The sequence below is a fragment of the Phyllopteryx taeniolatus genome, chromosome 18 (genome assembly GCF_024500385.1).
Source record: "Phyllopteryx taeniolatus isolate TA_2022b chromosome 18, UOR_Ptae_1.2, whole genome shotgun sequence".
Lineage (NCBI taxonomy): Eukaryota > Metazoa > Chordata > Actinopteri > Syngnathiformes > Syngnathidae > Phyllopteryx > Phyllopteryx taeniolatus.
This window is the reverse complement of record NC_084519.1, coordinates 1,800,736-1,860,642: the sequence shown is the minus strand read 5'-3', so window position 1 is coordinate 1,860,642 and position 59,907 is coordinate 1,800,736. Positions and strand designations below refer to the sequence as shown.

Sequence of the window (59,907 nt, the reverse complement as noted above, 5' to 3'; positions counted from 1 at the left end):
GGCCAGACAAATTGCCAGATCTAAACCCCATTGAGAATCTATGGGGTATTATCAAGAGGGAAATGAGGGGCACCAGACCCATAAACAAAGAAGAACTGACAGCAAGCGTCAAGGAAATCTGGGCTTCCATCATATATATATATATATATATATAGTAACCGCATTTCTGATGTTTCAACGATTATGTTTAATTTACTGGAGCCAAACAACCTTACCTCTATACAAGTGAATGGAAGAAATGACTGGGGAGTCCCGTTTCAAGATGGCGGCTTTCAAGTATCCATGTGCTCATCCAGCCGCGGCTTGCTCTAGTGGTTGTATATCTGTATAATTTGGTTCGCCCACTCAAAGAAAAAGTTCTTTTGTTTTGAAAAGGAAATCCGGAACTACTTATACGCCACACTCTTCCTCTCCCGATTGGCTGGCTTCACGTTGCTGCTGATGTGGTGTTCTGAAGTCAGCGTAGCTGTTCCTCCGTTTCACCCAGGTTCTTTGACATAAAAAAAAAAAAGCATTTGCACCTCCTCCAAAAATAATGCCTTACTTTCAGACTTGGGACGAGTTTTCTCGCGCAGCAGAAAAATTGTATCTGACGGACCCCATGAAGGTAAAATGCTTCTTCACGTATTTGGTACCAGGCTAGCCCCGTAGCATTTTAGCCTGGAATCTCGTTAGCACTTGGGGAAACAGCTGCTGGATTAATTTTTGAGTTTGCTTGTTGTTTCTTCTTCGTCTTCTTCTTCTTCTTCTTCTTTCTTCTTCTTCTCTTTTTTTAGGCCAGAGTGGTAATCAAGTACAGGCACTGCGACGGCAAAATTTGCATTAAAGTGACCGACAATTCCGTGGTAAGTTTGATGTCACTCACGACCAGTCATTACAAAATCGGATTTCTAGGTTTCCAATAATGTTTCTGGTAACATCCGCTAGATAAGAAGAAACAAGTTGGAGAGGGTGACACAAATAAACATTGGAATAACCATTACTAACCAGTCTTTGGCACTGACACGTGCTATTGTTTAAACGATCCCTACATATTGTCGAAATTAGGGCCCGGCCGATATGGATTGATTTTAGATCAATACAGAAAACGAGATTTGGCCGAATCAAATTCTGACCACTGATTTAATTAATTTGAAAAAACATATAATGAAGAGCAGAACTTCTTTTTGGGTCCCTTAGTGCTTGCATGACAACAATAAATACATAATTTAGGCAGAACATTTGACTGTTTTACAATACGTTGTCCATGAGTATTTGTTTAACTTTTGAACACCGAGGAATTTTTAAGTAGAAAATCACAGAATCATAGGCCGAAGGCGGGGACCTTGGCGATCCGATCCCCGGCTACAGAAGATGGCTCTTGGGATGTGGAATGTCACCTCTCTGGCAGGGAAGGAGCCCGAGCTGGTGTGTGAGGTCCGACTCGGGTGCTGGAGAGGAGGTTCTGTCGGGAAGTCAAATCTCAGATTCCGGAGGAGCAGTGTGGTTTTTGTCCTGCCCGTGGAAAAGTGGACCAGCTCTACACCCTCAGCAGGGTGCTCGAGGGTGCATGGGAGTTCACCCAACCAGTCTACATGTCTTTTGCGAACTGGAGCAGTTTGCAGCCGAATGTGAAGCGGTTGGGAAGAAAATCAGCACCTCCAAATCTGAGCCCACGGTCAGAAAAGAGTAGAGTGCCCTCTCCAGGTCGGGGATGAGATCCTCCCCCAAGTGGAGGAGTTCAAGTATCTTGGGGTCTTGTTCACGAGTGAGGGAAGAATGGAACGGGAGATCGACAGGCGGATCGGTGCGGCGTCTGCAGTGATGCGGACTTTGTATCGGTCCGTTGTGGTAAAGAAGGAGCTAAGCTGAAAGGCGACACTCTCAATTGAACGGTCTTTCTACGTTCCTACCCTCACTTCTGGTCACGAGCTGCGGGTCGTGACCAGAAGAACAAGATCCCGGATACAAGCGGCCGAAATGAGTTTCCTCCACAGGGTGTCCCGGCTCTCCCCTCGAGATAGGGCGAGAAGCTCGGTCATCCTGGAGGAGCTCAGAGTAGAGCCGCTGCTCCTCCGTATTTAGAGAAGCCAGATGAGGTGGCTGGGGCATCTGATTCGAATGCCTCACGGACGCCTCCCCGGTGAGGTGTTCTTGGCACGTCCCACCGAGAGGAGATTCACTTTGCTAGTTTCCCTCCCTCAAAAGATATCAATGTAAAAATTAAATAAGAGCATGATCTCTCATATAATACAACCCCAATCCCGTATTTTGCCGTATGTTTATATTCAATGAGCAAATTATATGTCCCAATAAAGCTTGGCAGTATCAAAAAGTGAAAACCAATGGCTGGATCTTCTCCACTATGTTGTTGGTTTCTTCCTTGCCACAAGTTTTGTGTATTTTGAATTGGTACTTTATGCGTCATTTGAGCAAACAGCCATCGAAACAAACCCTCCTTGTTAGAGCTAATTGCATGCAATTTGAAGATAAAGGCCAACAGTGGTGTGTTGTCCCAATTAAAAAACAAACAAACAAACAGAACAGAGACTTGTAGATGATCTCTCTGTGTATCCCCTCCTCAGTGTTTACAGTACAAGACGGACCAGGCTCAGGATGTGAAGAAAATCGAGAAGCTGCATGGCAAACTGATGAGACTGATGGTGTCCAAAGAGACGCACAGCGGCACTATGGACACGGACTAACGTAGTTGAGACGGAGCACCGCTACCTGGACTAAGTTCATTGTGGTCGTTTGGGAGCACAGAACCACCTGAGTGGGATTCATGGAGAGTCTGACGGAGCGGAGCAATGGGGGAGTCAGAGATGTGATTTCTATATGCTGTCTGTAACATTGAGCTCAGGATTTTGGAACAGTACTTTGGAGTTATTCTCCTGGTTTTCTGCATAAGGCATTCGATCACACATCTCTGATTGTATGTTTGCGAATCTAAAGTGGGTCAAAATGAGAAGTATTGGCTAAATGTGCGAAATGGGCAAATGTGCTGCTCCTTAGCAGCTTTGGCGCCTTCATTTCTGTTAGTAGAGCTGTCAGCTATTTTAATTTTCAAGTGAGATGATCAATGAAGATGTTGCAACCCTAATTGCGAGTACATCAAGTAGTAATTTGATTTGGACCCGGCTCTGAATTTTTCCCCCCCCCCCCCTCTTATGGACATGAACACAAACTTGAAGCGGAACCTGATTTTCTTACAAACCTCAGCATCTTTCTATTACATTTGCTTACAACAGTTACATCTTCAATAAATGTTTATTTACTCCAGTACAGAAATTCTTTTGTTTTATTTTGGGTACTGAGAAATATGTTTTCCTACATGATGTTTTTTATGGTGCGTGACAAAATTGAAAAGGCATGGATATACGAGGGGCAGTCAAAATGTTATGAGCCAAATTTAAATTAACCTACTAATAATTGGGTTTTGAAATTTTCGTGGTTTGTACAACCCCAATTCCAGTGAAGTTGTGACGTTGTGTTAAACAAAAATAAATAAATATAAATAAAAACTGAATATAATGATTTGCAAATCATGTTCAACCTATATTTAATTGAAGACACTACAAAGACAAGATATTTAATGTTCAAACTGATAAACTTTATTGTTTCTAGCAAATAATCCTTAACTTAGAATTTGATGGCTGCAACATTTACATCTCGATGTGTTAATTCAGGACAGAGCACCTTTTGTTTGAACACGCACACTTTTCAAGCGCGCGAAAGTATTGGAACAGACAGGATTCATTTTAAAGTGAATCACATTTAATATTTGGTGGCATAACCCTGACTTGCAAGAACTGGATCAAGCCTGCAACCCATTGGCTTCACCAGACTGTTGCATTCTTCATTTGAAATGCTTTTCCAGGCCTTTACTGCAGCCTCTTTCAGTTCTTGTTTGTTTCTGGGGGTCAGTCTCCTCTTCAGGAGGTAAAATGCATGCTCTTTTGGGTTAAGATCCGGTGATTGACTTTTGCCAGTCTAAGACCTTACACTCCCCCCCCCCGATGAAGTCATTTGTTGTGTTAGCAGTGTGTTTTGGGTCATTGTCGTGTCATTGCCGTACCAATGCCTTTGGAGGTAACTGTATGATGATGATGTAATTAATGGTGACTCTACGATCTTCTCTGATCAATGCCTCGACCCGAGCACTATTCCCAGGATTAAACAGGCCCAAAAATGGCCTGCATCCTCCTCTCGAACACCAACTGGCCTCATGTCTTCCCTCACGACATCCATCAACCTTCTCTTTGGCCTTCCTCTAGCTCTCGTTCCTGGCAGCTCCATCCTCATCATCCTTCTACCAATATACTCACTATTTCTCATCCGGACGTGTCCAAACCGTCAAAGTCTGCTCTCTCTTACTTTGTCTCCAAAACATCGAACCTTGGCTGTCCCTCTGATGATCTCATTTCTAATTTTGTCCAACCCGGTCACTCAGAGAGCAAACCTCAACATCTTCATTTCTGCCACCTCCAGCTCTGCTTCCTGTTGTCTGTTCAGTGCCACTGTCTCTAATCCATCCATCATGGCTGGCCTCACCACTGTCTTATAAACTTTGCCCTTCATCCTAGCAGAGACTCTTCTGTCACATAACACCCCTGACACCTTCCTCCACCCGTTCCAACCTGCTTCGACCCGTTTCTTCACTTCCTGACCACACTCACCATTGCTCTGGACGATTGACCCCAAGTATTTAAAGTCCTCCACCCTTGCTATCTCTTCTCCATGTAGCCTCACTCTTCCCCCACCACCCCTCTCATTCATGCACATATATTCTGTTTTACTTTGGCTAATTTTCAATCCTCTTCTTTCCAGTGCATGCCTCCATCTTTCTAACTGTTCCTCCAGTTGATCCCTGCTTTCACTGCAGATCACAATGGCATCTGCAAACATCATGGTCCACGGGGATTCCAGTCTAACCTCATCTGTCAGCCTATCCATCACCACTGCAAAAAGGAAGGGGCTCAGGGCTGATCCCTGATGCAGTCCCACGTCCACCTTAAATTCTTCTGTCACACCTACAGCACACCTCACCGCTGTTCTGCTGCCCTCGTACATGTCCTGTATTATTCTAACATACTTCTCTGCCACTCCAGACTTTCGCATGCAGTACCACAGTTCCTCTCTGGGTACCCTTTCATAGGCTTTCTCTAGATCTACACAGACACAATGTAGCTCCTTCTGACCTTCTTTGTACTTTTCCATCAACAACCTCAAGGCAAATAATGCATCTGTGGTACTCTTTCTTGGCATGAAACCATACTGTTGCTCGCAAATACTCACTTCTGTCCTGAGTCTAGCCTCCACTACTCTTTCCCATAACTTCATTGTGTGGCTCATCCACTTTATTCCTCTATAGTTCCCACAGCTCTGCACATCACCCTTGTTCTTAAAAATGGGCACCAGCACACTTTTCCTCCATTCCTCAGGCATCTTCTCACGCGCTAGAATTCTATTGAACAAGCTGGTCAAAAACTCCACAGCCACCTCTCCTAGATGCTTCCATACCTCCACAGGAATGTCATTAGGAACAACTGCCTTTCCATTTTTCATCTTCTTTAATGCCTTTCTAACTTCCCCCTTACTAATCATTGCCACTTCCTGGTCCACCACACTTGCCTCTTCTTCATCAACTCCTCGAAGTATTCTTTCCATCTAGCTAGCACCAGTCAACATATTTCCATCTCTATCCTTAATCACCCTAACCTGCTGCAGATCCTTCCGATTTCTATCCCTCTGTCTGGCCAGCCTGTATAGATCCTTTTCTCCTTCTTTAGTGTCCAACCTGGCATACATGTCATCATATGCCTCTTGTTTGGCCTTTGCCACCTCTACCTTTGCCCTGTGTCGCATCTCAATGTATTCCTTTCGCCTCTCCTCAGTCCTGTCAGTGTCCCACTTCTTCTTAGCTTTCCTTGTTTGATTTCCTGTACTGTATGGTTCCACCACCAAGTCTCTTTCTCTCCTTTCCTGCCAGAAGATACACTAATCACATTACACACAACACCCTCAGTTTCAAGTTTCAGCCTCATCACTCGATCTGATACTCTTTTCACCTCCAAGACATTGTTTGCGAACTCTTCTTTTAAAATAACCCCGACCCCATTTCTCTTCCCATCTACACCATGGTAAAATAATTTAAACCCTGCCCCTAAACTTCTACTCTTGCTGCCTTTCCACCTGCTCTCCTGGACACACAATATGTCAACCTTTCTCCTAATCATCATCATGTCAACCAACTTCCGAGATTTTCCTGTCATAGTCCCAACATTCAAAGTCCCCACACTATAATCATAAGAATAAGCACAGAAGTCTACTTACCCACATTGTTGGTGACATAATGTCACAGCCGAGCATAGCACCTGACAACAGCGGTATGGTAAGAGGAAGCCCAGGTAGTTAGACACTGCCCCAAACACTAGTATCAAGTTACCCATGAAGCCATGTTGTCGCCGGTGAAAGTTTACAAAACGGTCAGTTGTAAAATGCGCGCTGCAGAGTTGGGTGGTAGTGTTGATGTTCAGCTCACCAGCTGCGTGTCTCTAAAGTCAATCCATCGCTTTCTTTATTTCATTTTTTGGGAGCTTGAAAGACTTCACCGAGCTGTTCTGTAAATTGAGGCATCCAGCGAAGATGCATTTTTGGGGTGTAGCCATCGTGAGCTTGCTAACTGCACGCTGGAGTGGTAAATGGGCCTTGGTATATAAGCTAAGCACAGCTAACTCACAACTGAGCAGCATAGCCAAAGGAAATGAAGTCACTTTGTACTTATATAGTGGGGAGGGCACTTCCGCTAGAAAGTATAGGCCCCAGGCCTGTGACGGCACGAAGCGGGTTTAGCCCCGCCCACAAAATCAGGAAAATGCAAAGACCTACCAAAGATGGTCTGCCACGCCTTTGCTTGTCACAGAGGTCCCTCAAAGCTGTCAAAAAAGCCTATCGCAGTCACAAAGACTATCGCAGCTTCACCATACACATTTTGCAACCTTTTGAAAATGTTTCATGGTTCCCCTTCCATTGCAAGAAATTCAATCACAGCTCTCTGCTTCTGACGGGCCTCCAACAATTAACAATTTCCAAAACAGGACAGGCTTGAACCAAACCTTCAAACAAATATTTCAACTACCAACTGATAATTTCATAAAAAAAAAACAATATTTCAATTATTAGCAGGTTCAATGAAGTGGGCTCATTACTTTTCGAGTGCCCCTCGTCTTTCAGCATTAGAAATATAATTTCAGTTCGATATAATCCCTCATAGTGTGACGCGGGGCTCCATTTGATAGCCACATCCAACTATGGTCTGCAGTATCCAAATGTCTGGTTCAGAGGGTTAAATTCGGACAGAGAGGGGGGAGGGGCTAAAGTTTCAGTGGGCTGGGGCCAGTGCCGGAAGAACTGCGGTCGCTACAACGCACGCACCGCGCAGCAGCTCGACAACAGGTACAAAAAAAAATAAAAAATACACTTTTTTTTTTTTTTTTTTTAAAAACAACTTTGTTTCACGCTCACTTACATTATAACGTGATCGTTCTGCTTTTTAAAAAAACAAACAAACAAAAAAAAACGTTAAAAGTATCAGGCGGGATTACGTTGCAAAGTCTACTTGAGAATTATGCAACTACTCGACTTAATAGTCATGAACAACATTCGTATTCAACTGCGTCTTGTGAATTCAGATCATGACTGTTTACAATGTCCCGTTGGCCGAGCATATTTCCTAAACGAGGGGCCTGCTCACGTCTGTTCTTTCCATAATCCTCCACGTTCATTTTTTTTTTTTTTTTTTTGTTCGACGAACTGCTGCCACTTTTTTTTTTTTTTTTTTTTTTTTTTTGCAGCAAATTCTTGGCTCGTGAGCTGCGTGGTAAGCCCCAGATTCAAACTGTCTATTGTGAGCCCAGCATACAAATAGCCTGCGTTGCTCACATGCAATTGTAGCACCGCACAACACACATTATTTGTCCTCAAAAAAAAAAAAATGTTGTATTGCTGTTATACAGTTCCACAACAAACTGGAATAATAAGCACGTTGTTAATTTCCTATAAAATATAGGATGAATACCTCTCGTCAATCAAAATGGACCTATCATCTTTGTATTTAAAAAAAATAAAATAAAAATAAAATAAAAATTGTTTAATGCAAACTTCTCGTTGTTTGTCATCTTTGACGATTTTTAACATTAGCTGAAACAGTTGATCATTTATAGGATATTTTTATGTTCATTTCCGTCTACTCAATTCGTGTAATTTTAATGAAATGTGTTTCAGAATATACAGTGTCCACAACAACAACAACAAAAAAAATGTTTTTTCTCTTTGATTTTTTTTATTTTTTATTTTTTTTCATTATTTTTTTCAACGTGTCCTTTTCAGCGGCTTGGTCAAGCAAAATGGTGGACCTGTATAGGCCTTTTTAGGCTGGAGCAGTTTTCTGTGTAACAGGGGAGTTGAAAATCCTCATCCTGTGGTTGTTGTTTGTATTGGGGGGGTGGGTGGGGGGGGGGGGGGCAGAGAAAAGAAAGCAAAAGTGGGGAAAAATACCAACAAAATAGCAATAGTTCAAATTAAGAATGCTGATATCGACATTGAAGATATTTAAAAAGTGGACTGTATATTTTTTTTTTTAAATGTTTCCCCCTGAACAATTTTTTTACAAAGGTTGAATCAAGATTCCGTTTTTCATGGGTAACTTGTGGTCATTTTACTTAAGCGTATGTCATCCTCAAAGATGCATAGTTTTCATATTGGTCTTCATGCAATATACAGGTATGCGATTGAGTTTGTAAATCAGAAGTATTGGAACTTAAATGGTGTAAGGAACTGAAGGCAGGGCTGGACATAGTCATGCGAAACATTTAGTTCAACAAACAAATCGTGCAAAAAAAAAAAAAAAAAAAAAGAGTGTGCATTTTCAAAATGATTTTTGTATATTATCACATTATGGGTTCACCTCATCCCCCTTCTCCCTGCTCAGGAAGCAATGTTCATAGAGGTTCTGATTGCTCTGGTGGTTGGAGGAATCCTCTTCCGGCTGGTGCTAAGAAGAGGCAGCCATGTTTTGAAGACAGAGGATGGTTGGTGGGGGGTTGGTCCAGTCCCTGATGGCGAGCAGGACATCACCACCTACCCTTTTAAAGTGACCACTAGCGATCCAGAGCTGGAGGTAATGTTGCCCCTATGATCAAACCTTGTTGTCATCATCATCATCATCATTATACCTTTGCGCTTTTCTCTGTGGGGAAAGTAACAAAGTAATCATGTTTTTGACAATTTGTACTGATATCATTTTTCATTCAGGACCTACACAGAAGAATAGACCAAACGCGCCCAGTTCCCTCACTGGAAGACAGCCAGTTCAATTATGGTTTTAACTCGGAGTATCTGGAGAAGGTCGTCTCTTACTGGAGGAAGGACTTTGACTGGAGGAGACAAGTGGATAAACTTAACCAATATCCTCACTTTAAAACCAACATTGAAGGTTTGTTTCTGCTGCTGACACGCACTGACTTACTCTATTGGCTTTTTGTCCTGATTTCTTCCCCCCCCCGCCCCCCCCAATTCCTATCCAGGCATTGATGTTCACTATGTGCATGTGAAACCCAAACGAGTGCCAGAGGGGACCAGTTCTATTCCTCTCATCATGGTTCATGGCTGGCCAGGCTCCTTCTATGAATTTTATGGGACAATTCCACTGCTAACAGAACCATCAGACCCCCAGCCCCTTGTGTTTGAGGTGGTGTGCCCATCCATACCCGGATATGGCTACTCAGAAGCACCACATAAGAAAGGTGCGTCTGCCGTCTGGGACACTATTCCCAAAAATGCAAGCTTGAATACTCAGCCAATGTTAAATTCTCTCTGAGAAAGATATAGTTGAGGTATTGCATTGCAATGTACAATCATTTATCCGCCCCCGCCCCCTCCCCCTCCGACGCAGTGCCAATTCCACAATTTACATTTGAACAGGTTTTGATTCAGTGTGTGCTGCTCGCATCTTCCACAAACTGATGAGACGGCTGGGCTTTCAACAGTTCTATGCTCACGGGGGAGACTGGGGCTGGCTTGTCACCACCAACATGGCTCAACTGGAACCCAAGTAAGACACCCCCGCTCCCCAACAGACGGTCGTTGTACGCACTGAGCGACGGAACTGGACCGTTGCAAAATAATTACAGTAGGCAAGTCTTTGCCACACACGAAGTGTGTTTGAAGGCCTCACATCGACTGATGCGTTGCAACTGGAAAAACTGCTATCCTGTATTATGGCGTTAGATATGTGCCACAATTACGTACTCGGAACTGGAAAAATTGAGCAAAAAAGCACTTACGATGCCTGACAGTTACAAATGTGCTGCAATTGTCAACCAATCAGGAGTCAGACAGCAGGGAAAATTCTGATTGGCTGAAACCTCTATCAACTGCTCAAGGCTTCCGGCATGCCGTATATATTGTGATAAAATTCAATTGGATAGTAAACAGCCTCTGAGAATGTTCCCCCGTTACCAGTAAGTAATTGTTTTTTTGAGGCGCCACATCCAACATACTGTTCTGTATTATTTTTTTTATTGAACCACAAAAACGTAGTGCAATTGTTAAGGAAGAAGCGGATGGCCACAAAGAAGAGGAAATGAGTGAGAATGAAGGAGAGTGGATTTTGTGAGAGGTTGTTGCCAATGATCAAGCTCCCCATTCAGTGAATGGATCCGTGCATTTCGGCAGCAGAGACTACACATTTTGCTTTCTAGCCACAGGTACATAGGAAATTATGAATAAAGTTAAGTAGTCTTGTAAAACACAATGCATATATAGTATACTGTTTATACTCCATTGGTACGGCTTTTTTTGGAGGCTCTTTGTTTCTTTGTGCAGGGCTTGAAACACATTTCAATAAGGTGGGCCTCTGGCATTTTTACCACAGTTATATCACGTTTCCTTTTAATAACCCTCAATAACCATTTGTGAACTGAAAACAATAATTATTGAAGCTTTGTGGATGGAATTATTTCCCATTCTTGCTTGATGTACATCATCAGTTGCTCAACAGTCTGAGGTCTCCATTGTTGCATTTTGCGCTTCATAATGCGCCACACATTGTCAATGGGACATCTCGAATGCTGGCAGGCCCGTCGAGTACTTGCGTTCTTCTACGGAGTCACGCTGTTGTAAACATGCAGAATGTGGCTTGGTATTGTCAAATTAGCAGGGACGTCCCTGAAAAAGACGGTGCTTGGATGGCAGCATATGTTGCTCAAAAACTTAAATGCACTTTTCAGCATTAATGGTGCTTTCATAGCTGTGCAAGTTACCCATGCCAAGGGTACTAACACACCTCCAAAGCCTCACAGATGCTGGCTTTTTAACTTTGCACTGATAAGAATCCAGGTGGTCCTTTTCCTCTTTGGCCCAGAGGACACAACGTCCATGATTCTCAACAACAGTTTGAAATGTGGATTCGTCAGAATGTAGTGCTGCCTGAGAGATCGAAGGTCACAGGCATTCAGTGTTCATTGTCAGACTTGCCATGGAGCTTCCTCCAGATATTTTCTTCATCTTTTGAAGATATTATGGACCGTAGATGATAAAATCCCTACATTCCTTGCAATTGTACGTTGGCAAACGCTGTTCTTAAATTGTTGGACTATTTGCTCACGAGGGTGGTGAACCTCGCCCCATCCTTGCTTGTGAAGAACTCGGCCTTTCAGGGATGCTCCTTTTATACCCAATAATGAAACTCACTTGTTTCCAATTAACCTGTTCACCTGTGGAATGTTCCAAACAGGTGTTTTTTGGAGCGTTCCTTAACCTTCCCAGTCTTTTGTTGCCCCTGTCCCAGCTTTTTGGGAATGTGTTGCAGGCATCAAATTGAAAATGAGAGAATATTTGCAAAAAGCAAAACACTAACATTCATCAGTTTGAACTTTAAATATCTTGTCTTTGTAGTGCATTCAACTGAACATACTGTAGGTTGAAAAGCATTTGCAAATCATTGTAGTCTGTTTTTATTTGTTTTACACAATGTCCAAAATTCATTGGAATTGGGGTTTGTATTTCGATCAGGTAATAGTTGTTATCAGCCCACTCTGTCACGTTTGGGGTTTGGTCGAAGGCGAGGAAGGCAAGGCAAAAACATGGAGCACCCAAGTGCAGGGAAGCAGGGAGGCAACGCAGTAGTGCAGGACTATATAAACAATTATATTTAATTCCAAAAAAACAAAGGAAAGTCTAAATGCTAAATTAATAGAATCCAAAATCTAAACACAAAGTAACAAAGAAAGAAACAAGACATGACTGATGAAATAACTGAGCGACAACCGGCGACTATGACCTGGCACAGACCGAGACAATGACACCTGACAATGATATACTGCAAAAACGTGTGAACCAACAAGAACTGAAAGAAACCAGGGAACTAAATACAAACAGATTGACGAGACGACGAGGAACACCTGGACGAGACACAAATGGCTGGAGAGAGCTGATTGGTCGACACAAGGTAAACGAGAACAGGTGGACACGACAACCAAATGAGCACACGACAAACATGGAACACAGGAAAACATGGAACAAAACTAAACAACCCAAACCACAACAGACCATGACACACTCACCCCATGCCCCTGTTGAAGAAAGTACTTTGATTGGGAAAATGTTAGATCAGGTCCAGGTCTAGAAAAGTATGGAAAATGGAAACTTTTTCCAAGACAACAGCTCTAAAAAAAAGAAAGAATATATAAAAAATATCATCGATCAAAATTTTTTGGGAGGCGCTTGGAAGCGCATCTACGTTGCTGTGAGAGCACACAGTTGTAGCGTTTATGGAATGAAATAATAATTGTGCTTAATTTAGAAGGAAACGATGAGTTGGAAGCGGCGCCTGCGTCACTTCCGGGTTATCATAATTTTAAATTACAGCGTTATAAATCAAGATATTTGATATATATGAGGGGCACCACGTCATATTTTTACAAGTTTAACTTGAGGCGAAATGACGACAAACCTTTTTAATCAGTCTCTTATTGGAAGGTGGCTACATTTTAGAAACTTTGAGTTCGAGACTTTCTAGAGTTTCGTTCCGAACCCAAACACACACATAATCAATGCAAGTGGTGAATTTAATAGAAAATGTAATATGAAAAAGGGGTTTCTACCGGATTAAACACAGACAAGCACAAAACAAACAAGGGACAGACGAACATTGGGGAAGGAAGGGATTTGTGACGTGAGATGAGCAGAATGAGCGTGTAGTGAATGTGTATAGCTGAGGACTCCTGGTCTCATTAAAATATACCCAAATATGCACTAATCCGTAGTTTTAGTAGACCGCAATGTTGGACTTACGTGTCTGGAACACGTTTGAGGCAGGCGAGTCAGGCTCCCGAGTGTTCGGACGGACCGGTCCGCACCGGGAACAGGTGGATTCGACGGAAGGGAGGAAGGAAAAAAGGAGGAAAAGCAGGAAGCCAACGAGTTCCCGGGCAGGACGTCTCTCGGGTGTCTCTGTTTGCCAGACGTTCGGAGTGGACGTGTTGCGTCCGCCTCCATCCCCTCGGACTGAGTTCGGGCTCCCAAGCAGGGTGGCTCGGAGCGCTTGCAGGAAGCTGCAGCCGGGGATCATCGGATGTGTCCTTGCCACCTCGGGTGAGGTGGGCGTCCTGCGTGACCCGGTCGTCGGCGAGTTGGTCGGGGTGAGACCAAAACTCCAGAAAAGCTTTTCTGATCCCAGCTCCGGCCAAAAAGGCCCCCCCCCTTTTCTACCACCTTCGCGAACACCGAGGGGCTGGGCTGCCTTTTGGCGTTATTTTCCAGTTTAGGATTATTTTGTGGTTTAAAACCAGTGGAATAAAATATTAATTATTGAATTTAAGATAGCGAGACCATCTTCTCACCCTGCATTGTTCCACGCTCATCCTCTTTCATACCTGTAATGAATGTTGTGTGGTGTGGAGAACATTACATCTGGATCAGTTAACAACATATTCGACATTAGACATTCAAGTTTGCAGCAATACAGTCACTAGTGGCGTTCATGTAAAGTTCTTAAAATATTAACTCCCAGTCGAGTCACAGACTGTCTTATGAAACCATGTCTGTAGTGTTGTTCCGTCGCCCGTGGGTGTCGCTGTTCCCTGTTGCAACTCCCAAGTGGCATTATTCAACAGAATTATCCAACCTTTGTTGGTGCAATCCTTCGACTGGCGTGGAGTTAATTAATTTAGCGTCCGAGGACGAACTCGGCATCCTTGGGTCTCCGCTTTGAAGGGCCAGGCAGCCGTGATTCACTTAGCGTCGACATGGCAAAGCAAATGTCTGTGTCTTGTTGAAGATAGTTTATGGTGTTGATCCGTTTAGAGTCTGAGTGTGACTCTGGAGTTAATGTCTACCTCGGCGGGGAGCGGCGGTAGTGCGAGGCTGGGGTGCCGGGTGGCATCTTTTGCGTGGCATGTCCGCTACACAGTATTATACCATGGTCTTGATGAATACTCGATTCTGATTGGCTCAAAACATTTCAGACAGAGCTTCACCGAATTTGAATGTTGTGACATTTTTAAGAACTTTGCATGTATTTTCCCAGTCTTCACCACACCAATGTCAGTAGTGATGGTAATTCTTTGAATTTGAATGTCTGATTGATGTCAAATCTGTTTGTCAACGGAACCGGATGAGACGTTTCACCCCACATAAGACAAATGCCAGATTGCAAATATTAGTGTTCTCAACACCCGCATAGAATTGAAACATTCATTACAGGGATGAAAGAGGATGTGTGCGTGACAATGCAAGGATGGAAACCGGTTTCGTTATCTTGGATCCAATAATTAATATTTTATCCCACTGGTTTTAAACCACAAAAGAATCCTCGGGTGGAAAAGTAACATTAACATCTGTCTCCCCTTTTGAGAACAGGAACCCCAGTTCTATGGACTGTCACTGCGCATGCTCTTTCCACCCTCACATCACAAGTCCAGCCTCCTTCTACCAATGTTTCTGTCCTTTGTTTTGCTTTTTCTCTGCATTGTTCCCCTGTTAGAGCTCATTACATTTTCTATAAAAATCCACTACCTGTATCATTTGACAAAAGACCTCTGGTTATCGAGAACTCTTACCTTAATTCCTGTAGCAACCTTCCGATTACGAGACATAGAGGTTTTACGTCACTTTGTCCTGAAGTTTTACACATCCAAAAAAGAGACGTGGTGCCCATTTTCGAGATGATATATTTTGATTCTAACACTTAAACTTAAAATCACGCTAAACCGGAAGTAACGCAGGCTTATTCTTTTCTCCTAAATTAATTATGCTTTTATCCAAACCAATATAAACTACAGTGTAATAATAAAAACTGATTTCATCATCATACCTGTGGTTATTTAGCATTGTAACACTAGGAAATCTATTTGATAACGTAATGAATTGCATTTACATTCCCTTAGAAAGTTATGGGATTGGAATGACTCTTCATAGTCAGGCGGTGCAGGGGAAAATAAATGGTTGAAGTACAACTTTCCATTTTAACTACAAAATGTATAACATTATGAATTGGTAGGTTCATTATTTTCGTTGGCCTGTAACCACGGTATAAGAGTTCATGCCCTTCGAGGTGTCCAATTATCAGGGAATAATAGACTTCACGGAGGCAACCATCCTCCGGCACAGAACAAAAAACTTTATATTATGAAACAAAGGCAAAATATATTGAAACGGAGCCGTGAGGCATTCTGGGGTCAAATGGAAAAAAACGTTCACATTTTCTAAATGTCTGCCGCAATCTAGTGGTTATGAAAAAGCTGGACACTTTCATTCTAAAATGCCACCGCCACTTAGTGGTTATAAAAAGGTCTAGCCTACACTTTCATTCAAATATGACAGGGGTACGTATGACTGCATATATGTACAGTTGTGCTCATTAAGTTTACATACGCTGGCAGAATTTGTAAAATATAGTTGTTTTTATAGTTGACTAATGACTGAACAACAACCATCATTAATTTATTTATGGTTACGTTTTGTTTACTGATAATGCTTTTCTGAAATGCTTGACCGTTTAATTTGAACCCCATTAAAATTAAATTCAATTAAATGTGTTTCACCTGGCTGTTCATGTTTTGAAAGAATGGTTACCCATCTTACAAATTCTGCCTGGATAATCAAACATATGAACACAACTGTGTTTTCTAATTTACTAAATAAAAGTAGGGATGTGAATTTCAAAATAAGAGCAAGTAAAAAACGTGTTCAATTCTTGGGGGAAAAAAACTAACAAAATACAGATAATACTTGATGTTTTGATCATTTAGGTAGAAGCAAAATCATGCATTGTAAAAATGCAGTATACATAGGTACAAGGGTTTTCCAGAATTTTGAGGTAAACTTTGGGGTGCGTATTATACATGGGTGCGTATTACACACGAGAAATTACGGTATCTTATTTAAGTGAAATTCAGAAACACTTTCATTATTTCTAATATAAAAAGTATATATTTTGGATTAAAGAACTTTATTCTTAAACATTGTTGAAAATGCACTTTCAATAAAGTATTGACAAAACCGTCATTTTTATGTTGAGGCGGAGTTGTCGACATCTGCTGAATGTAACTAATTCTTACTTTTAATCTAATTTAGTTACTTTTAAAAAAATCAAATAATCAGTTGAGTAACTAACTTAGTTTGAAAATCAAGTAATCAGTAAAGTAACTTACATTTTCATGGTAACTGTGGCAACACTGCTGTAGCAGTTATAGGTCAAATAAGAATGTAATTAATTTAGGAGAAAGTAATAAGGCGGGAGCGACGTTTGCGTTACTTCCGGTTTATCGTAATTTTGAATTTAATTATTTAAATCAAACTAATGTCTCGGAAAAGGGCACCACGTCACTTTTTACAAGTTTAACTTTAGGCGAAATGACGACAAACCTTTTTCATCAGTGTCATAATCTGGAGGTTGCTACACTCTACGACATTTTGAGTCCTAGGTTACAGAGGTTTACTTAAACTCAGAACACACAAAATATGACCAAGAGTGGAATTTTATGGTATATTTAATGAAACACACAACTACAAACTACAAAAAGAAAATAACACTAAGGGTAAACGAAAGAGAGAATGAGGCGTACGAAAATGGAAAAGAGGACATCATGTGGAGTCAGAGCGAGAGAAGGCAAAGTTGGGATTTCGTATGAAGCTAGTCATTTCCCCACAGTTATTCCGCACTGATGTTGTACATCATAGTAAGGATTGCAGTGTCGACTCGCAAACTCAGATCAGCTGGTCTTTGGGGGTGGTCTTCCTCAGGCGGAAACAAAGCATGTTTGGTTGCAGGAAAACCAGATGCACAAAAAGAAAAAAGAAATAGGAAAGGAAAGTTGTTGTCCCGTTTGGGATGTGCTCATAACTTCCCTGTCGGTTGACCTGGTGGCGGGCCGAGCTCTGGCCCTCAGAGGCGTCTGGGACCCGTCCGGGATGCCGGCAGTTGCTCGCTGAAGCCCCGCCGACCGATCGTGGCTAGGGAAAGCAATCGGAGCCGCATGGCCGACTTCTTCGATCGAAAACGCAGCCGGATTGGTTGCGGCGGAGGTTTGGGCACGTGGTGGCTCCCGGAGGCGCCCGAGGACAAAGCGAACAAAAGAACGGGGAGGGGGTTGGCCGGAGGCCACCCAGCTGGCGAGCTGCCAGCAAGGTACAAGAAGAAGTAAAACAAGACCTCCCAAGCCTCAACTCTCGTAAATTCAGAGTTAAATACCCCAGAGGTGGGGCGTAGGAAGAGGGATTGCCGACTTGGAGGAGACTACACCCATCAGCCTGAATCTTGTCTACAAATTGGAGTAAATGGGTTTAAAATCATATTAATCTAAAAAAACTCCCAAATGTGTACTCTCACGCATAGAATCATTGTTTAAACTTTGGTCGTGGCAGATGGGTTGCTTGTTGTTCAATACAACAATTCGTACTGTTTGATTTCAAATCATGAACCGCTTTCAAAATCATGCAGAGGACCTGCCGAACTGAGAATAGTGACACAGACACCGAGACATACGTTTGGAATATTTCTACAGAGTGTGCGAGATATCAAAACGGGCATTTTATCTTCTGTTAAACAAAGGCACGTCAACAAGTTCTAGCGCTTGTAGTTCCTCTCAACGCCAGTGGGTGGAGCCTCACGCGACATAGTCTTCCCCAACTATTTGGTCCGGGAAGGCGTCTCTTGAAGACCGGAATCAAGATTTGACGGAAAGCTGCTAACTAGGTTGAGGTCCACTTGACGTACACCAGACGTTGCCCTAGTCGCCGTATAAGTATGTAAAGGAAGTATACGCGTGAGCGACATTACTTGGATATCATTTTCTTGAAATTATTATGTGACATAGTGGCATATAAAGAATCAGAATGAGACATCTATTTACTCAGATGTCACAAATTATTGACATTTTTTTTTTAACCGAGAAGTCCGGAAATTTGGGTCTGGAAAAAGTAGGACATTTTGAAATCTCAGATGTGTAGGAACCCTGAAAATATTACGACAGGAAACTACGAAAACCTCTTTATATTGAACGCATCAGTCCTGCGGACAAACTGAAGACCAACAAAGGATTTCATTTGTATTTATTTATTGACATGCGACTGTTGGCCACGGTACGGTGACAAATTGATGATGCAATGAGGAATCTGCCATTATCCCATAGTATTTTTACGCAGCACATCATTTTGTCCACTAGATGTCACTGTTGGCTCCCAACCAATGCTCTGTGACAAATTAGTGTACCATTAGAAATCATCAGGTGAGCGAACAGATTTTTCTTTTTTTTCTTTTCTCATCACATTACACATTTGCCCGACCACTTGTTTCTAGGCAGAGTGGGGCTCAATCATTACTCCCCATTTGCCAATTTAAAGATCATCACTAAGCCGTGCTGTGCCCCTGGGCAGAGAATGCAAGAATAGGAATTCAGACACACAGTTTAAGAAGATAAAGAAGTAAAAACCATTTAACCACATACACTATGAATAATTTACTTAGTAGTCTATATGAAATATGCATTCATTTTCGATATTGCTTCTCCTCACAAGCGTCTTGGACAACTGAAGAGAAACAACCAAACACACTCACATTCACACCTATGGGCAATTTAGAATGCATCCATCCATCCACCCATTTTCCGTACCGCTTATCCTGAAAAAAGGTTGCGGGCGTGTTGGAGCCTATCCCGGCTATCTTCGGGCGAGAGGCGGGGTACACCCTGAACTGGTCGCCAGCCAATCGCAGGGCGTATGTAAACAAACAACCGTTCGCACTCACATTCACACCTACGGGCAATTTCGAGTCTTCAATCAACCTACTACGTATATTTTTGGGATGTGGGAGGAAACCGGAGTACCCGAAGAAAACCCACGCAGGATTTGTAAACATAGTTTGTTTTTTTTAAAGGTAGAAGGAAGCAGGAGTACCTGGAGAAATCCCAAGCACAGCGAGAATAACCTAAAGCACTGTTCATATTCTTTAGGATTGTCAAAGGCTTGCATGTGAACTTTGCTCCAACTTCCAAACCTGGACTGACCATGACCTTATCGCTCCTGCTTGGCCGTCACTTCCCCAAGCTGTTCGGCTTCACCAGCGTGGACCTTGAACGTCTCTACCCCTGCATGGAAAAACTGTTTGTGGAGGCCATCAAGGAGACTGGCTACATGCACATCCAGGCCACCAAACCCGACACCGCAGGTGAGAACCAAGAGCAACAAACATAAGACCATAAGCCATAAGATGACTAATTTCTTTCTGTGAGTGTGCGTGTGTTAGGCAGATTGGTAGTTTTTTTTTTTTTATTAGCATTTCAGTTCATCATCTTATGCTCTTATTTTTTTTCTTAGGTCGAGGGCTGAACGATTCACCAGTCGGTCTGGCTGCGTACATTCTGGAGAAGTTCTCCACGTGGTCACATCAAGACTTTAGAAACCTGGAGGACGGAGGACTCACTAGGTACAGTAAAAGAGGGAAAAGACAGAGAGTACAGAGAATATGCTATCGTTGATGTACTCTACCATAGTTCCTCATATTGGGACGTGAGTGCTTATTTACTCATCTGCTGACCAGGCATTTATTAAAGACAAGGTGCTGAAAGGAGGGAAGGGTCTTTATGGTCCATATTTCACAAACAAGTTGATTTTCTTGCTCAAGAAATTGAAAATGGCAGTCATTTCCAATAATATCGCTCCAGTCCGACCTGGCAGGCCCAAACGTATTGTGAGGGTCTGCTGGGAACGTCTGGCAGAATCCCCTGTCAGAAGGAGTTTCAGCTCCCACCTCCGGCAGAACTTCACCCACGTCTCGGGGGAGGCGGGGGTAATTGAGTCAGATTGGATAATGTTCCGCGCCTCCATTGCTGAGGCGGCTGACCGTAGTTGTGTGCCTGTCGTGGCGGCAATCCCCGAACCCGTTGGTGGACACCAACGGTGAGGAATGCCGTCAAGCTGAAGAAGGTGTCCTGTCGGGCTTTTTTGGCCTTTGGGAATCCTGAGGCAGCTGATGGGTACCGGCTGGCCAAGCGGAATGCAACTTTGGTGGTTGCTGAGGCAAAAACTCGGACGTGGGAGGAGTTCTTTGAGGCCGTGTAGAACGATTTCCGAACGGTTTCGAGGAAATTCTGGTCCACCATCCGGCGTCTCAAGAGGGGGAAATAGTGCAGCACCATCAACACTGTTTATAGTAGGGATGGGGCACTGCTGACCTCGACTTGGGATGGTGTGAGTCAGTGGGGAGAATACTTCGAAGACCTCCTCAATTACACCGACATGATTTCCCATGAGGAAGCAGAGTCTGGGTTCTCTGAGGCGGACTCTCCTATCTCTGGGGTTGTGGTCACCGAGGTGGTTGAAAAGCTCCTCTGTGCCAAGGCCCCGGGGGTGGATGAGATTCGTCCGGAGTTTCTAAAGGCTCTGGATGTTGTGGGGCTGACCTGGTTGACACGCCTCTGCAACATCGCATGGACATCGGGGACAGTGCCTCTGGGGTGGTGGTCCCCCTTTTTAAAAAGGGGGATCGGAGGGTGTGTTCCAACTCCAGGGGGATCACACTCCTCAGCCTTCCTGGTAAGGTCTATTCAGTGGTGCTGGAGAGGAGGGTCCATCTGGAAGTCGAATCTCAGATTCAGGAGGAGCAGTGTGGTTTTTGTCCTGGCCGTGGAACAGTGGACCTACGCTACACCCTTGGCAGGGTCCTCGAGGGTGCATGGGAGTTCGCCCAACCAGTCTACATGTGTTTTTTGCGGATTTGGAAAAGGCGTTTGACCGTGTTCCTCGGGGAGTTCTGTGGGGGGTGCTTCGGGAGTATGAGGTGCCAAACCCCCTGATACCGGCTGTTCGGTCCCTGTGCGACCAGTGTCAGAGTTTGGGCCGCATTGCCGGCAGTAAGTCGCCCTTTGTCACCAATTCTATTCATAACTTTTATGGACAGAATTTCTAGGCGCAGCCGAGGCGTAGAGGAGGTCCGGTTTGGTGGCCTCAGTATTGCATCTCTGCTCTTTGCAGATGATGTGGTTCTGTTGGCTTCATCAGGCCATGATCTCCAACTCTCACTGGAGCGGTTCGCAGCCGAGTGTGAAGTGGCTGGGATAAGAATCAGCTCCTCCAAATCTGAGAAAAGGGTGGAGTGCACTCTCCGGGTCGGGAATGCGATCCTGCCCCAAGTGGAGGAGTTCAAATATCTTGGGGTCTTGTTCACGAGTGAGGGAAGAATGGAACGGGAGATCGACAGGCAGATCGGTGCAGCCTCTGCGGTGATGGGGACTTTGTATCGGTCCGTTGTGGTGAAGAAGGAGCTAAGCCGAAAGGCGAAGCTCTCAATTTACCGCTCGATCTACGTTCCTACCCTCACCTATGGTCACGAGCTGTGGGTCGATCCAAAGATCCCGGATACAAGTGGCCGAAATTTGTTTCCTCCGCAGGGTGTCTGGGCTCTCCCTTCGATAGAGGGTGAGAAGCTCGGCCATCCGGGAGGGGCTCAGAGTATAGCCGCTGCTCCTCCACATTGAGAGGAGCCAGATGAGGTGGCTCGGGCATCTGATTAGGATGCCTCCCGGACGCTTCCCTGGTGAGGTGTTCCGGGCACGTCCCACCGGGAGGAGACCCCGGGGACGACTCAGGACACGCTGGAGAGACTATGTCTCTTGGCTGACCTGGGAACGCCTCGGAATGCCCTCGGAAGAGCTGGCGGAAGTGGCTGGGGAGAGAGAAGTCCGGGCTTCCCTGCTGAGGCTGCTGCCCCCGCGGCCCGACCTCGGTTAAGCAGAGGAAAATGGATGGATGGATGGATGGATGGATGCGCATGTTCCTTTTTTTCCAAATGATTGTCTATGGAGAGGAAAACACTTACCGTAATTTCTTGTGTATAATGCACATTTCCCCCCCCAAAAAATTGTCAAAAGTCAATAGTGCCCATTATACATGGGTATAGGGGAAAATGGAAAAAAAAGTTCCCATTTTAGAAATGTATGCCGCCATCTAGTGGTTATGAAAAAGGTGTAGCCTACACTTTCATTCCAATATGACAGGGGTACGTATGACTGCATATGTACAGATGTGCTCATAAGTTTACGCACCCTGGCAGAATTTGTGAAATGTTTTTTTTTTTTTTTTTAATTTATTTATTTATTTTTAAAGATGACTGAACAACAACCGCCATTAATTTCTTTATGGTTATGTTTTGTTTATTGATAATGCTTTTTTGAAATGTTTGTCTGTTTAATTTGAATCCCATTAAAATAAAATTAAATGTGTTACGCCTGGCCCTTCATGTTCTCTTTCAAGAATTGTACCCATCTTACAAATTCTGCCTGGGTAATCAAACATATGAGCACAACTATGTGTTTTCTAAATAAAAGTAGGGCTGTTAATATCAAAATAAGAGCAAGTAAATAAAAGGAAAGTATCACGTGTTCAAATAAAGTGCTTAATTAACTTTAGAATAATTATTTGAAAAATACTAACAAAATACAGAATCATATTTTGATCATATGGGTAGAAGCAAAATCGTGCATTGTAAAAATGCAGTATACATGGGTAGAAGGGTTTTCCAGACTTGAGGTCAACTTTGGTGGTGTGTATTATACATGGGTGCACATTCTACAAGAGAAATTACGGTAGGATAAGGTGCTGACTGAGATTGTGTGGTTGAGAAATCGGATAAAGGGGCTGCAATAATCGGATTCTTAAAACGATGCACATTTCCCCATTGTGGGACTAATAAAGGTTATCTTCTACAGTATTATAAACACATTCATGCATAAGTCATGCGCAGGTGCGCGTGCACACTGAAGATATTAAATGCGCAAAATATCTATCCATTAAAATATCTATTGTTACATATGCGTACAGAATGCAAGTTATGAATTCATATACAATGTGTCTAAATGAATGTCTATTTCTACAGGTATGTACAGTATGTTTACCAGTTGTGAACAGGCTCAGACTTAGACTAAAGACCTAAAGACCTAAAAGGAAAAGAAACAGTTAGTTACAAGGTCATGAAACAAACCAAAAAGTTTTATTTCTTTGTACAGAAAATACAGTATGTAACGAATAGGACGCACGTCAACCAATGGACACTGAGGTCGGTGGGTCATGAAAAAAAATGCTCATTTGAGAACCAGACCAAAATGATGTGCACCCCTGATTCTAGATACGTATTACATTTCAATTTCTAGGCGCCTGTTCTCACTGGTGAGGTACGCGGTGACGTATTCATTTCTTTCCTCTTCCAGACAGCGTCCTGTGTCGCTGTGTATGAGTTTCTCTCCAGACACTTATTAATTTGCCTGCTATATTTGCATGGCTTTGTCTTTCTCTTTCTCTTGTTAATTACTCCCCATCCTCCCTTCGTGATAACGATGAAAAATGATTGTACATTGGTGTGTTTGCGCGGCGCCGTATTTCATTTGTCATGTTCTTGCAGACCTCAAGAGAGGAGATTGACTTTGCTCGATTCGTATGGAACAAATGACTGAATATTAACAACAAAAGGCGTGGTGTTAACAAAATGGCATGGTGGTGTGTGTGTGTCTTGAAGGAAGTTCTCGCTGGACGACCTGCTGACTAACGTGATGATCTACTGGACGTCCGGCTGCATCGTTCCCTCAATGAGGTTTTATAAGGAAAACTTCTCCCGTCTCGACTCTCCCCACATCAAGTGAGTGGAGTCATATTCAAAGGTGGCCGTTTAGACTTGTATATTCCAATGCAGATGGCCTTTATCAGTAGAAACACATTTGTCAAAAAATTCCATCATATAATATTACACACTACTGTAAATTGCAATGTCTAGGTGTTAAATCGGTTACAATCGGTTCTCGATGCCCAACCCTAGCTGTAGGTGTGACAAAGGAGTATATGGTGGAGGTGGGACTGCATCAGGGATCTTCCTGTTTACAATGGTGATGGACAGGCTAACAGATGAGGTTATACTGGAATCCCCATGGACCATGATGTTCGCGGATGACATTATCTGCAGTGGAAGCAGGGAGCAGGAGGAGGAACAGTTAGAAAGGTGGAGGCATGCACTGCACTGTAGCAGTGTTATATACAGACCCTCTCCAAAAAATTGGAATATCATGGAAACGTTTATTTATTTCCATTTCAGGTCAAACCGACATTACAATCCCTTCGCTTTAATCACTGCCTCGATGCGCCGTGGTATTGAGACAATCAGCCTGTGGCGTTGTCTGGGAGTGATGGAAGCTCAGATTTCCTTGACGCTTGCTGTCAGTTCTTCTTTGTTTGTGGCTCTGGTGCCCCTCATTTTCCTCTCGATAATACCCCATAGGTTCTCAATGGGGTTTAGATCTGGCAAGTTGGCTGGCCAGTCAAGCACTGTGATGGCAAGGGCATCAAACCAGGTTTTGGTGCTGCTGGAAGATGAAATCTGCATCTCCATACAGATCCTCAGCAGAAGGAATCATGAAGTCCTCGAAAACATTCTGGGAGACAGTTGCGGTGACCTTGGATTTAAGAAAGCAGAGTTGACCAACACTTGCACTGGACATTGCACCCCAAATCATGACTGACTGTGGATATTTCACACTGGACCTCAAGCAGGTTGGGTTCCGTTCTTCACCCGTCTTCCTCCAGACCCTTGGATCTTGATTCCCGAATGAAAGGCACACTTTACTCTCATTGGAAAAGAGGACCTCGGACCACTGGCCAACAGTCCAGTCCTTCTTCTCCTTGGCCCAGTTGAGACGATTCCTACGTTGGCTCAGGCTCAGAAGTGGCTTGACCCGAGGAACCCGACAGTTGTAGCCCATCTCCCGGAAATGTGTCTGAATGTGCTGTTTTTTGAAGCTGTGACTCTTCCACCCTTTCTAGATTCTTGAATCTTCTCTGTTTGATAACCCGCTCAAGCCCAACGGTCATCTCTTTTGCTGGTGCATTTTGTCCTTCCACTAGACTTTCCGTGGATATGCTTGGACACAGCACTCCTTAGCTATGAACTTTTGGGGTTTAGCCATCCTATTGAGGGTATCAATCATGGTCTTCTGGCCAGTCGTCAAGTTCTGCAGTCTTCCACATATTGAACCCAACTGAGACAATTGAACCAAACGGAAGCAATTTAAGGACACCTGGGGAAACCTGTGCGCAGGTGCTTTGAGTCGAGTGGATGATTAGTGTGGTGTGACACAACATTTTTGAAAACATTTATGGCCTGCAACATTTGGGCTGAGTATTACAGTATATACAGTATTCAATGTTTTGGAATTCCTGATCTTGTGGGTTTTATGAGCTGGAAGCCCCAAATTACTGTATGTAAAAAAAAAAATAAAAAAAAAAAAATACTTGAAATTGTTTAAATTGTGGGCCCTGAGTCTATAATCGATGAAAGTTTAACTGAAAGTTGAATGGAATTATGGATATAAATGAACTTTCCCATGATATTCCCATTTTTTTTGGAAATGTCCTCGCACCTCCAAAACGACTACTTTTCAGGAAATCAAGCCCCCCGATGGTACAAAAAAAACCCTTTAATACTTGTACACAAACGCAGACGCCTATTCCAAGTCATCTTTGAGCGTTCAAGCGCGTTAATAAATTCATTGTCCAGATATTTTCCCGGCTAATACTGCCTAAAAATAACGGACAAAGTGGGGACGGACGACTTTTGGTTGAAAAAAAAAAAAAAAAAAACCCCATGAAATTGTTTCTGCCCGACAGCAACGATATGTTGTCTTTGGGAATACAAACGCAGATCTAACCCATGCATCCACTCTTGCCAGGATACCGGTGTCCGTGCCCGCTGGGTTTGCATGTTTCCCCGACGAGCTGATGCACACCCCAAAGCTGTGGGTCCAACAGAAATTCCATAACCTCCTCACCTACACACACATGGCTCGTGGGGGTCATTTTGCAGCCATGGAAGAACCTCAGCTGATGGTTGAGGACATTCACAACTTCATCAAGAAAGTGGAAAAGATCAAAGCACAGTAGAGATTATTCTGAGGTGGTCTTGGTGGTTTTTTTTTCTTCTTTTGCTTTTGAAATACACAAAATATGTAACTCGAGTGTAACCTTTTTACTCCCGTTGATTTGTTTATTTCAAACCCATTGTGGCAAATTCATAAAACCTTCGTCAGTGTCGTGACCTACATAAGCGTATCGATCAACAATTCCACGTCGTATTCCTTTCGACGTTGATTCAAATACCTAACGAGACATAATCGATCGTCTCGTACCCAGTTCCCATCAAGATTTGCTTTGGTTCCGTTTGGTCTGCATTGTTTGGCTATTCCGTTGTAAATAAAAAATGTCCCCAAAACACTGTTGACCATAGAGACTTGACCCTAACGACCCTTAAGTCGTATAGAAAATGGATGGATGGAAATAGGACCCTGATCAGGGTTTATTGATCCGAACCACACAGTGGCGAGCCAAACTGAACTGCGCCGCTTTGTGGAAATGTGGCTGATATCCATAAAATTACAACAACAACAACAACAACAAATGAAAGTTTTTTTTTTTTTTTTTTTTTTTTTGCAGTGCAAGTACCGGTTGAGAGAACAATAATATTTTGTGCAATGAGTTCTAACACAAACGCCTGTGGCTAAACTGTATTTGAAGGCATTTAAACAAAGTGAAAACGTCCAGCGTGTGTTTACTGTCCCCCCTGCTGGTGTTTATGGTTTCTACCTTCCTCCGAGCCTCCCCGTCAGCCTTGCGGGCCGGCAGCTGCAGATGGAAGGTCAGCGGGCACTCGGTGTTATTGCGTCGACGGCGCAGGGAAGGCAATAGGCATTCCGCCGACTGATATCACACCGAGTCTATTTGGCCACATACGGCGCATGATGCTAACCGAAAACGTCTACTGACGTTTGCTATTCAAAACACGCGCGGACATTTTGTCACAGTTGAAAGCTTTTGAATTGTTGAGTTTATTTTTTGGGACCGTAAATGTGTACAATCAAGCTCCTTGCTCCTCATTTTAAGAAGTTAACGCATTTTTTGGGGATTGAAATCATGACCTGAAATGTTGTTTTGTTTGTCTTTGCTTGGTTCCGGAAAGTGTAGTATGTTCAGCATGAAAGTAGTGCAATAGTGGCAATGCACCAGTAACTAGAAGCAATTTACTGTACTATTTACTTTGATTGAAGTGATCTGAATGTTTCATCTGAAGGACTAATAAAAATATTTGGCACGTTGTTCTGCGCTGTATATTTATATATTTCGTTAGGCTCACCTGACGACAAGGGCTAAAGAAAATGGATGGAGACGGTAACGAGATTTAATTCTTCTTCTTATTATTATTATTTTTATTTAAATAGAATTTTCTTGGCGGGTCACTGATGGGGTTAGTGCGACACTCGCCCGACTTTGCTGCGGTTCGCACTCAGTGACGGTGCGAATATGTATGCATGCGCACTCGCGACTGACTGGCGACCAGTTGAGGGTGTAGGCCGCTTTTCGCCCGACGTCAGCTGGGATAGGCCCCTGCACCCGGAACGGAAGATGAATGAATTGAATGTTCTTGAGCACTTAGCATAGCAGCTAGGCTCAAGAAAAAGCCCAGAATCCCAGATATGTTCGACCTCTTCTTGGTCATCGCAGTCAATGTCGCACTGCCCCTGACCCTAGTCCAGCTGTTACCACATTTTTTTGGACTTTCCCAAGCCCCCCCAGAGTGCCCTGGCTTAGGACACCCTTCTAGTCCTGCACTCCCCCCTGGCCTAACTGCCCGCCCGCATGCTCCTCTTGGCAGCCAAACAACCGGGGAGGATCAGGACGACCGGGCGGCCGAGATAAGGACCACGTGAAGTTCCCCACATTACCTCACTTGATAAGGGAACAAGCGAGACGGAGCAGAAAAGGGGGGGGGGGGGGGTGGGGGGGGGTGGAGGAATGCTTCGGATGGATGCTGAGGACTTTGCTTGTGGACTTTTCACCACTTGTGGTGCGTGGCAGAGCCGCAGAGAGAGCGGGGGGAACCGCTCTCGATGGATGCTGATGCGCTGGGATCTTTCTCCACTTCTAGCACAGAGGCCATCTCAATACCGACAATTCTTGGGATCAGACGAATAAATGATCGAAATCCAAATAGGGTCAAAGAGTACTTACTGGAAAACCCCATTGTGATTGTTTTGTATCAAATCGTGTCCACCCGATGGGCGTAGATGGAGCGGTTGGAGCTGGCGAAGCCTCGGGACGATCTGCGCTCATCTCCTTCTTCCCCAGCGCTCATGGCGGGAAATCCTCTGGAGAGTCTCATGTCGGTGACCGCGAGCCACCGACCGGCAGAACCTGAGACCCAGCGAGCCTCGGCCAGCAGAAGCTCAGCGTGCCCGCAAAGGCGCACGCGCGGCATTCGCAGCAACCCCGGCTTGTGCTATCTGGTGAGCGGAGAATTAGCAGATTGACCATAGAACGCAAAACCTTTTTTTTTGCAACCGCAATAATATATGGCCGCGTTGACGACTTTAGCGCGGTTCTCTTTGTGTCCGCATTTTCACACGCACACTTTTACAATCTTTGCGATTCGGAATTCAATTAAATATGTTTAGTTTGAAACGACTGAGTCAGAGGTATTCATTTAACAATAGCTATTAATCGGCCGATATTAGCCCTTTTCAGAACATTTTTTGGGACACATTACAAACAAACAATTTTTGCAGATTGTTCCCTCTGTTGTAAAGTTCAACAAATACTAACAGACAAAGTCTAATTTTCTGCCTGTAATTCATACCTTTATTGGTGTAAGTGTGAAGGGACCCAAAAAGTACTTTTATTCATTGTATATTTCTTCAATTAATGGCCCGATTGATCTGTCATCCGACTTGTTATTCCGCCAAAATAGCGAAATTGGCATCTACTACCTTACCTGCGTAGTTAAGAGCATCCGTCGCAATTCGATTGGTCCGATGTGACCCTGATGCTAGTGTACTTTCCAGGCGCCATCTGCTTGCGGGCCCAGATCAAACGCGAGCGATCCGACGCTCGCCATCGGCGCAGCGCGCGGCCATCACTCCCCGGAAAACGCGGCGCGAGAGAGAAGCCGCGTACGCAACCTGCGTCAGGCCTTCCACAGCCTGCAGGTACTCAACTCGTCGCCATTTGGAAAGTTTGTCTTCATTCTCAGTCAGTTTAATCAGTTAAAAAAAATTAAACTTGTGCACATTGCTCAGCGTAAGTAAGAGTACACCCCCCCCCCCCCCCCCCCCCCCTCAGTGAACACAAGAATTATTATATTTTGTTTTAAATGACAATTCAATTGGAATGAATTAACGTTTTTATTTTTTTTATTTTTAGGCACCATTTCAATTTGCGACAGCGGATGCAGTCATTGAGAGTTACAGAAATCATCTGATTATGCAAAAAAAAAAAAAAAAGAATTTTGAGTTAGGGGCGACATTTCTTTTCAGGTTAGTTTAATCAGTTAAAAACAAAAAAACAATCCTGTTTGACCACCCCAAAAAAATGTGGGACGCTTAGCTATAGTAGCGAGTAATGGTTGTAAATTGTATTCTGTAAGACATAATAGTTTTGTCAAATCCTTTACAATATATAATATTTTTTTTTGCATCATCCTGCTAACTAACAAGTCCCCCCCCCCCCCCCCCCAAAAAAAAAAGGAATCATTCACCATTAAATCCATGTCTGCTCTGAACTATAAAGATGACTAATAGCACCCGCACGTATGTGCCGTATCCATGATGAATTTCTCGGCCCAGGCCGCTCTGCCCTCAGTCCCTCGTGACACCAAGTTGTCCAAGCTGGATGTTCTGGTTCTGGCAACCAACTACATAGCTTACCTGACACAGACCTTGGACCAGGGAAGAACTCTGGCCGAGCACACCTTGACGCCGAGACCGGGTGGATACCTACACCCAGTTAAGGTAGAGTTGAGCTACAGTCTTGTACATGTCGTTTCTGTTGAATTTAGTACGTTCGGTTGGTGGTGGGTGGGGTGACCAGCCCCCCCCCCCCCCCCCCCCGAACAATACTCTGGTTTTCTAAGATGATTGGCGACGTAGTGTCTTTGTAATAAAGACGCTTTGTTTTCCTAGAAATGGCCAATGCGCTCCCTGCTCTACTGCGGCAGCGTGGGGGAAGTGCTCTCGGGAGTTCCGGCCAATCAGAGGCCTCCGTCTGGACAGGACGCAGTGCACCTGCTCGACCGGACGATGGAAGGAGACGAGTGTTAGCGAATTACGGGACACTCTTCGGAAAGTCAAATCTCCTGCTCTTTAAAAACTTTGTGGAAAACGTCATCGGGTCAAGGCGAGATGAAAAAGGTGCTTTCTTTCCAACATAGGAACATGGCCGACGTCATCACGTGACGGGAAGTGCTGCTGACATGTCTAGCGTGCAACTATTCTTTTTTCCGAAGATGTGAGCGACCGGTTAGCACATCTGCCTCACAGTTCTGAGGACCGGGGTTCAAATCCCGGCCCCGCCTGCGTGGGTTTTTTCTCCACGTACTCCGGTTTCCTCCCCCATCCCCAAAAGATGCACGCTAGGCTAATTGAAGATGCTAAATTGCCCATAGGTGCGAATGTGAGTGCGAATGGTCGGCGACCAGCTCAGGGCGTGCTGGGATGAGCTCAAAGCAACGTGAGGAGAAACGGTACAGATCTTAAATATTTTTTTTTTGGGGGGGGGGGGGGATTCAAACATCGTTTCCTCCAAGTACCTCTGGGCCATCTCGCTCTACAGGAAACGAAAGCAAAGCTTCGAAGCGAAAAGCAGAATCCCGCAGTCAAAGTCCACATTTGCGAGCGGCCTTTTCTTGCAGACAACCTCAGGCACATCTGTGCACTGCTCGTGCTGTCTGATCAACATTTTTGAAGTGCCACACAAATGGAAGACATAATCAGTGGCTTGATCTTAAGACAATAACTAACATATTTTGTTGTGAAACCTCCTGTATTAAAGCTTAAAGTATAAGTGAATGAATCCATCCATCCATTTTCTTCCACTTATCCGAGGTCGGGCAGTAGCTTCAGCAGGGAAGTTTAGACTTCCCTCTCCCCAGCCGCTTCCATCCAGCTCCGAGGCGTTCCCAGGCCAGCCGGGAGACGTAATTTCTCCAGCGTGTCCTGGGTCGTCCCCGGGGTCTCCTCCGGGGGGAGAGACGTCCAGGAGGCATCCGAATCCGATGCCCCAGCCACCTCATCCTCATCTGGCTCCTCTCAACTATTTACTGTTTTACTATGTCAAAAGCTAGTGGTGAACTTTTGCTTCCATAATTCATAGGGACGGACGAGGACCAATGCCAGGTATCGGACTTATTTCAATGTCTCGGGTATTCGTTACTTTTTTTTTTTTTTTTATCATATATACTATGTTATAACTCTCTACATGTCCTTACAGTAAAAAAAATATATATATATAATAATAAATTATCTTTTGAGAACCCCTCCTGCTCCAGCCTCTTCTAATGTTTCTAATTTTGTTTTTATTATTAATTTAAAAAGTCTCCGTGACGGAGAGAATGGTCCAATTAGACACACCGTACAGACTGGAGGCGTGGCCCCGTGAGTGTGTCAATCACTTTCTCATGTATGTGCAATTTATGGCAGAAAGAAGCTGTGAGAACAATGGCGGACGTGGAGGCTTCCCTCGTTTGCCAACAAACGGTTCTTCTCATAGAAGGAAACACTATGTTGTCACTAAATGCAACAGTGCGGGCACGCGCTGGGTTTGGGTTTCGTCCATTTTGGAGAAACTTTGAAGTGCGCCTGACGGTCGTGAAAATACGGGACAATTTTTAGCCAGAATCATGATAGTTGACACAATTTGCTTTCCCCTGTGATTTACAGTAGGCAAATCAATGTGACTGTTACACATTCATTCATTCATTTTCCGTACCGCTTCACCTGACTAGAGTTGCGGGCATGCTGTAGCCTATCCCGGCTCTCTTCGGGCACCGTGAACCGGTTCGCCAGCCAATCGCGGGACACATAAACAACATGTTTTTTGGGAAGTGGGAGGAAACCGGTTAGGGTTTGGATGGATACCATACATTACATTTTGATACACTTTTCAATGTGTTTCTTGCTTGCGACTTCCAAAATAGGTATTTGTCACTTATAGGTTGAGTGATAAACCGAACGACCGGTTAGCACGTCTGCCTCGCAGTTCTGAGGACCCGGGGTTCAAATCCCCCGGCCCCGCCTGTGTGGAGTTTGCATGTTCTCCCCCGTGCCCGCGTGGGTTTCCTCCCACATCCCCAAAACACGCACAGTAGGTTCATTGAACACTAAACACTTCACACTTAATAGAAGTACTCAAAACAGAGAGCCTAGTCCTCTCTGTTCTCCGTCAAGATAACAGCACATCTTCACTGTGAAAGATTTTAAAAGAAAGAAAGAAACTTAGCTGTGTCTGACATTCTTTATGAATGTACACTAGTGATCTAGTACACTATGTGCTTTTATGATTCCGCTCGACTTGCACAAATGAGAGCTGAGCACTGGAGTCCAAAGCAACTCATAAGTCACGTTGATATGTGAGCGGGGTGGACACGAGCCCTTCTCTGTCTCGCTCCCTCATAGCGGACCCGAGGCCGGCCGGACCGACTGAACTTATCTCCCCAGAACACGATGGGCTGCGATCCATGCGCAACGGGCCGGCATTCAAGGCTACTTCCATAAATCTGTCGGGTTGAGGGCTGGGGGACATCATTACCTTTTTCCAGTATGTCGTGATGACACATTTGGACTGTCTGGAGTCTTGGATACTAAGGAGGAATCTGCACACTTTTTTTGTGTATTGCCAACAATATAAAACCTCCAAAATGTAGTCGGGCCATCGTCAATCCACCGACAGTATTTTTCCATACCGCTCGCTCTGCGCGGTGTCAAGAAGAGCACCGTTACCGGCACATTAGGGCGAACGATTGGGACGCTGTGAACTGATCAACTGTCAGTCGCGGGGGGGTTGACGCAGGGGCCAGAGGACAATTCACACCCGCCAGCACTCAGTTGAAATCATACAGTACATACATTTTCTAGAGCACGTAACCTCAGTAGAGCCTGTCCTAGCTAACCTTTGGGCGACAGCCTGGGTACACCCCGGACTGGTCGCCAGTCAGTCACAGTGCGTATATATATATATATATATATATATATACACACTATGGTACTACAGCGCTCACCTCACTTCCTTGTTACAGTATTGAAGCACCTGATTGGCCACAAGAATCCATGTGACGTGACGACGTCATAATAAATACAGTTTGGCTGACGTGCCCACGTTACCGAAATGTGGCGTTCAATGGGGAAGTCATGTTAGTACATTTGCTCAAGTAGCATTTTGGATCAATTGTGCTTGTCAGAGTAGTTTCAATGCTGCATACGTTTTGTATTTACTCCAGTATTTATGTTATGAACAAAAGGTACTTTTAGTCCATTACAATAATGTACATGCCACTCGCTACTTTTTTTTTTATCAATGTATTTTTCACGTGCGATCTGTTTAGACTAACGACTTCAGCTTTGGGCGACGTATGCGCCAATACAACGTTGGTGACGTTTAACTCTAGTTCACCAATTGAAAGGCACAAGAAAGTCACATGATCGCACACAACGTCTTCTATTGGGCTTCGCGGGTATAGATATAAACACTAGACAAGCCAGCCCGGCCAATCGACGTGCCTACACAGCGGCCATGTTGGGAAGGTCGTTGTTCCCGTAGAAGGCAACGGTGCACAACTGTATTTACATTTCAGACGACCAAAACAACAGCTTTCACGCTTTGTATTATTTCTCTGGGCATTGTCTGACCAAACGTGGATATTCCAGCCAACTTCTAAGTTACTAAAACAGCTTGCGGTAAGTTTCAGATGTTGTCATTGTTGATTTGACTGCATATATTAGCCCACATTAGCACTATTTTATGGTCATAAGTAACTGTAAAACATTTGGGGTATGTGCTGATCTCCTTCACACACACACACGCGCGCACGTTTCAAGTCTTTTTCGAGATACGAGCAGTCATTTGGCCGAATTTTCGCTTTGACTTGCGAGCACAAACGAAGACTTCCCTCTTCAATTTCAATTCAATATAGAACATGATTTGCAAATCATTGTATTCTGTCTGTATTTATGTTGAACACAGCGTCCCAACTTGATTGGAATTGGGCTTCTATATCTAGAACAATGAAACATTAGATACGAGTGTTGTACGGGGCAGTAGTGCTACACACCCTGGGAGGGAAAGAGAGGACAAGATAGGACGGGACAAGGACAGGAGAGGACGCATCCAATTGGAAAAAAATGTTAAAGTACAACTTGACGGCCAGTATTTGGACAGGAGCTTGGTGCTGGCTTGGCCGCTTTAGAGCGCCTCGTTGTTGTGGCGTGGGGGAAAAAAAGGTCCTGCGATGGACCCAGTGGCATATACTGTATTCAAGCCAAAGGGAGGTTTTAAGCAGATATGTTTATTTATAATATATGACTAAAATGCGCATTGGCCTGAGAAAGTCGTAGCGGTGGCATTTGATTGACAACCGAGTTGAGCAGGGCGTGGTTTCAGCTGACTATCGCAGTGTTTAAGAGCGGCATCGTTATCCATGATTCTGAAGGCCCATTTTACGTGTATTACTTGATGATTTTTGTTTGAATAATTCAAATGCAATCCATCCACCTTTTACTGTTTTACTGTCAAAACAACCCGTGTGTGGAAAAAAGTCATTACAAATTACACAGCTAGAGGTGGTCCATTCGAGCACCTCCATCTGCCGGCTGTGTTTTTTTCATCCATCCATCCAACTGGATTGCGTTCAAGAAAGCATGTGTCCAAACCGTCTGCCCCCCCCCCCCTCATGCTTGTAGATACTAACCCAATTTTTACAATCTTTTGCTCATTATGGCCAGAATGCTGATTGCAGGCTGGATTTATGTGCTCTGTGGCCGCACTCCCCGTTTTGGCTGGATTTGTTGCTCCAAATGGCCAGAAGCAGTGGGAGAGGACGAACGAGGAGGGTGACTGGGGGGGGGGGAAGAAAGGAAGGAAGGAGAACGGGGAGGAATACACTGGAGACTTGTGAGGGAAATGACTGAAATAGAATCAAGACAACAGACTACTAATTCAACAGGTCAAAACAATAAAATAAAAAGGATGACACCATGAAGTAAAGAGGAAGACAGAAAGCAACTGGGGGGGGGGGGGGGGGGGGGAGAATGAAAAGCTTTGAAAGCCTTTTAAAAATCAATTCTGTCTCGCGTGCAGTGGTGCTCAATAATAAAAATATTAGGGTAGTAGGCCAAAGTGTTCATCAAAAACTGTTTTATCCCCACCCCCCAAAAAAAACAGTACATTTAGTATTACCGTAAGCCACTGTAACGCTATTTAGTTTGAACATTAACTGTACTTCAATGTTTCATGAAAATGTATTGCAGGGAAAAAAAGTTCAAACATTCTTTTTTTTTTCCCTACATAAATGTTCAAAACAAACAGTTCTTAGAGATTGAATTCAAATACGTTGAACTCAACTGTACTTGAGCAACAATTCTTTTGTCTAGCACTATAGGGTATCCGCAGAAATATTGCTCTAATTGGAAGATCGTGCAATTTGACTTCGCATTCCGCCACTAGTTCATTTTGCGGGACAAAAAAAAAAATAATTAAAAAATGTGTTTTTTTGAGGGCTTTGTTTTTTGGAATATTTTTCTGTTTTTCTGACTAATTATTTTTCTCAGTTTTTCCAACCCCCCGTTTTATGACAATTTTTCAAAGACAGGCGTAAAAATGACTCAGAAACAGATTAGACCGAAAAACTGAGAAAAATAGTCCGAAAAATGGAAAACAAAAAATACTCAGAAAAACAGAAAAAAATATTCCCAAAAAAAAACAAAGCACTCAGAAAAACAGGATTTTTTTTTAAATCCAATATTGAGAGATCGGAAGAGATCTGGCAACATGTGGCGATTGAGTTGTCTTTCCCCAGATGAGTAGGGTTACAACATGGTGGAAAGGTTGCAAAGAGCACAGTGGTCTCCACTTCTCCTTATGAAATATCTTTGTGCATATGAATTTTTCATATTGATGGGAGCTTGTGAGGATCGGCAAAGAATTAGGAGAAACTCGAATACTGTACGGCGGCGACGTAAGACGTGGAAAGTGTGAAAGGGGAACGGAATCGAGTATTAGTGATTAGGAAGCACAGACGGGATGTTGTGGACCTTCAAATCAATTTAATAGTTCAAGTAAATAAATCAAACATCTATTGTTACATACATCCGATGAAGAGTGACATTATTATTATTTTTTTTAAACATGGACAACAAGATTTAAAATAGCCACTGAATCAACAGGTACACCATCTTTTTATATTGTTTGAATCGTAAAATCATCCGACATACACAACAAATGAGATGTTACGAGAAAATAAAGGCACATCCAAAGTTGACAAATCGGCTCGACATGGATGATGATGATTATTATTTTTTTTTTGGAATGCATAAGTTTGAACTCTTCTGAGATGCGACAAATAATAAATATTGCTGTGAACAATACTTATTAAAAGGCAGAAATTACTAAGTGCCATGTTTCTCTTGCACAAACTGGTATTTTTGTGCATTCTAGCCTGTAATTGACTATGAATCTTTTATCGATATTGGACTTTAAGGAGCGTCCGCTGATTATTATTATTATTATTATTATTTTTATTTTTTTTCACTAGCGCATGCATCACCAAGGAATCGTAACAAAAATCATAAATAAAAAAAATCTGCAAATTTTAGTGCTTCAGTTTGCTTTTCTCACAGTGTAAAAGGGGATTTTTTCATGTATCGTTAAGGTAACATTACAGGCACATACACTTCAAGTAATTTCAGGTACCATGAAGGATCTGCAATAATGCAATCATAAAAGGATTTCTCACATACACGTGATCTGTTGAAATAATCACACAAAAAATATGAATGTCGCAGCCTGAATGTGGGGATGTAGCGCTGTGAAAACAGACAAAAGCAACGAAATAAAACAAATGCTACATTCCCAATTCTGCCCGTCATTCACACAAAAAAAAAACGAAATTACAAAGGGTTATTGCATATAGAATTCCACATTTCTAGTGAAATGTGTGGAGGCTCAATGTGAAATTATAAAAATATAGAAAAATGATCTGAAATAGATTCTCTATTGGCAGAAATCTAATAGAATAGGCATAAATAAGCATTATATTCTATATGCATTGGACAAATTGAGGTATTTCAGGAGGACAAAAACAAACATTTGCAATGGCTTCAAAAGGTCCAACCGGCGAGGCTAAAGTCAAATCCTTGCACAAAACTGAGACACGCTAATCTGCTATTGGCTTTGTGACCTTGATTGTCCAAACTGTGGTTTCAAAACCCCCCCCCCCCCCCCCGTTTCATCCAAACAGGGGAGCGTGTGTAAGGCAACTTAAGACAAAGAGTCTTCTCTTGGGGCTCACGTGACAAAGCAACATTTCGATGCCTTACCGCTCTCTTAAGGAAAGGGTCAGGTCAGACTGCAGTCTCGCAACAAACCACCGGAAGCCATGCGACTGAACTCATTGCAAACTAAAGACAACGGATGGCTGAGTTACTATGGGATGGGCAAGAATTCTTAAGATTCCAAAAAAACAACAACAAACAAACAAACAAACAAACAATGGCGATAAAACAACAGCTGAGATCATGACTCCAATTAGTCATACACTGGCAATGATGGTTTACAACGCATTTGAACAGCTCTTCGTACGGGGCCCGTCGTGTTCCAAATAACCTGAAATTCTCTTCTCTTAAAATGAGGAGCGACAACCGCATGTGATGACCAAAGGAGGCACTGCTAACTGGAAAGAAATGCCCGCATAAATCAATTCAAATTAAGCTCATTATACTTTTGCAGGTACCATCATTCAAAGCAATGTCACCAAGAGGTTTTCTAGCGAAATGGACATAGAAGCGGTATAGGAACAAGCATCCGCACACGCAATGGCCGCAGCTATTATGGTGAACAGAAGCGTCGCAAGTGAAATACATTAAATCACGTTTTGATATCGATCCCTTTCCAGAAGGTCTGCCTCGGGCAGGTGACAATTTCCTTTCGTTCTACATAAGTCGTCTTAAAGTGAAAACACGCCGTGCCGTACACATTTGATTCGATGGGACTGAAAATGTCCAAAAAGGTTTGTACGGAACTCATAGTTCTTATAGAAGGTCCGTTGCCACTAACAGAATCGGAATTTCTCTACTTATCGCACAATGTCTTCTGTAGGCACGTCATCCTCTCAGCTTGACCACGGCAAAGCTAAGTATCCAATCGTGAGGAAGCAGCAGTGCTAAAATAGAGCGTCATCAAATGTCTTTATTTGCAACCTCCAATGTCGTCGGTCCTCCGTTCGTCTTAGCTCGCCCCCCCCCCGCCGGACTCGCGAGAAAGGAGTCCATGAAATCACTCGTCGGGAAGTAGCTTCGAGTAGGCGTTTTACGGGGATGTCGTTCACCGGCGGCAACGGTGGACGACTGGCGAAATCACCTTTTAAGACACGAGGGAACTATGGCGGCGTGAGATCGAGTTGCAGCTCGCAGAGGACGGTTGCAGATAAGACAAATGAGACCCTCTCGTACCACAGAAAGTACCTTTGAGCACACTGGCCAACAAAACAAACTTAGCAGTTAAAGATGAACCGTATATGTCCGATATACCGCACTGATCGGACCACGCAGACTCGACTGTCAGGTACGAGACATCGAGATTAGCAGGTAAACATTCGCGTAGTAAACAAAAGTCACGGAAGCACACTTGCACAGCACAAGGACGAAAGCTTTTGTTTTGGTTCATTGTCGTATTTCTCTTGTACATAGTTCTCATATTTGCTCGAGAGGAATTGAAAATGGGACATTTCTCCGCTTGTTACCTGGCTTGGAGTCAGAACAGCTACTTGTGCTCCTCGGAAATGGATTCCTTTCTGGACACTGTCAACTCCTTTATAGTCGTACGTTTCGAGATTAAAAAACAAAACAAAAACAAATAATAATAATAATAATAATAATAAAAAAGGTAAAGTGCTGCCTTGAGATACAAGTTGAATTTGTCCTCCTGTTGCAAACCAGCTTAGTAGCACATGACTGCCACCAACTGATGCAGTCCTTCCAGTGCAAGGAAACCAATGTGAATCGATGGTGGCCGGATGCTAAGAAGTGCGCTGCCGCCCTCTAGCGGTGGCGGGTCTGAAGCACACGCATCTTAACATTTTGCTCCCATCTCAAGACAAAAACTTGGTCAAATGACGTGCGTCAGGGCACATGTATCTCAAGGCGGCACTGTACCAGTTTGACAGTATTCTCCCGCAAGTTACCAGCGCTCGCGAGCTACATTATTGCTAGTAGCCCACTACTTCTCACTGTTTACTTAGTCCTAGGTTTTCCTCGGGAAAAGGAGTTCTAGAGGGCCGTCTCCTCGACGCAGTGAGCGGTCAGCTCGCACGACGGCAGAGCTGGCCTGCTCTCCTCGTCTTCGGTCTGCACGCTGTCGCTCTCCATTTCTTTGTCCTCGGTGACCGTGTCCTCTTTGCAGCGAGCTGCTCCGTTGGCACCTTTCCTGGCCCTCTCGTAAGGCTGCGCGTGGATTTCGTCGGGCTGGTCGACAAACACACAAAAGACTCACGACGGGACAGGAAAGGAAAAAACTCAAACACGCATGCCCAGGCCACCCTTATGTTGACTTGCTTGTTTACTCAGAACTGGAATAAATAACAACGCCGACTGCATTTAGGGTATGCCTAGGTGACGTTTACCGTTTTTGAAGTTTGACCTACAGATGACATCGTTCGTACACAACCACGAGACGCCTATTGGCGTGGTTACCTTTTGCGCTAGAGGAGCGACGCAGCAGAGCTTCTCTCGGTAGCGTTGAGGCAGAAAGAACAGCAGATTCCCCAAGACTGGGTACACCGTTCCGGGGGTCAGTTGCTTCTCCTTCGTTGGTCCTTTGGCGATTAGATGTCAAGGACGGTTCATTAAACCATATAAATGTTTCATCGCCTCCTCATAGACAAAACGAATTGATGGATAACTAGTTTTGAAATCAGAATTCAAGGATAATAGTTTGTTCAGCTATTGGCAAACAAAAAGTGCTTGACATTTTGGAATCATGGAAGTTGCACCTGATTTGCTTTCGCGGGCCACATAAAATGATGTGGCGGGCCGGGTATGGCGCGCGGGCCTCGAGTTTGACATGAGGGCTACGGGTTTAGAATCTAAAATATTAGGATGGATGTTTCCATGAAAGAATGAGGCATTTACAGTACACATGAAAAGAGGTGCAAACAAGTGTGTCTTTGAACGACTTCCGCAAAAATACATTCTCGTTCTTTTCTACCTCGACAATGGCGACAAGAGGAAATGATTCAAAGAAATATTTCGAATATTTGAACCAACTTTGACGCCACGGATATATTTACCTGTAAGCAGGCTGACGAGGAGTCCCACGACAACCACAGTGGTGGAATTGTGAGCGCTGTACCACATGTAGGACAACGAATAGAGTGCGTCGACACCTGTTGGCCTGAGAGGTGAAAGAAAAGTTACACATGCAACTACGGTTCTACGAATCCCGAATGGCCGCCAGAAAGCGCTGAATATTCCCTTCGAGCATGCAATTCCTACAGAATCGTCTCGCGTCAACACGAGGATTCGGAGTGCCAGAGCGCTCTGGCGGTTATTCGAGATTCGTAGAACCGTCGTTTCGGACGGAACTTACTTTCTGTTTCATCCCTGCTGACCGTCACAAGGTGGTGCTGAAAGCACTGAATGACTCATACCGGCAAAGTCACAAGGAATCCTAGACATGAACCTTACTGAGAAGCCCAAAAAAAAAAAAAAAATCCTAGAAGCATGGTGAATGGCATCCACAAAGAGTCTCCACCTTGTACAGTAGCCGAGCGGATGGAGCCCTGGCGTTCAAAATGGGCCGCCGAACGGGCTCCGTGTAGCTGCTCAGCAGCGAGTCGTGCCTTTCAGTGGCCAAACCCAAAAGCGGAGGCGGCAAGGATCGGGATGCCAAAGTCGACCCCAACAGATTGCTCCTGATGGGGACACCGAGGCTCGCCAAAGCAGAGTCTGCGCAACACGAGGAACCATGTCTGGGCCGGCCAGAAGGGGGCCACCAGCAACAGCGAGTGACGTACCTGAAGAACGCTCGGAAGTGTTAGCCAATCCAGAGGCTGCGGTGAAAAGGCATAAAGCGGGCACCTTGGCCTAGGGTGCATCAGGGAAAACCAAAGGGGGCAGTGGGTCGTCAACTCTGAGGCAAAGAGGTCAACCCCTGTCCTGCCAAAAAGGCCCCAAATCGTGAGCAACATTAACCGCTAGGGGACTCTGATGGGAGAGGGAGTTCACAAGCTGGTTTCCGACCACTTCGCAGATACACGGCCCGCAGACTGCCCGGATGGGGTGTGGCCCACCTGAGAAGGTTCTCGGAGGCCTGCAACCTGGGCCAACCTGGTGGTTTATGGGAAAAACCGTCGCTGTGTCGTTTGACCACACAGGCACGTGCCTTTCCCTCAGGCACGGCAGAAAATGCTTGAGGGCCAGGTGCACTGCTTGCAGTTCCAGCACATTGATGTGATCGGTGCCATCCTGCACCAGCCACCGCCCTTGCGCCATACTGTGCTGCCAGACAGCACCCCACCCTGATAGGCTGGCATCTGTGGTGGCGGCCGGCCAAAGCCACACCCAGTGAGACACCCGCTGACAGGAAAGCTCTCCGAGGGGCCAAGGCAAGTAGGCACGAACGCACGCACCCTGAGCCTCCGGTCAGAGGCCACATGAGCAAGGAGACTGGAGGTATCCTGGACCACCTGAGCACGCGAAGGTGCGCAGATCGGCCAGTTGTCCACGCCAACACCATCATGCCTGGTGATTTTAGGGGTACAATGAGGGACACCATGGCCGGCTCAACGTCCGGCATCTGGTCCAGGCCGGCCCCAGTGGCATCATGCACGGCCACCAGCGCATGGCGGTCCGCTGAAAAGCGGGAAAAGACCCAGCATCTCTCCAGCAAGAATGCGCCTCCCTCAAATAGACCCTCGACACAGGGACAGAAAAGCCAGAAGTCGGAAGAAGGCGCCCCACCAGCAGACATCTGCCCGAAGCCAGCACCCCTCTGAGGCATGCATCTGCCACCCAAGCCCGGGTCGTCAGGCAGACCCCGCGTCAGGGCAGGCAGAACCGAGGCGCCTCGGGCAGCGATCAGGGGCACCACAGGCAACACAACAACATGAACCCTCCATCGCCAACGGCCAGTCAGGCCACCCCCTACGTGTAAGCTGAGGGAAGGGGGCAAGCACTCCGCCTACACAGCAAACACGAGCTTCGCAGCGGACACTGGTGACACACGTCATGAGGCACCATCAAGTATCACTGGGGGCAACAAGGCCGCGTTAGCTGAGGGAAGGGGCCGCGCATGCCGCCTAAACAGTAAACACGCACCGCTGCTGACGTACAGCACTGGGCACTAACAAGTACCGCAGTGACCTAGAAGACTGCACAAGCAGAGGAAAACAAACGGCAAACAAACAAGGGCAAAAACGTCCGACAGACAAGCCCTACTTATTCTCCAGTGGCTGCATTCAGCAGTATGCAAAAAAGGCACGTGAGAAGAAAAAAAAAGCAACTGAACCCCATGTGACCCCTGAATTTATACCCATCCCGGGTCACACGGGAGTTTTTGGGTACGCATACTAGAACTACGCATGCGCAAAGGGACTATTCAGTGCTTTCAGCGCCACCTTTTGGTGGTCAGCAGGAATGACATAGGATTTGATATTCTTTGTGATGCTTCATGCAAGAAGGTAAAAGTATGGTTTATATATATATAACTGTACCTAGGTTTGGTTGTAGTAGCATTGACCAATGAAGTCATGACTGTAGTAGATATGTTCTCAAATGGGGGTGGCGTGACGGTACTAAGTGGCGGCACAGCACTTGGACCAGGCATACGCATTACAAAACTGCCGATGCCGATCCAGAAGGCCATGGCAAGGCCTGCTGCTAATCCAACCAATGCTCCCTGGGGTTGAGATTGCACATTACTGCGACATCATGGCCATCCAAGTTATTATTGGGTTAAAAAAAAAAGTCACACTTACAATAGAGTTTGCCCAAGGGAAGAACATTCCCAGGCAAAAGAGGCCCAGCAGGGGACCACCCACCATCCCAAAGATGCTTAAGGCTGCCTGAGGGTGAAGAGGAGAGGCAATGTAACCTACGTAGTTTAACTCAGCAACACTGGGTGACTCTTAAAAGATACAGATGAAACTTGATTCACTCAAACTCTGCCATCTAGTGGAAAAATCAATGGGAAAGAGGCAGAACTAATTGTAGCAAACCCATGCCCTTTGCGGACTGCTGTGTGTGATAGAATGATAGCAGCCAGATTAATAACGATGGCCAGATTCAGCTTCCTGCTGATTGACTGAAATAACCAGCAGCAGTGCAAATCTGTGAGAAGTACCTGCAGTGGCTCGAAATGACTTCATACATAAAACATGGAAGAACTCGAAATTTTGTGCGGATTCATAAAAAAAGGATTCTGTTGACTCAGTATCAACTCAGTTAACAATCGACTGGCCAAAAGAAACATCTTGCGAACTGATGAGTAGTCAGAAAGAGACAGTTTGTCAGACGACCCCCCCCCCCCCCCCCTTCATTTTGCCTTCATTCACATTTTCAAATGCCCTATTATTTTGAACACAAGTGTACGTTTCAAACCCTTAACCTAACAGGCTGAACTGTAGCCCCTTTGAAACATTGGAAAATGTGCTCAAGAGTATCTTAACGCACATTCTTCTCGGGTTCATGTTCGCGAGGTCGGGGAGGGCAAACTGATTTAAACATTATTGTTTGACTGTCACACGGAGATACCATGCTTTTTAGATTTAATAAGAGAGAGTGACACATTTTGTCGTGACTCATTCAAGCTCGGGAATGTGAACATATTTACACACCCGTCAACTGGTGCAGACACGATAAGAGTGACGTGAGACTAGCCCTAGATTCAACCGCATCTAAGACATCTCTGAAGACTATTGTTACCTGCAACACAGATCCCATTATTGAGGCGAGGTAGGCCATGGCCAGACATAACAAGCCATAGGCCAGAGCTGTGAGAGACAAAATAAATCTTTGATTTTAGCAAATCAAAAACACAATTCTTCTTGTATACACACACACACACACACAACAGACCAAATTACCAAGTCCTTTGGAAAGCAGCGTGGCTTTAGACTCAGCCATGTTGGGAAAATGAGGTTTAATTAGGTCCTCCATGGTTACTGTTGCCAGGGAGTTGAAGGCTGAAGAGATGGTGCTGTAGGGTAGACCAAAATGTCATTATATGAATGATGAGGCATTTAAATGTCAGTGTTTGTTGTTGTATCTCTCAGGAAACTGAACTTTTATCCACTGTTTTCCCAGTCTTTCCTTTGACCCCGATTCAAAGCAAAGAGAGAGAGAGAGGCAAACCATCACCATTTCAAAGATGCCGCATCAACTAAGAAGTCCTTTTATTATGAAAATCTCAATCTTCATGGAGAGTAAAAAAAACCTAACAAAAGCAAAAGCAGTCGCCGCCTCGTATTCAAATGATGGAGGTTTGTGTTCGCAGCGGTTAAGCATTGGGTTCCTGAGTTGTTTTACCTGAGCGCTCCGCTGAAGAGACAGGCCACAAACAGGCCTGCGAGGCCAGGCAGATCCTTGAATACGTCCATCACAAAATATAACACCATCTGCCAAAAATACGTAAACACGAGGATCCATTTTCTAATCTGCACCTATGACCTTTGTAGCCATTGATATGATCAACCATAAAGTCATTAAAGATGACCTGATCATTTGTTTTGACATAGCCCTTGTCTAGAGGGCTGTCCTCTCCGTAGCGAGCGAACATAACCAGCCCCATCAGACAACCCAAACACAGGACGATCTGCTGGCATGGAAAAACCACGTAGCACGATCTAGAACAGACATTATTGGTGAGGGCAAAATGATTTACAAACAGAAATATAAAGCTGTATTCTGTAGAAATAAAACTGCAGGTTAACCGGCATGGCACTCACATGATAGCCTCTCTCTCAGTGCGGGAACTGAGATATCTCTGGACTTGGGCCTGGTTGACCCCATACAGAGCCAGCATCAGGAAGATTCCGCCCACACCCAACGTCCAGAAGGTGTGGCGCTCCAAAGGGTCTGGGTTTAGGCTAGAACGAAATGAGTCACATCGGTTAAAATGTCAGTTTGCAGGAAAGTCAACACGTAAAACGTAGGCGTAGGAGATAATGGGTTCGCAGATGCATCCGGATGCATTAATCATTGGCAATGAAATCTAATCGTCAAGTGTTTAGAGAGATTCCCACCCATGTACACAGTGACTGTTCACTCACTCAAGTCCTGCAATGCGGCTGCCGTTCACCGCTTTCCTCCAGACCTCTGCAATCCCCCCTGCCTGATGCGCCCCTACAATGATAACAGCCAGCTGCCCTGCGAACATTACCACTGTCTGGAAGACATCGGTCCACATCACCGCCTTTAGGCCCCCCTGAGGACAACACAGGATTATAAAACCCGCCGGATAAACTTATAGTCCAGTAATGACTGGTTCAACATTTCTAACATTATTAAAACATGACCAATCCCAACATAGACTCTGTAGTAAATTTGACAATGGTTTTCCGATATTACAGTGGAACCTCGATTTAACGCTCGGTCATCCGTTACTGCCGATTGTATTGTATGTTATGGTAAATGGACTGCGCTTATATATAGCACTTTATCTACACCATCAGCGTGCCCGAAGCGCTTTACAGAGCCTCACGTTCGCATTCATACACCAATGGGCAACTGCGGCTATGCAAGGCGCTCCCCCAGCCCCCACTGGGAGCAAATTAGGGTTCCGTGTCTTGCCCAAGGACAGTCGGAGCCGGGATTCGAACCATTACCCTTCGGTCACCGGACCACCTGCGCTACCTACTGAGCCACAGCCGCCCTATATGTTATATTGAAGCATTTTTTTTTTTTTTTTTTTTTTTTTGTGGCCATATGCACCCATATTACTGTACAGTACAAAATTATTGTTTTGTACTTTTTTGTATATTTTGAGGTTATGTTCATTATCTGCACCTGTTCATTTGAATTGAGCCTTATAGCTTGTAAAATCTGGAGTTCGACCAACAATGTGAGAAAAGGGTTAGGTCAGGTCGAGGATTAACTGTATTGAAATTTGGTTTTTTTCCCTTCTAGTGGCTTTTTGGAACATTTTGCTGAAAGAAGGCATGAAGAGAAGAAAAATGTGGCAAGAGAACTAGCTACACTCGAATTTATGATGAAGTAAGCGGAGTCATTAAAAGCAGCTTTCATCCAGTGTTACGGAGTCTTTTAGTGCCATAATAGTCTGAAATATTTGCGAGTATCCCCGTGGATGAACAGAAAGTGTTGCCTCTGTTAGGAAATGTTACCCATTTGATTTGTGAAGCTTTCTATTCTTTTATTTTGTTCCCATTTCAGTCACGATCTAATATTCTGACGACCTTGACCCAAACGATTCATTTTAAGATTAGTAATAACTTGGTTAAGAAAAGTGGAGTGTTCTGCGTACTGTAAGAATATACAGTATATACCAGAATTAGACTAATGTTCTGAGGTGTCCGGTGTACACATGAATCAAACTTCATGTCCAGAATTCTGCAATGCAGTGCGCAAAAACACAGACGCTATGTAAAATCAATATCATCAAATTCTGGAGGGAACAGAAATGTAGGTAACTAATTGGTGCATGCTTACATGCTCAAAGTACAGGATCTTCTGTAACATGCATATTCTATATGCGACTCAAGAATTTTTGGGAAACTATAGAAATATAGTCACATTTGATAAGGAATGATCAGAAGGAGTAAATGTAGCCGATGAATTTCGGACTTACCAGAGAGGTATAGAGAGTGCACACAAGTCCCATGGCGAGCACTGCTCCCCATAAGTCAAAACCAGTGACTGTAAGCAAATACAGCAACACTATTAACACTGCATCTCCTGTACATTCTCTGCAATTCATGGTGGATGCAATCCAGTTCGTCCTCCTAATCGCTAGTCCAAAAGTTCTTTTTTGGCCAAACAAGCCATTTTACAAAACCAAGGACAGCAAGGACACATGTACAACATTATAATCAAGAACTTTACATTGCAATTTTGCCTCAAATGTTGACCTATATGCATGTCAATCTGTTACTTCATATATTACAAATATCAGTTTTATGTACATTTTTAAAGACATAACAACAACGACAACATTTATTTATTTTTTGTTTCCTCACCTGCATTAAGAGCTAAAGCTGGCGCATAAAGGACCACCCCCATATAAACGACCTATGGATATGGGTCAACAAGTTAGCACATAAAGCTAAATTCAGCATTTTGCTTCACTTTAGAGGAAACATGACAACGTGCAAACATTTACATGCACTGAACAGGAACTGCTTTTTGATAGGCCTTATGTGGAATGTCACATGACCCCCCCCCCCTCATATTTTGCTTCTATATTTTAAAATATGCTTAGAGGATGAATAGTTCTCTTTTTTAATGACTAACTCTGATTTTATGCTGAATTAACACAATTAGTAGCAGAAACAAAATAATATTGTCAAATGATTTACTTGTTAAAAATAGCAACAATTGCTAACCAGATTAGAAACCTGATTAAACCAAAAGGTCAGATGGACGTAAACTGTAAATAAAAATAATATTCTCAGTCTTTTAAGCCTACAGTGAGACAAAGTAGACTCATTGACTGTACAACCCGAGATACCACATTCTTTGCAACCATGCAAATTATGAAATTGATGCACTAGGATAACTTACATCTTAAAATCTTAGATATTAAGAAAACAATCACTAAATCACTGAAAGCAACTAATTATGACAGAAATAGGAATCCAAAGGTAAAAGTACCATCTGAAAGATGAAGGTCACAGTCCCACATATGCGGACTGTCTTGTTGAAACGCAGTTCCAGATACTGTTAAGAGATAAAAAACAAAAAACAAACAAAGAAAAAAAATGCCTGTTACATATAATCTCAGAGTCACGTATGGTTGTAGAAAATCAAACAATGTTTTTGGGTCAAGGTACATGACTGAATTTGAAGAGAGACGAAAAAAAAACTTTCCGGAAGCTCAATTGGTGTTGCCTCTGTTTTTGGTGGTTGTTAAAACGTCAAGGTTAAAAGCGCTAAGAGGGCAGATAAGAACTTTGACCTCTGAGATTATAATGAGAAGACAAACACAAGAGAAGAGGGCGAAAGGGCGTTTTGAAGGAGAAACAAACAGGGAAGATGACATTAACACATTATATCAACTGCTGGTGAATCTACCCATGTATGATTTTCTTCACTGTAAATTGCTATTCATAAAACATGCAGCACAAATACTGGTAAATACGTACTGTCGTCTAATAAAAGAATACAGTGAACCTCGATAAACCGGACTCCGATATAACAGACTGTCAGGACTGAACAATGTGTCCAAAAATGTGTCACTTAAAATGCCGTCGACAAAGTCTGTTACTTCCAGAATAGGCCGCTGTTGTTTACCCCCCCCCCACACACACAAACACAAACACACATTAATCCGTTCTATCAAGGTTCCACTGTATTTCATTAAATAGTAGGCAGTTTTCTCAAATATTTTCACAATTTATTTTTTTATTTTTTATATACAGTACTTACAGAGTTCTACCTAAATCAAAACAAAAAAAATATTAACATTTTCTTATTTCGACAAAATAAGGTTTGCTGAAATATATCACTTTCAACTGAAAACAGTGACAAAGAGTGACATGGTCGCTTGTCTAAACACGAGGGGTGATTGAAAGGTTAGTGGCCTATGGTACAAACATTTTTTTTTTTAAATGACAAATTGAAACCTTTATTTTTCAATGCCGTCCCCTTGTAAGGTTACTTACACTTATTCTCGTGGTTGTGGAATTTATGGATCCCCCTATTCATAAAGCTTGAGTCTTGGCCTTCCAAATTCTCATCTACGCCATCAATGACATCATCTGTTGCGAAATTTTGACCGCTGAGCTCTTTTTTTCATTTTGGGGAATAGATAATCTGAGGCAGGCAAATCAGGTGGACATTGGCCATATTGACCTTATTTGGCTCCCTCGGGTTAATATCTTATTCCCCAAGAGGACGAAGAGCTCAGCGGTGAACATTTTGCCAACGTCATTTATGCCATAAATGAGTATTTGGGGGGGGGCCAAGACTCGAGCTGCTATGAAGAGGGGATCCCTAAACTCCAGGACCGCTGGGGTAAGTGTGTAAATTTACAAGGGGGCTATGTTGAAAAATGTTTCAATTTGTCATAAAAATGTTTTTTGTGCCATAGGCCACAAACTTTTCAATCACCCGTCATATATTAAAAAAATTAGGACCATTTTCATGGGATGAACCTATTGTTTTGCAACTGTATTTGACTTCTTTTGGTTTCAACTACAAATAGATGGTTATGTTTTAAGCTTTGTCTACCTCGTATGCGCTGGAAAGCCGCAGCCTGTAGAAGACTGGTATGAAAACATGAGCTGGGATAAGGAGTCCCAGGAAGTACGAGCAGCCCAGAAACCAGTACTGTGTCCCGAACGTGTACACTTCAGACGGTGCACCCAGAATTGCCACAGCTGACTGGAAAGTTGCGAGCAGTGACAGAGATACAGGAAGCCAGCTCATTGAGCGGTCAGCCATCAGGAACTCCTGTGGTCAATAAAATTGTTTCTTATTAGATTAAAAGCCCAGGTTTTGCCAAACTTGAAAAGAAAGATCACCTGTGTTGTACGCTGACGTCCACCAGAGAAGGCATAATATAAGCCGATACCAGCTGAGGCCATCAGCAGCAATGCAAAGATGACGTAGTCCACCGTGGTAAAGTGCATCTGGACTACTCCACCCATGACGACGCTGAAGGTAGGCTTGTTGTGGCAAGTCTGGGGATAGGAGGTCGTCAAAGAGACCTTCGGGGGTGATCACAATGTTAAAGATGGCACATCACCCATTGTGATAGCCAGAGAGCTGGAATGAAAAGAAGCAAGGACAACACATGGATGACTGGTTATCCTCTCACTGAGACCTGAGGCAAGAGTCTGGAGAGAGTGGTTAAGTGCCCACATTTGTTTCATTTGAGACAGAACCGGCACTCCCCATTCCACCACCCCTACAAAAAAAACAACAAAAAACAAAAACGGCGTAACAACCAGAAAAAAAAAAAAAACACACACAAAAAAGCAGTTTGAACCTCTGTCGATGCATGATGTCGCTTCAGACCTCTTGATATGTTCTGAGACATTTGCAAATTTCATGAGACTTCAACTCAGTGACCAGCTAAAGAATTAACGACACACTTTGCTTTTTGTTTGGGTTTTTTTCCAGATGTCTTCCCAACTCCAAGGCAAAGAGGAAAAATGTTAAGATGACCAGGAGACTGAACTTAAAGCTCAGTCATCAAAAGAACAGGCTCACATATTAGCAGCAATCCCCTCTGCAAGATTAGCACTTCTATTATTCATCATGGTAAATGGGCTTTTGCTTGTATAGCGCTTTTCTACCTCGGTCAAGGACACTTCAACATGTTCAACATGGTCACAGGGCCTCGGAAATGGAACCCGCCACCTCTGGGTTGGGAGGCGACCACTCTACCACCTGAGACATGTCGCCCACAACGAAGCTAAGAGTGCACACAAGGCATTATGACGTTGCCACAGCTAGAATCTGGTAGTGACTGTTTTATTATTAGAAACAGTGAAAGAAATTAATAATACAATGATAATGATAAGAAGTTAAAGAGAATGGTACAACTGTAAATGGAAGCGGCTGCTCGCTAGCATTTCTGACCTTGACAGGAGACACCACCTTTGTCATGGCATGCAGTCACCCTTACCCTCAAAGGCAAAACATAACAAAGCAGGAAACTTGAATTCAAGACCCGTGTGATCTTTTTTCAATAACAGCATTTTGTTTTCATTTTGGAACAGACAGATTTCAGCAAACAAAACCCAATCCCTCATTGTGTTTTTGGAAAAAACAAACCTCACCCTTTGAGAGATTTCATAGTGTGGAAACGCAGCAAGAAGAATTGCTTTCAAAAGGGGTAGGGCAGTAAGTCTCGGATGTTAAACGTTTCACTCTCCCCACACACTGACTTACTACATACGTCTCAAGCCAGAAAAAGGCAAAAGGTCGACTTCAACCCCCCCCCCATCCCGCATCGGTATATTACACACAGGGCAGGGAGCAAGGAAAAACCGGGGTAGAAAACGGCTTGGATGGCCAGTGTGGAAGTGGCTTACGTTTTGCCTGACCATGTGATTAGCCCCTCTCACTGCCCACAATCTTTTTCATGGCTAATCCTGGGTCAGTGTACTGTGTAAAATGTACTGATACAGAATGGGGAGTTGAAGTCAACCCACAAACTTTGCCAGGTTCTGAGGTGGGATCAGAGGTGTAACACAGTGGGTATTGGGATGCCGTTCCAGTCAATGAACATCAGAGACCAATTGTCGCGATCCGATTTTATACAACAGATGCTGGCGCTGACATCCCCACACACGTTATCTGTTTGTGCCGGATAACTACATGAGTGGGGATGTCAACAATGCAATGACGCACATCTATGAGTTCTGTCTGATAGACACAAGCAAATAAAAGCCACCTTGACTGTTATGCCTTGGATGTCCCAATTATGAGGAAAGGCAGTGTTAATGGGGATCTTGTGAAATGTGATTGACTCCAACTAGCTCAAGCTTACTCTGTCGTATGATGCTCTGTCACAACTCTCCCATTTCTTTGGCTTGGGACTGTCACTTGAGATCTTCACTAGCTGAGTTTTTAGCCCATTGGTTGAAAACAAACCCATACAATCTGCATGAAGAGAGAACAAACATGCACCACGATACTACCTATGACAGCTTGGACAGCCAGTAACACGCCCAAAGTCATGCAAATAGAAGCAGTTACTGTCACCATGAACACAGAAGCTGTTAACATAGGGGCAAGATAGAAGTCCGCGTATTTCACCTCTGACACCTTCACTCACAACTGAAATTATGGGGAACGTCTTGTGACCAAACCTAGAAAACACGTTCGCAGACTTCCTGTGTGCGCAGCGATAACTACGGGCTGAAGACATGACGGTTTGCGCCCCGACTTCTTTGAATCTTGTTGTCTTTATCGCTGGCGTCTTCTGACAAATGTTAAATACATGTACTCTATATCATTTATTTATGCATATAATGTGTGACTTGATACTGTACAGTATACTGTATGTTAACATGAACAAAGCCCAAACATTGGATATGGTCATCTTTGGTAGCGCTTAAAGACATTTTGTCCAAAACAAAAGACATTGTAGATGTCTAATATTCCACAGGGCTCTGCCAGTTACTGTAGCTGAGCGGGAACAAAGTGCTTTGTCCTGTTTTGCCAAATGCAGAAGTTGTTTGCATATATCCCAATTTACATATGTCAAAATTCCTTCTGGAGAGAAGTTCATGGCAAGAAGAGTTAAATACTGAGATTTTTTTCACAAGTACTGTATAAGAAGCCAAAACAAAAATTGGAAATCTGTCATCAATTTTCACATGGTTGAGTTAGAGATGCATAATATATCGTTTGCACAGTCATTGCAATGTACATGTGCGCAATAGTCACATTGCAGGGTCCTGTATGTGTATTTATATGCAGTTAATCAACTGTAATATTATTCCACCAGCAGAGTGACCTGGCTGGACATGCTGATAAGATTAACACCGATAACACGCTAAATTATAACACAAACAACACACAGGGTGCAACCCAGGGTGTTATATACTTATTTTTTTTGTAAGGTAACTTTTAATGCAGACACAGGAAACAATTGCATGCCTGCATTTACTGTATCTCTCTTCAGAATGTGACAAACGAATGCATGTTGCAACCAATTACACTTGGGGGTGGGGGAAGAGCCATGGCATTATTGAAGGGACAAACTTCAGGTGTATACAAAAACGCGATTTGCTTAAACTGATGCACTCAAATATAGGCAAATATATATATATATATATATATAAATAAATAAAAAATATATATACACACATACACTAATGCATATGTTAAAACACAGGTGTAAAATAACAGATTGCGTAAAAACAAATGAATAGTGTTAGGAATGTGCTAATGACTGTACAGTATAACTGGCCATGAAAATAATTGATTTGTACTTCATGTCTGGCTGGACTATTTCTCAGTACTACGGTGCATTTAAACACAGGTAGACTTCATACAAATAACTTTGTATACTTTTGTGCTCTACGGAGCATAGCTCTTCTAGAGAGGGAAATGCTTTTCACATTACGTGTATGTTATCCTGTATTTTTTTAACATCGCAATATATGTCGCAGGGTTAAAGAAATTCACAATGTCATTTTGTTTTTGTTTTTTTTCCAATATCGTAACGCCCGAGACAATGCTTTAAAATGAAACGTAGGTGGGACAAAAATCTGTTAAAGAATTAGGGAAACATTGGAAAAACTGCTTACATTCCAGTCTGATGGTCTGCTTTCCCAGCCAACCATTGTTGGAAAGTCACTCCACATGCAATTGTCAGAGACTGGCAACTAGAAACGGCACAGGGAGAGTGACTGCTTCATGTGTAGGTGCTAAAATTTACATTTTCCACCTTTTATCATTCTCACTAAACAGTTTGAATAGCAAACTAGGAGCTGATGCACGCTTACAACAAAAGAACATTTGAATATTAGTTATTATACTACTAGGATTATGCCACAAACTCTTGAAGAGTTTTTCAATCAAATCACTTGTCTATTAAATTTAAAATACCTATTGGAAAGAGAATAGTGACAACAGGTCACTGTGTGTGTGTGTGTGTGTGGGGGGGGGTTCTTCAAAGTCAGCTGGTGACCTGCACTGACAGGCCTGTCTGAATGATCCTGAGCTGTTTGATCAAGCATTACTATTATTCATATGAACACTGCGAATCCCCCCGTGGCTTATTATCCTGAGGAATTATTGTAGCTTGGGAACGAATCGTGTGCATCTATGTAACAAACATTACCTACCTCTTTAGAAACGTCGAAGTTGATTGTGAACAACAACTTGACATGTTATGCCATTACTTTGTCTACTACCATGAAATCCATTACATGTTTATTAATAATAATTCTTATATACTGTAGGGTAATCCCGGCATCCCGGTTCAGGGTGTACCCTGCCTCCCGGCCGAAGATAGCTGGGATAGGCTCCAGCACGCCCGCGACCCTAGTGAGGAGAAGCGGTAAAGGAAATGGATGGATGGATGTAGGGTAATCCAGCTTCCTCACAAGCCTTACTGTGTGGCGTTTACATGTTCTGCCCGTACTTGCATAGGTTTCCTCCAAGTATTCCAGTATCCGCCAACGTTCCAAAAACATATGTTAGGTTGGAAAATTACTGACTAACATTAAAGCTACTTAAAATGCCAGTCTGATCTGGTCACTTGGGATGGCTCAAGTGTGAAAACACATTACAGTGGACCATGGCTTAGAAGCATACATCACCTGAAATGGGCCCAGGCTAACAATTAATAGTTCCACAAGACAACATGTTAACATTGCAAATACAGCAACACAAAATACCTTGACATTGTATTTATAGCCACTGTGGTCATTTATTTTGGCCAAATTTGGTAACTGCCAGCCAATCATCTAAAACAACTTGCTTCTATTATCCTGTGGTCTATTCAAGTCAAGAATATATGTTACGTTGCATTACTACTTGTTGTCGTCGTCAAAAGCCGCTTATATAGCAGCGGAGGACCACGCAGCAAAAATCCTCTCTCACAGAGCTGCAAGCCCTCTAGTGCGCCGAAATAAAGCATCCCTCTCCGCCCACCTTTCACCAACATAATGATTAAAATACTGTAGCTTTAAGGCAGGTGTGTCAAACCCATTTTTGTCATGGCCCACTTTCTAGTCACGGTTTCCCTCAGAGGGCCGTTGACTGTGAAACCATATAAATGTTTCGTCACCTCATAATATTATTCCATACACGCCACAAATTGATGGATACCTAGTTTTGAAATCAGAAGTACAGGATATTAGTTTGTTCAACTATTGTTCAAGTTACTGTAAACATAAAATGCTTGCAATATCTCAACGATACTATTTATTATATATGAGAATTTGACCAAGAGTCGTGGAAGTTAACACAGATTATTTGCTTTCGCGGGCCACATAAAACAACTTGGCGGGCCAGATTTGGCCCCCGGGCCTTGAGTTTGACACCCGTGCTTTAAGGAGACGGCTAAAACGCGAGCACAGTTGCCTTGGTCACACATTATTATAGTTGGAAGAGATGAGTATACAGTAATCCCCTGCTCGCGGTTCACCTATCACAGTCCTACTGTATCGTATATTTACTTGTTAAACATACCTAGTTTCCTGGCGCAGAAATTATTTTTAGGGTTTTTGTATGGACAAGACGCACTCCCCGGATTGGTGGAGGAATTAAGACCACTGTGACCTTTGTAAACTGGCCTAGATGCAACGTGCGTTCTTCCATATTTATATCATACAATGCAATGTTTCCAAAAACATGAAAGAATAAGATAATCCAGTAAAAATGTGTGTGCATCTCCCCACAAAACAGGACAAGGAGGTCATGCAGCAACGCAGGGTTGCTTAGCAACACAAGGACAATGATTGTACATTACCAGCTGGGGGGCTGACAAGTACTGCTGAGCGAGTAATTCAGACACCCACTCAAAGCAGCCAAACATTCCAAAAACATTTATATTAGGTTAATTGAAGACACTAAATTGCCCCCAAGTGTGAATGGGTCTTTGTCTATATGTGTGTGACATCGGGCACACAAGACAAATACTGCCAGGTGGACATACTTATGTATTGATCAGTTATTGTTTTGTACGAAGCACTTTTTTTTAAATCCAGAGGAACTTCAAAATTTCATTTGGAAGCCAGACAAAATGTTATCAAAAAAAAAGTAACTCAAAACATTTCGGTTTACTCAGGTCAGTTGGCAAAACCCTACACCAGGAGCCCAGCCTGGCCACAAAAACCCACTCACTTCTTTTCGTTAGTCCAGTGGTTCTTCACGTAGGTTTAATCGAACGCCAGGGGTTCGGTGAGGCAGTCGCAGGTGTTTGGCGGAGGACAAGACATGCACACAGTGTGTGCGTGCATGTCCGTGAAAGGCTTTTTATACTGCATTTTGAATGCTGTGTACACACGCTTCAATACGCAACGTTGCATCAAGGTAGCCTTTAGCCGTTGTGGCGCAGCCCTATTGATAATTGATCTTTTTAACTATATTTAACAATATGTCAATGATACACGGGTTGAGCGGCATCGCTGTGGCATCAGATGGCGCATCCAATGGGAGAAGGGTTGGCAGAGTGATTTTAGAGTGCAAACGGCAATATATAGACATGAATCGGGAACTATTAGATACGCTTAGCGTGCTGTAACAGCTCAGCTACATGACGTGCCTACGTAGCGGCCACATTGGTGGGGGCAACGTTCCCATCAAAGGCAGTGTATATTGAAAATAAATCCTAACTTGCTCATTTCTCAACCAGTTTTCATGAGGATTACTTTTTTTGTCAACATCAAATCCTACTAATGCAGAACATTGGGAAAAAAAAAAAAAAAAAAGATCCCAAAAAAATGTACTCCCTTTTTGAGGATTGTAGAAATAACAAAGGAACAGACTTTGTTGTGCAAATAATGAGTGGCATTTACATTATTTTTTTATTGAATTGTGTTTTTGTTTTGTGAAATGTATATTTCGTTGGTTTGTCCTGTGAGCACTATGATTTTGTGTGAAACGGATACATGGTTAATTTTCAGTTGGCTTGCGGATTACCATGACCTGGATGACTGAGAATCTAGACAGTCAATAAAATATATACAATAGACACCTGTTGCGTGAACACACACATGAAACTTGAAGGGTTCAGTACCTCCAACAAGGTCGAGAACCACTGCGTTAAGTCATATAATACTGACCTGTGTGGTCAAAAATGTTGGGAAACCCTGAGCTAAAGGATTAACTCCACAAGTGTGTTTTGTTTTTTCTCTATGTATGTGATGCGGAAAGAAACAAATATTGAAGTCATTTATGAAGCAGTTATTTATACACCTGTCTGACGGTTTACAATGCCCGTTATCAATAGGGCAAATAGATGTACTTTAAATGTAGTTTTATATTTTGATTATTGAGGGTTAACTTCTTTTTACACTGTATTTCAATGTACACGGTTTCCGGTTTGGCAAAATTGGAGGTCGACCAATGACTTCACCCATTTACCGCATCGCAACCACTTCTGTTTGTGACAAACTGCATCTAATTTAACCTTGAGTTGAACCTCGGACGAAGTGAAAACATCCGAATTCCAAAGATCACGTTTCAACCAGCTGTCATAAAAGGTAGGGGGAAAATACAGTCATCAATGATAAGTGTTATTTAGACTAAAAATGATAACTCTACAGCACTAGAAATGGATAATGAACAAGACATAACCAGTCACACATTGTCTTTTATGACTCCTGTTGAGACGACTTGGTGGAGCCTTGTGATTTATCATTATCAAGCAGAAGGGCGATAATTCCAACAAATAGCAGATAGCAGAAGGTCAGAATGGCTTTCGTGGGCTCACTAAACACTTGCGCTGCTTCATGACATTCAACACACCTTATTCAAACCAGCCTGTTTGTTGTGTGATATCCTTGTGTTTTCATCACAACTTGTTACCCAAATGAAAGCACATCATACACGTTGTTTCCAAATTCAAACGGTTCCCAGGTGTCTTTATAACACGTCTATGTCATCATCAAGCATTATAATATAATATAAACCTGTGCACTACTACACTTTATCCATGTTGCAATTTATGAAATCCGGAAGTGAAATGGCACTCTGTTTATACACGATCCTAAAAAAACGGAGACCACACGTTCCGAGTTAAATTCATCTACAAAAGAAAAGCACCGAGCAAGTGCATCCATCTAATCTGCAGGTGTTCACATCGTCAACTCAGCTAAGCATCAAATTGTTCAAATTTACTAAATTGACGGTACGGATTACTAAACTGAGGGAACGGATTAATAAACTGAGGGTACAGTTTACTAAACTGAGGGTACAGATTACTAAACTGAGGGTACGGATTACTAAACTGAGGGTACGGATTACTAAATTGAGGGTACGGATTACTAAACTGAGGGTACGGATTACTAAACTGAGGGTACGGATTACTAAACTGAGGGTACAGATTACTAAACTGAGGGTACAGATTACTAAACTGAGGGTACAGATTACTAAACTGAGGGAACAGATTATCAATGAATTTTAGTTTTACCTTGGCACCAGGGGGGCTCCGTAGGTATCTCAATGTTCAGTGATACAGTTTGGCTTTGAATGCGTGAATGGCACTGTGTACTATAGGCTTCCGCTGGACACGACTGGGCTCGCTGGTATTAATACCAATCACGTGCCTTGTTATATGCCAAGTGCCCAAAGACGGATGCTCCCATTGGCTAATTAATCCGCACGCGCCCGCCTAGCCATTCATTAGAGCTTCAGTGTTGCTAACATGATAGTCACATACTAGCTTTTCTTTTTCTCTTTTTTTTTTTTACTGACTGCGTGAATTTAATGTGAGAAGTGGTGGTGAGGGTAAATGGAATTGCTTACAAGCTTCAGTAACGAAGATACAGCTGACACGATACCAACTTGACAACGTGGTGCTGTCGGCCACTCCGAACTTTGCTAAGCCGCAGCGCGTTGTACTACACATGTTAAACCCAGAGCTTTCAATATCGACCAAATTTCAACTAAACAATGTGACATTCTTACCTTCCTGCGCTGGTGAAATACTCCGTCAAGGTCTGGTCGGGTAGGTTAATGCGGTCATACGTCACTGGACCGCCCCCATTCTTTTTGACGCTCGATGTTGCATTCACTTACACTTAGTAAACGAGCATTTCCTATCCACTGACGACGTGTTATCACCAGTACAGTATTCCGACGTGTTTGCTTAATAGTCCACGCATGGGTTCACCACGATTTATGTTCTAATGTGTCAGGAGGCATCCTAACGCGTGCCAGGGTGGCGAAACACTGCGGAATATTACTGAACTATCACTACGAGATTAATTTGCTCATCCGGATACTATTTGGGTCTACTAAACACGTCCATCGTCGTTGCGAGGACCCTTTCTTCTTACCTGGTCATAGATTTGAGTGCACTTGAACAGAGCATCTTCTTACAAAACCAGCCACCGGCGAACACTGCGTTTTCCCGCAGCCGCACGGGTTGCCACATTGTATCACCCCCTCAAAACCGAAGACGCATGGCGCTCCAATAATCTTCAGTGACACC

General features: G+C 43.6%; 4 protein-coding genes across 11 annotated transcripts; 3 read left to right on the top strand and 1 right to left on the bottom strand.

Annotated features, from left to right (window-relative positions):
- The first annotated feature begins 387 nt into the window (after window positions 1–387).
- On the top strand, window positions 388–3,261 carry srp9 (signal recognition particle 9). Its single transcript, XM_061754654.1, has 3 exons — window positions 388–607; window positions 777–845; window positions 2,565–3,261. The coding sequence occupies exons 1-3, from the start codon at window positions 536–538 to the stop codon at window positions 2,682–2,684; spliced, it is 261 nt and encodes an 86-aa protein (XP_061610638.1). The 5' UTR covers window positions 388–535; the 3' UTR covers window positions 2,685–3,261.
- Window positions 3,262–7,308: 4,047 nt separating this feature from the next.
- Window positions 7,309–27,669, top strand: ephx1 (epoxide hydrolase 1, microsomal (xenobiotic)). The gene is made up of 9 exons (XM_061754316.1): window positions 7,309–7,437; window positions 8,972–9,160; window positions 9,295–9,475; window positions 9,567–9,785; window positions 9,964–10,093; window positions 19,494–19,708; window positions 19,858–19,966; window positions 24,050–24,169; window positions 26,250–27,669. Exons 2-9 carry the CDS (start codon window positions 8,978–8,980, stop codon window positions 26,458–26,460), a joined length of 1,368 nt encoding a protein of 455 aa, XP_061610300.1. The 5' UTR covers window positions 7,309–7,437; window positions 8,972–8,977; the 3' UTR covers window positions 26,461–27,669.
- Window positions 27,670–28,341: 672 nt separating this feature from the next.
- Window positions 28,342–31,821, top strand: LOC133468426 (transcription factor 24-like). Its single transcript, XM_061754317.1, has 4 exons — window positions 28,342–28,856; window positions 29,412–29,555; window positions 30,192–30,356; window positions 30,528–31,821. Exons 1-4 carry the CDS (start codon window positions 28,638–28,640, stop codon window positions 30,663–30,665), a joined length of 666 nt encoding a protein of 221 aa, XP_061610301.1. The 5' UTR covers window positions 28,342–28,637; the 3' UTR covers window positions 30,666–31,821.
- A 4,816-nt stretch (window positions 31,822–36,637) lies between these two features.
- slc5a6a (solute carrier family 5 member 6a) lies at window positions 36,638–59,532 on the bottom strand. Of its 8 annotated transcripts, none has more exons than XM_061753969.1 (17): window positions 59,382–59,532; window positions 50,306–50,549; window positions 50,013–50,234; window positions 48,435–48,500; window positions 47,801–47,852; window positions 47,413–47,480; window positions 45,878–46,032; window positions 45,554–45,694; window positions 45,322–45,451; window positions 45,135–45,223; window positions 44,693–44,805; window positions 44,532–44,599; window positions 43,586–43,672; window positions 43,322–43,506; window positions 40,898–41,001; window positions 40,302–40,423; window positions 36,638–40,073 (listed from the first exon to the last, which is right to left on the bottom strand). In XM_061753969.1, the coding sequence occupies exons 2-17, from the start codon at window positions 50,429–50,431 to the stop codon at window positions 39,879–39,881; spliced, it is 1,923 nt and encodes a 640-aa protein (XP_061609953.1). In that variant the 5' UTR covers window positions 50,432–50,549; window positions 59,382–59,532; the 3' UTR covers window positions 36,638–39,878. The 8 variants fall into 8 exon arrangements, with proteins under 8 accessions (XP_061609953.1, XP_061609954.1, XP_061609955.1 ...); XM_061753970.1 differs by lacking the exon at window positions 59,382–59,532 and adding an exon at window positions 59,220–59,370; XM_061753971.1 differs by lacking the exon at window positions 59,382–59,532 and adding an exon at window positions 58,885–59,000.
- Window positions 59,533–59,907: the final 375 nt, after the last annotated feature.

What these genes read in the sequence shown, in the direction of transcription:
- LOC133468426 (XM_061754317.1), top strand. Translation starts at nt 28,638, where the DNA reads ATGGAGCGGTTGGAGCTGGCGAAGCCTCGGGACGATCTGCGCTCATCT. An exon ending in ACCCCGGCTTGTGCTATCTG is followed by an intron (nt 28,857 to 29,411) that starts GTGAGCGGAGAA and finishes TGTACTTTCCAG; the next exon opens with GCGCCATCTGCTTGCGGGCC. An exon ending in AGGCCTTCCACAGCCTGCAG is followed by an intron (nt 29,556 to 30,191) that starts GTACTCAACTCG and finishes TTCTCGGCCCAG; the next exon opens with GCCGCTCTGCCCTCAGTCCC.
- ephx1 (XM_061754316.1), top strand. Translation starts at nt 8,978, where the DNA reads ATGTTCATAGAGGTTCTGATTGCTCTGGTGGTTGGAGGAATCCTCTTC. An exon ending in ATGGCTCAACTGGAACCCAA is followed by an intron (nt 10,094 to 19,493) that starts GTAAGACACCCC and finishes CATATTCTTTAG; the next exon opens with GATTGTCAAAGGCTTGCATG. An exon ending in CACCAAACCCGACACCGCAG is followed by an intron (nt 19,709 to 19,857) that starts GTGAGAACCAAG and finishes TTTTTTTCTTAG; the next exon opens with GTCGAGGGCTGAACGATTCA.
- srp9 (XM_061754654.1), top strand. Translation starts at nt 536, where the DNA reads ATGCCTTACTTTCAGACTTGGGACGAGTTTTCTCGCGCAGCAGAAAAA. An exon ending in ATCTGACGGACCCCATGAAG is followed by an intron (nt 608 to 776) that starts GTAAAATGCTTC and finishes CTCTTTTTTTAG; the next exon opens with GCCAGAGTGGTAATCAAGTA. An exon ending in AAGTGACCGACAATTCCGTG is followed by an intron (nt 846 to 2,564) that starts GTAAGTTTGATG and finishes TCCCCTCCTCAG; the next exon opens with TGTTTACAGTACAAGACGGA.
- slc5a6a (XM_061753969.1), bottom strand. Translation starts at nt 50,431, where the DNA reads ATGGGTGGAGTAGTCCAGATGCACTTTACCACGGTGGACTACGTCATC. An exon ending in AGCCGCATTGCAGGACTTGA is followed by an intron (nt 45,695 to 45,877) that starts GTGAGTGAACAG and finishes ATTTCGTTCTAG; the next exon opens with CCTAAACCCAGACCCTTTGG. An exon ending in ATGTCAAAACAAATGATCAG is followed by an intron (nt 45,224 to 45,321) that starts GTCATCTTTAAT and finishes TATTTTTGGCAG; the next exon opens with ATGGTGTTATATTTTGTGAT.